At 39.7% G+C, this 72,089-nt stretch overlaps 1 protein-coding gene across 9 annotated transcripts; it reads left to right on the forward strand.

The window, feature by feature from the left end:
- Positions 1-18,624: 18,624 nt before the first annotated feature.
- MED30 (mediator complex subunit 30) lies at positions 18,625-43,591 on the forward strand. 9 transcript variants are annotated; one of them, XM_087931648.1, is made up of 5 exons: positions 18,625-18,737; positions 19,878-20,052; positions 21,385-21,543; positions 22,428-22,562; positions 43,040-43,591. In XM_087931648.1, the coding sequence occupies exons 2-5, from the start codon at positions 19,879-19,881 to the stop codon at positions 43,133-43,135; spliced, it is 564 nt and encodes a 187-aa protein (XP_087787774.1). In that variant the 5' UTR covers positions 18,625-18,737; position 19,878; the 3' UTR covers positions 43,136-43,591. The 9 variants fall into 9 exon arrangements, with proteins under 9 accessions (XP_087787774.1, XP_026559372.1, XP_087787770.1 ...); XM_026703587.2 differs by having other exon boundaries at positions 22,452-22,562; XM_087931644.1 differs by lacking the exon at positions 43,040-43,591 and adding an exon at positions 37,814-37,954.
- The last annotated feature ends 28,498 nt before the right edge of the window (positions 43,592-72,089 follow it).

Below are 72,089 nucleotides of genomic sequence, written 5' to 3' on the forward strand. Positions count from 1 at the left end.
CCCCTCCACTTCGTGCCCAGTCACTCCTTATCTCGCATGCGCGCCATTCCACTTGCCTGCATTGTGCAACCAAATTTTATGTGACAGACTCAGGCAGCAGATTGCAGAAAGGTAGATCTGTGAGTGAATCTGTGATTCTGCAAGCAACTCAATCTGACTGCCTGCTTTGCCTGATTTTGGGTAAAAGTTGTTCTTTTTTAAATAAAACTTTCAATATTTACATAAATATTTACAATATTTACATACAAGCTATGCCCATCAAATCACATGACCACCAAGCCACACCCACAAATTAGACCACACCCACAGAACCGGTTGTTAAGAAATTTGAATCCCACCCCTGCTTCCAACTATATTCTATGACAGGGGTCCTCAAGTGCTGGGTTCCATCCTGTTTGGAACTGGAAGCTTACATTAAGTTTACATTACATTAAATTAACATTAAGACAATGTAACCGCCTGATGCATCCACCATGTTAAGATAATGGCTGGGTTTCAACCACATACAAAACCACAAGCCATCAGTCCCATTCTAGCTTAGCTAATCTATTATGCAAGTCCAATAACTGATTGCAGGGATTCTCCCCCCCTCCCCCCCCCCAGTATTATAACTAAATTCGGTTTACAGTCCTTTCACACAAAAATCTTTTTTTGGGTATTCCGACCTTTCATTTTTCATTTTACTGAGATGAGGCAAATCATTTGTAGCTCCGATCATGAACCGATTGAGAATTGGAATTTTTTCCTCATTTACTGAGAATTATGTGGGCATCTACTGATAGATTCTGATCTATATTCTGTTCACACAGACTAATCGTGCTGTAAGCAGCCTAGCGGCTTTGCTACAGGCTGAATAAGCATTGAAGATAGGTCTTTGAACAGATATTTAAAATAAATGGGGCTGCGATGTAGCATGGAATAATATCATCAATTAAAACAATTTTAGTTCAAGTTGATAAAGCAAACAGTGGTTTGTTTATTTGTTTAAAGTCAATTAGTTTTAAGTCAAACACTCATAAAATTGCAAGTTGTTATTATGGTTCACTCAGCAGTGGTATTCAGTAGGTTCTGACCAGTTCTGGAGAACCAGTAGCAGAAATCTTGAGTACTTCGGAGAACCGGCAAATCCCACCTCTGACTGGCCCCGCCCTCAATTTATTCTCTGCCTCCCGAGTCTCAGCTGATCAGCCGGGTCTTCTTTTGTTGCCCTGCACAGGAGAATGGAGCTGGAAAGCAGACTAGTGGGGTGGGGAGGGAATGGAGATTTTGCAGTATCCTTCCCCTGCCACCCCCACCAAGCCATGCCCACCAAGCCATGCCTACAGAAATGGTAGTTAAAAATTTTGAATCCCACCACTGGGTTCACTGTATAGTCAGCCAGTTGCTTAGACTGGAATTGGCATTTTTGTCCACCTGTGGAGTATCTTCCCAAGAACCTGGGATAGGCAGATACTATTCAATGATGTTAAAGATATCATCACGGGATATAAGCTGTTCCACGTAAAGCTTACAGATAATTTATAGATTAACACAGTTGGAAGGGAGCTTGTAGGTCATCTAGTCCAACCCCCCACCCAAGCAGGAGACCCTACACCATTTCTGACAAATGGCAGTCCAATCTCTTCTTGAAAGTTTCCAGTGATGAAACTCCCATAACTTCTAAGGGCAAGCTGTTCCATTGGTGGATTGCTCTCACTGTTAGAAAAAAATTCCTTGTTTCTAGATTGAATCTCTCCTTGATCAGCTTCCATCCATTGTTCCTTGTCTGACCTACAGGTGCTTTGGAAAATAGCTCGACCCCCTACTCTCTGTGGCAGCCTCTCAAATGTGGAACACTGCTATCATGTCTCCCCTGGTCCTTCTCTTCACTAGACTAGCAATGCCCAATTCCTGCAACCGTTCTTCGTATGTTTTATCCTCCAGACTAATCATCCTGGTTGCACTTCTCTGCACTCTCAACATCTTTTTTATAGTGTGGTGAACTGGAGGTAGTTTTGCTAGTAATTGTACCAGTATCAGTAAACGTAGCAACAACATATAATTAAATGTAGTCCTTCTAACAGTAGTACTACTAGTAGTAATAGTAACAAAATTAATATATTTTTTTAACCTAACGCCTGTTACAACAGCTATACACATAATAATAAAAAAACCTGACATTCTCCAGATTTGCTGGGACTATAACCATATTGATTTAGGAATCCTGGGAACCATAGTTCACAGATGTGGGTGCATGGAATATTCTAGAAAGGCTGATGCATCATACACTTTTGTTCTTTGGTAATAGTTTTGCTTTTATACAGATTCCTAGTGCAATTTTTGATATATTTACCTGGAACTAATTCTTACTAGGTGGATCTTGGATGAGAAGGCCAAGGCTAGTATATCAGAAGCTTAAAGTTCACTTATTGTTTAATTGGCAGGGTAACTGAATCATTAAATTTATGAGATCCTCTAGACAGCAGGTGGGCTATCAAGGCTTCAAATAAACAAATCTATTAACTAAAGCCATTTCACATAATAGCACAGGTGTTTGTAAGTGGTTAGGAATGAGAGTAAGTCTAACCAAGATGGAATTGCTATTTGTAAATATCTGGCTATTTCTTAACGTCACTCCCAGTAATTATTTTAGGTGGAGGCACATGTGAGATAACGCCCCACCCCAAAGGTCTCAGCAATCCCAAGCCAGGGATAGAAGCCATATCAGTGGGATCGCCACTTAGCTTTGGCTGATGTGTTATTTACAGCCCCACCTGGACATAGAAATCTGGTGATAGTAACTGCTGCCTTGATCACTTCTTCAACACCCTCTGGAGTCAGCTTTGAAGATGACTTGCAAGCTGCAGGTGTGTGGTGGAAACAACAACTGAAAGGAAGGAGACTTTGGTAGGGGAAGTCTGTAGAGATTCTCAGTTATCCAGGTCATGGTTGTCCCAAAGTGCTTTTTCGGGAGGCAACTGGACTTTCTTGTTTATTTTTTATTCTTTTGAAGACTTTTCACTTCTCATCCAAGAAGCTTCTTCAGCTCAGACAGGATAGTGGGGAATGGAAGGATTTATATTCCTTGCAAACAGCTGGTCATTTGCATCCTTTTAGAGGGTTGTTAAAGAACTTGAAGGTTTATCTTTGTCCTCAGAGTCACCTGAGTGGTGCTCCTGGGTTCCTGTAGTCTGCAATTTTTTCCTCTGGAAATCCATTCCTACTCCCACACCATTCAAAGGGTGTTCATCTCAAATTGGTGACCCTGAGGACACAGATAAACCTCCAAGTGCTTCTACGTCCCTCTAAAAGGATTCAGATTACCAGTTGTCTGCAAGGAATATAAATCCTTCCATTCCCCACTATCCTGTCAGAGCTGAAGAAGCTTCTTGGATGAGAAGCAAAACATCAATAAAGAAACATCTTGACCTAAACCTTGGATTGTTCTGGTTGTTTGGGTCTGACGAGGTGGAAAAAGTGACAGCCGTGATTGCTAATAGTCAGCCCACTGTTGCAGAGTAACAGCTATTTGGCATGTTGCATTGGCTGCCAGAAGTCTTCTGGATTCAAAGTACTGGTTATCACCTACAAAGTCCTATATGATACAGGACAGAAATATATCAGAAGATGATTTGCCAACAGTGGCTGTCTTCATGACAGGTGCAAAGAGCGTGAACCAAATGACAGTCCTTTCAGTGGGTAAATGACACACTGTGAAATACTCCACATGGCTCTAACTATGCTAGCATTTTACCAGGCTGTGATACTCTGCTCAAGCTTGCTTTTGACCTTGGTTCCCCTCAGGAGAGAACCATCAATAACTATATTGTAATTATGGATTTTTGCTTTTGATACTACCTTTGTTTTGGATTTCCTTGATGCGTCCTGCACTTTCTGTGAGGGCAGTGCAAATGAAATCAATCAATCAATGCATGTCTTGTGGAAGACAAAAACAGTATTGTAGCGGTGTTGAATACTTCAACCTACATTTATGTAAGGAGATAAAAAGAACTGTTACCAGTGAGGTACTTGCACCATTTCGTTTCCAAGTTCTGAAGAGCACTAACTTTAGATGCTTCAACACTCTCTCCACAATTTTGGAAGCCCAATACAAAAAAGTCCCCCTATAAATTGAGATTGTATTCTTGCAGACAAGAGACTGTTGAAACTGCAGCTTATATCTTGTTATAGTGTATCCTTTTAAGAATTCAAGAGCCTGGTTTATAAAATCCAAGCTGGTAAAATACTTCAGAAATCCTGATCTTTGTTATGTACAATTTTAGTTATCGGATCCGTATGAAAAGAATCAAGCAGATCAGTCTCCTTCCACTTAGCTAAATTTTATTATATTGCCCATCAACTTAGAAAGACTTTGATCCTTCACTGGTGAACCCATCACCAATTTCAATATTTTATCTGGTTTGATTTTTATTTTTAAAGTGTTTTTGTTTGTAATTCTAGTCAGGAATCATAATAAAAAAAATCAACCCTATCTTAAGAACAGCTATCCCGGATCAGGTTCTTGGTCCAATAGTCTAGCATTCTATTTTGTTGGATGCTTGGCTGGACAATAATATCCACGAGCCATGGTGGTGCAGTCTTTAGAGTACAGTACTGATTTGCTGGCTGCCTGCAGTTTGGTAGTTCATCCTACTGTTGGGAATTCCAGAAGTTGATATTCATACATCTGAGCAGTGATGGGATTCAAAAAAATGTACTACTAGTTATATGGGAGTGGCTTGGTGGATGTGGCATGGCTTGGTGGGCATGGCAGGAGAAGTATATTGTAAAATCTCCATTCCATTCCCACCTCACTCCAGAGGAAGGATACTGCAAAATTGCCATTCCCTTCCCACTCCTGGGGGAAGGTTATCACTGGTTGTCCGAACTACTCAAATTTTCCGCTACCAGTTCTCTAGAGCTGGTCAGAATCTGCTGAATACCACCTCTGATCTGGAAAGAGATTTCATTGGGAAGGCTGCTTACTAGGATTATAGTTCCTCTTCCTTCTGGAAAAATCGCAGAGGGGATTTTAACTGGGAAAACAGTATGGATGACAAATATTCATTGCCATTTGATGTAAATATACCATTTGATTTTGTTTAGCAACCAGTTCACGCCGTCTTTGGGTATCATCTCCAATTTATTTGTGGGATATCAAGTTTTCATCTCATGGTGCCCTTTTTTTTTAATGCGGAGCATCAGTTTTCTAGACAATGGGATTCCTTTCTAGCTAAAAACCAGATTCTGCCAGAAAACCATGAAATAAATCTGATACAGTAGCCTTCCCATCATGCAGTGGAAGAATTTGGCTTGGCAATGTAAACATAATCTCCATCAGATGAGAAAAACATTAACATTTTTCCCTTCTTTGGGTGCCAAATGGTTCAGCTCTTATGTGTCTCCCAGACCCACAGTTATGAGTCATTAGAGAAAAGCTATAAAAGGCCTTCTTCTTATGTCATCATATATTATTGTGTATTAGAAAAGTAATAGCCCACAGTGAAGGAAAAAAGATTATGGAGTAAGGTTTACACTTTGTACTTAAAATTTGACATCTGGTTGCTGAGAATATCAGGATCATTTCCATGCTCCATATATTTGTTCTTTTATTCAGAAATCACTACCAAACATTTTCTTTCTTTCTTTCCTCTCTTTCCTTCTCCTCCCTCCCTCCCTCCCTCCCTCCCTCCCTCCCTCCCTCCTTTCTTTCTTTCTTTCTTTCTTTCTTTCTTTCTTTCTTTCTTTCTTTCTTTCTTTCTCTCTCTCCTTCCTTCCTTCCTTCCTTCCTTCCTTCCTTCCTTCCTTCCTTCCTTCCTTTCCTTTCCTTTCCCTTTCCTTTCCTTTCCTTTCCTTTCCTTTCTTTCCTTCTGCCCTGTCCCCTGAGGTCAACCACAGCCCTGATGCGACGCTCAATGAAATTGAGTTTGATACTCTTGGTCTAGAGTCACCTCTACTTGAGATGGGTGGCCTATAGAATCATAGGGCTGGAAAGGACCTTGAGAGTCTTCTTGTCCAACCTCTGCTCAAGGCAGGAGGCATGATACCATCCCTGATAAATAGTTGTCCATTCTTGAAAACCTCCAGTGATGAGCACCTGCAACTCCAGGAGGCAAGGTGTTCCATTGATTAATCATTCTAACAATCAGGAAATTCCTTATTTCCAGGTTGGATTTCTGACAACCTTCCACCCATTGTTTCATTTCTTGCCTTCAGGGGCTTTGGAGAATGAGTCAACCTTCTCCTGGAAGCCCTTCAAGTATTGGAAAATAGCGATCATGCCACTTGTAAGCCTTCTCTTTGTTAGGCTAAACATATCAAGTTCCTTTAGCTGTTCTTTTTAGGATTTAGCCTCCAGACCAGTTATTATCTTTGTTTCTCTTCTCTGCATTGTTTTTAAGGTCTCTACATCTTTTTTGTATCATAGTGACCAGAAGGGGATGCAGTCTTTCAAGTGTGGCCTCACCAATGTGATATAGAGTAGTACTATTATTTCTTGTGATCTATCCCTTTGTTGCCATAGTCCGGGACTGCATTGACATTTTAATAAATAATGAACATGAAACCACAGAACACCTTCAGACCAGCTCTAGGTGTAAAAGCATTAACTCCTAGAGTTGAAAAGGGCCATTGAAATTTAACTTCTCCTTCATTTCAGGAATCTGAATTAAGCTTCCTACACAGAAGGAAGCTTGGTGGCCTAGCAGTTATAATGCTGGGCTTGTCAACTGGAAGGTCAGCACTTTGTGATCCAAGCACTGCATGATTGGGTGAGCTCCTGTTCCTACCCCAGCTGCTGCCTACTTAGCAGTTTGAAAGCATGAAAAAGTGTGTAGATAAATAGGTACCACTTTGATGGGAAGGTAAGTGTTCCTTGGCCTATAGTCATGATGGCCACATAAACAACCATGGAAGTGTCTTCAGACAATGCTGGCTTTCTTGACTAGGAAACAGAGATGAGTACCAACCCCTAGTGTCAGACAAAATAGGACCGAGAACATTTTTACCTTGACTTTTTTTTTTTACATTGATGGCTGCTTAGCCACCACTTGAAAATATTCTTGGAAAGAAAGCATGTAACTCATTGCTTCAATCATCGAATTGTATACAATACTGTCAGCACTTTTCTTTTCCTAATTATATTTTTCCTAATGATATTTCTAATATTTCATTGAAATCTGCCTCCCTGTAACGTAAAGTCATTACTCAGAATCCTGAACTTTAGAAAAACAAGAGGACTATTTCCTGTGAGACATACGTTCAGGTATTTGAAGAATAGAAGCAAAAACAAAACACAAAATGATTTTGATGGATGAGACAGCTGGTCTGAAAATAAAATTAAACAAAGTTAAAGTTCTCCCCTAAGGTAGCAAACACAAGTCTTTGTCATCTACAAATCTGATAAGGATTCTCTCCACCTCTTCATCCAAGTCATTAGTAAAAATAGTAGAAGGCCTAGGACTGAACTTTGTAGCACTCCAAGATATAAGGATATTTTTCTTGAAAGTAACAAAAAACCATTGAGGATGATTTTTTAATGATTTTCAGCCAGTTATGTACCCATATAATTATGCCATCCAGTCCACATTCTATGGATTACTGCCGATTATATACTTGTTCCTATGCACTTTAAAAACTTTCTCCAGCTAGATATATGGTAGGATAATCTGTTAAATACTTTCATATTACCTGGGACCCAATGATCAAGCATGTCATAATTTTTTTGAATTTGTCCTCTAAGGTACTAACCAATTCCCCAAGTTAGAACTCATCTGCAGATGTAATAAGTCTCCCTTCTATTCCATCTTCTAGGTCAGAGGATTCAGAACCAGGAATGGGTAAACAAGTGAGCGGGTGCAACTCTGCTTGGACAGATGGGACTGTGCATGTGAGCGCATTTGCTCATTGCTTGTGCAGAATCATCGTCTCTCACCCTCCTACTTCTGCCACCACCGCAGCCACCAGTCCACAAAGTTGGAAAGGTTGGGAACCACTGCTCTAGGCACTTAAAAATTGCTAAATGGCACTAGGTCTAAGACAGAACCTTTGGGGAATGCCACTCAGTGTCTTTCTCCTGGACAATGCCCAACCATTTATGAGTGTTCTCTGAATGTGTGTGATTGGGCCGCCTGTTGCAAATTAATTGGATTACAGTCCTGTCCACCTAAGTTTGAAAGTATGTTATATGCTAGTAAATAGATAGGTTCCATTTCAGTGAGGGAGATGAGCTGGTGCTCTACGCAGGCAGGCAGATTCTGACAGCTCTGAACCTTTGCTGTTGCAGCGCATGTTTGCAAGGTAGCTCTGGAAAGGGAGACAGCCTTAGATGATACTGTGGGAAGAGTCACTTGTCTTTCTCTCTGGTGCAAAGCCAGCTCGCCCCCTTGTGCTGCACCATGGGAAGCATGGAAGGTATCCTATAACAGAGCTGGTACAGAGGTGGCAAACCAAACTACTACTTTGCAATAGCATTGTGGTTTCCTAGTTATGGTAATCCTATACACTAATAATAATAATAATCACTAAGTGCTATAGCCATGATGGAGAACCTATGGCATGCGTGCCACAGGTGGCATGCAGAGCCATTTGTGCCGGCACACGAGCTGCAGGCAAACTTACCTCACTGGGCATGTGTGCACCTCACAGCTGATTTTCAGCCAGTTTGAGGCCTTTTTCAACCTCCCAGAGGCTTGAGGAAGGCTTCTGCAGGCTTTGCAGACCAAAAACTAGCCCCGTTTTATCACTTCCTGTTTTTCCAAAAATACCAATACCACTTCCTCAAGCCTTTGGGAGGCCGAAAAAGGCCTCAAACTGGCTGAAAATCAGCTGTGAGGTGCAGTGCAGGTAAGGAGGCAGCAGGGGTGGGTGGGTAGGTGGGGATTACATGTAAATGCATAGGGGGCGTGGGGGGTGCACATTGCTTTCTGGGTGCTGGCATGCAAGTGCGTGCGTGCAAGTGCGTGCACAATTTTTGGCACAGGAGTCCAAAAAGGCTTGCCACCACTGTGCTATAGTGTTATAACTGTGCTGCTAATGCTTTTACTTTTACATGGCTCTGCAGACCCGAAAAGTGGTCCATAAATGCACGGATTGGTCATAAAGTTATTTTTTCATCACCGTTTTCATCGCTAAATGAGAATTACCAGCATACAGTGGGTAAATGGTTATCTGACCAACTTCAGCATTTTGGGAAGCAGCTGACCTAGGCTTTAAGAAACCAAAATGGATTCTTATAGTGTCTTTATCAATCCCGGGCTTCATTATCTACTTCATCAGTCATATTAGAAACAGCCGCTTCCCTCTTGAGGCAAAGAATATGTTAAATAGTATTGCCTTCTCTTATTCCCCTTAAACCCGAGATAGGGAACAGTCTCCCTATTCGAATCATATCCTGAGCCCTGATTTTTATTACGCTTTGTATTCTTTGCCAGTCTCATCTTATTTGGAGTATTAGCCTTCCTGCCTGTGTCCATACAAGCTCAAAACACCAGTTCATATATTTTTTTTTAGTATTAAGCTAAGCGTGCTTCCGTTTTCTGCAAAATTTCTTTTTCCTTCTCAGCTTTTCAGACACATAGTGCTCATCTCTACGGATTCTTGAGCTGTGGTGGTGCAGCGGTTAGAGTGCAGTACTGCAGGCTACTTCTTCTGAATGCTGGCTGCCTGCAATTTGGCAGCTCAAATCTCACCAGGCTCAAGGTTGACTCAGTCTTCCATCCTTCTGAGGTCGGTAAAATGAGGACCCAGATTGTTGGGAGCAATATGCTGGCTCTGTAAACTGTAAAGAACTGTGAAGCGGTATATAAGTCTAAGTGCTATTGGTATTGCTATTCTTTAAAATTTAAGCCCTTTCATACTTTTCCTTTCCTTGGAAATCCCTTGTGCCTGTGCTTTCACTATCTTGTTTTCCAGGATTTTTTCACCCTCCTTGACTTCATCACAGGTAGTCCTCGACTTACAACAGTTCATTTAGTGATCAAAGTTACCATGGCACTGAAAAAAAGTGACTCATGTCCATTTTCCTACTTACGACCGTTGCAGCATTCCCATGGTCACGTGATCAAAATTCAGACACTTGGCAGTGGATTCGTATTTATGATGGTTGCAGCATTTCAGGGTCCTGGAATCGCCTTTAGCGACTTTTGGATAAGCAAGGTCAATGACGGAGCCAGATTCATGTTTAGAATAGAATAGAATAGAATAGAATAGAATAGAATAGAATAGAATAGAAATACATGATCGTGTATCATCTGCCCCATCCACTGTGATCATTAAGTTCGCAGATGATACTACCATATTGGGTCTCATTACAGGTAGAGACGAAACAACGTACAGGGGGGAGGTTCAAAAATTATCCTCATGGTGCCTAGAAAACAACCTGCACCTAAACACAAGCAAGACAAAGGAGATGGTGTTAGACTTCCAGAAGAAGAGAGAGGAACCTGCCCCACTTTACATCTACATCGAGGGGGACTGTGTGGAGAGAGTTTCCTCTTTTAAATTCCTGGGAGTCCACCTCAGCGAAGATCTTACCTGGAAAATCGACACAACCCAGGTGGCCAGAAAGGCCCAACAGAGACTCCATTTCCTTGGGGTCTTGTGAAAGAATAAAGTGGAACAACGACTGATGACCTCCTTTTACTGGTCCACAATAGAAAGTGTCCTCACAATATTGCATTACAGTGTGGTATGCTGGCTTGACAGCCATGGATAGAAAGACACTACAGAGGGTGGTGAGTACAGCACAAAACATAATGGGCTGTTCCCTGATACCACTAGATAACCTCGCTAGGGCTCGCTGCCTTAGAAGAGTGAGGAAAATTCTCAGGGACGACTCACATCCTGGTCAGCACTTCTTCACTCTCCTATCATCAGGTAGGAGATATAGAAGCATAGCCAGCTGCACGAACAGGCTGAAGACCAGTTTCTACCTGTGGCCTCTCAAGACTTCTGAATGGAAAATAACTTCATGTCAACATAGTATGATAGACTTGCAGAGGTCACATAGTGTAATAAGATTGGGAGTGGGTTAGGGACTTCTGTACTCACTATGAGTTGTGCTGTGGGGGTGCATGAAGAGAGGCTCAGCCAATCTCATTGTACACATGTTGTGCTCTGACAATAAAGGTAATAATAGAATAGAATAGAAGCTGGAAGGGACGTTGGAGGTCTTCCAGTCCAGCCCCCTGCCTAGACAGGAAACCCTACACCACTTCAGATAAGTGGCTGTCTAGTTTCTTCTTAAAAACCTCCAGTGATGGAGGACCATGATTGAGATATATATGTGTGTCTGTGTGTGTGTGTGTGTGTGTGTGTGTGTGTGTGTGTGTGTATTTCTAGCCACGAGAGTGGCCCACTTTTTGCTTCAGTTGATTAATATCTACCTTCCTAAAATCCCAAGGATAGAACTGATTGCTTACACCTTCGCTCCCCTCCTTAAATGTTCCTCGTTTCCAAATAATGAAGAAAAAAAAAGAGGATTGAAATGAGGTCAAGGTGTAGTGCTATCAGGCAAGGAAGACCAGACACGAATCCAATCAAGGCATGAGATATTTTAGCATCTTTCAGAGTAAGATGTGGAGGCCGAAGCTGCCAAGGCTGTTTTGTCTGGTATCAGAAATATTTATGGTTACAACTTCTTCCCTTCTTTTTTTTATTATTGGATTTCAAGATAGAACGCGTGTGTATTGCCTCTTGTTTTATCCATGAAATGACTCACAATTGTGAGTTATTTGGGCCGACAGATACTGAAAGGCCTAAATTGGTCAGCCAGTCAGGTTCATAGACATGCACATATTTTGAACTTGGGCCTCCCATGGAAAAAGAATGGTGGGGGGGGGAGGAAATGGCACTTTGTTACTATATATGCTGACAGCAGCAAAGACTATTGTATGCACAAAAACAGAAGGACACTTCGATTCCTAGCATGGAAGAATGATTGCAGAAATTGATGAAGTTGGCAGAAATGAGTAAACTGACTACTCTGATTAAAGAAAAGAACATAACATCACAACATCACATCATAACAGTCTCCACATCTTTTGTTTTTCACATGGAAACCTCTTCTGAACTTGGTGCTCGATGTTGAAAAGAATGCAACTCTGCCTTTCGGTTTTACAGATCTTTACAGAAATGACTTGTTCATACTATTATGGAAAAGCAAAAAGCTATGATTTGATGTCAATGTCTTATTCTACTGCAACAAAGAGAAATGGAAGTCAATGCTTCTTTTTCTTTTTTTTAACCCCTATCTTTCCTCACTTCACTTCCTCCTTTCCCCTCCCCGCCGCCATTGTCCTTCTATGTACTTTTGTGTTTTGTATTTTATAATACTCTATAACTTAATAACTTTTTTTTATTAGGCCCGCTTAGTTCCAGTCCAACTGTCTGGCATGAAAGGCCAGGTCCACATATGAAGGTTTCATTTAAACTAACTTCCTGCTAAAAGTCTATGCATGGGAATCTTCTCAACTAATTGTTAGCAGCTGCATAGAGTTAGATAAGGGTTAGCAGTATTCATGAGGGCGTGGTCTTAGTTCCCTTGTGGCTTTGTAGGAATTCTAAGCACATCCCTCTTTTCACCTCACCCCCAAGTTCTATTATCCCTTCTCCTACACCAACTTCCTACCCCCTATACTACCCTGGCTTTCCCACTTCTCTTGATATTTATTTAGTAAATGTATATGCTACCCATCTTACTATTGAAGCAACTCTGGGCAGCTTACAACACAATAAAAGCAAGAATAGCCTGAGGTGAACAATTCAAGTGTTCTCCACATCCAAGACCAAGACAGAAACCAGAAGTCAGATTCTGGTAAAGATAAGAGATATAAGATTTCCATCCAGGACCTGATATTTTTTTAACAAGCCGGGTTGCTGTATCTTATAGCAACTGATCTTCATTATCAGGACTTTGATATCTGTACAAGATTCATCCTTGACTCTTCCACCATTAGTTACTGAATACTGGCTGACAGTTATAGAGAGAGATTTATTGTCTTGCTCTGGGGAAAATCTTTGAATGCAGGATGTGTAGTCTAGAGCTAAAGGTTCTGGTTTGATACCCCCAGGCTTCCACTTTCAAGGACTAAGGGCACCTGACTTGTGAGAATAGATTGAATAGAATGAATGAGCTGGAAAGGACCTTGGAGGTCTTCTAGTCCAGCCAACCAGGAGAACCATCTACTATTTCAGATAATTGACTGTCTAGATTCTTCTTAAAAACATCTAGTGATGGAGTGCCCACAATTTCTGGAAGCAAGCTGTTCCACTGGTTAATTGTCCTTACTGTTAGGAAGTTTCTCCTTAATTGAGCCACACTGGCGCAGTGGTTAGAGTACAGTACTGCAGACTGCTGGCTGCCTGCAATTTGGCAGTTCAAATCTCACCAGGCTCAAGGTTAACGCAGTCTTCCATCCTTCTGAAGTGGGTAAAATGAGGACCCAAATTGTTGGGGACAATAGGCTGATTCTGTAAATTATTTAGAGAAGGCTGTAAACTACTGTAAAGCAGTATATTAAGTCTATTGCTATTAATTCCAGGATGCTTCTCTCTTTGGTTAGTTTCCAACCATTGTTTCTTGCCCTGCCCTCCGGTGCTTTGACTCCCTCTTCTTTGTGGCAGTTCCTGGAATACTGCTATCATGTCACCCCCAATTCTTCTTTTCTTTAGACTAGCCAAATCCAAATCCTGCAGCCGTTCTTTAGAAGGCAGAGAACGATCCGAAAGAAGGTGCCCCCTTATTTTCCAAACAGCCATGATATACAGATCAAATGTATTTTCAGCTTTGAATGTAAACAATCATTTGGCAAGAATGCAAGACACCCAGTATCCAAGATCTTCAAGCATTCCAGGTGAATTTAAAAATATCTCTCCTGCAGAAGGAACAACAGGACATAAGCTTTTACTTGTAAGGTTGGTTCCAAGACCAGGATTTTGGTTTTCAAAAGCAAGACAGTAAAAAAAAGAAGAGTTTGGCAGCTATGTTTTAAGTCCTTTTGATATTTATAGATGCTTTTTAATGTTATAATAATATGAGATCTTCACCCACGAAATGCACCACAGGTAAAAAGTGGTGTTCCATATTTCTAGATATGCACATTAAGAACTGCTCAAGAATTATCTAAAAATTAAGCCTTCTGCAGGTTTTATGAGTGAAATAGCCTATTCTTCAGGGTATCACTAATAAAATAAATTATTCTACACAGCATGGATTTAATATTGTATCTCAAATTTGACACACCCCCATGGTTTTCAAAACTTATAATTCAATAGGAAAGGCTTTGTATCTGTCATGAATTAATCTTGTGCTAAAATCTATCCTCCATTTTTCTGGAAAGTGTTTTTTAAGAGATTTTTTATTAAAAAAAGAAAGAAAGAAAAGCAACCTCTCATTCTCAGAGAGGTCTTGAACCTTTTAGTTCAGTTAAACTACAAGCTCCATCATCCATAGCAAGATGTTTGATGATGTCCTATGCACAAAAACCAAGGATATAAATAGAGATAATAAATAAGGAGCCCACGTGGAAGGCTTTTAGTCAGAGCAGAATGAACTATAGAACTATTTGTAGGTACCGAAAATATACCTCATATGGAACATAAACAATGCGTCATCCTTTAAAAAGGATGGATGAGAACTAAATAATTGATTTCCAGAGTATGTGTACAAGATTACAAATTCTACACCATGTTAGTGGCAAAATCCTTGACGTTAGGTCATTCCAGCCGAAGACTGAGTTCATTTGAGTTAAGCAAAATACCATCAGTAGCAAAATGCAAGCATCACTGTGATACCAACTGCCCAGGATGTAGCTATTGGCACCTGATGCTCCTGTTGCCTTGCTTGTTAGCATTGTTTATTCTTAGCTGCAGTAGGGGATCCTTGCTAATTATATGCTGTATTTCTTCAAGCACTTTTGCCTCTGACAATGACAAATGTGCAAGCTTTAGCGGGGCCCAGTTTCCCAGGTATATCAGACAGGTTGAGCAAATCACAGTTAAGCTTATCTTCATGTTACATTTATATCTGCCTCTCTCTCTCCTATCCATCTATCCATGTATCATGTATCTTCCATTTTCTATAATCTATTTGTCTCTGTCTATATATCATCTATGTATCTTTCAATCATCTTTCAATCTATCGGTCTATTATCTATCAGTCTATCTCTCAATTTATTGTGTTTTAATGATCCCGTAATCCCGTGCGTCAGGGTGGAGTCAGGCAACTGAATGGAGCTGAGTGTTTACTGGCTGGATGCCATTCCTGTCACCAATGCGGAGTTCACAGCAGATATATTCTCATTGTGCCCTGAGCGAAATATCTGCCTCTATCTAGGATCAAACTCATAGCCTCCTGGTAAGGCGAAAGCTCTACCTCCAGGCCACTGCACCACTCAAAAGTCTCTCTCTGTGTGTCTATCATTCCACCAAAACAATAGTACTGGGGAACAAAGAGCATCTCTGGAGCTCTGCCTGTTCATTGAATCTCCAGCCATTGCTCAAATACTGTATATACTTCCAAGTATTTCAATCTGGACTCACATGTTCATGCTCTTTCATAACTTTTTTAAAAAATTAATTCCCTAAATATACAAAAAGGAGGAATGAAGAGAAAATGGGAATGAGAAACCTAAATGCAAAGGGGAGGAAATCATATTGTGATACATATAAAAATCATTCTGCCTAAGTTTTGAACAAGTCATTATACCACAAGTACATAAAATAATACTGACCAGTTTATAGGAAGCGCGGGTGGTGGTGGTGGTGGTGGAAACTGTCCTGAACAAATTAAAGCACCGCCTGGACCGTATCTCCAACTTGGCACTTGCCAGATGCGTTGAGCTACATCACCACAGGCCAACATCACATTGCATTCAAGCAGAGTTTTAAAGAAAGTCATTTCATGATGCTTACTGCAGAACACAATGAATATATTAGACACAATTCCTATATTCAAGCTTAGAATATAGAACATAGAACAGGGATTCCCAACCGGGGTGCTTGGCAATATTCCAGGGGGTACGAAAACTTGGGTTTAGAAGTTTCAAAATTATAGTGTATATGTATGCATGTTATTATTTATTATTTATTTTTTTTAATTTTAAAAGAAAACTTTATTAGAGATTAAAAAAGAAAAACACTATGTACAATGCATCAAATACAACCTTACGTGTAGACAAAATCTATATATACAAATACATAATAAATACACATATAAAACATATAAAACATATGCTTCTAATCAACTAAGATAGTGTGCTTTTTTCTTGGTAATAATTTTACTACTATTCATTTATTATTTGGTAAACATTCTTAATTTAACTACTCCATTCATCAAAAACATATCTTTTAATTTTCCGTTTTTTATTCTTTAATCCACTTACACCATTTATCCCAAGATGTAATATATCCTGAGTCTTCCTTATTCCTAAGTTTTTGTGTAAGTAGGTCCATTTCAGCGCAGTCAAGTATTTTCTGAGTAATCAAATTATTTGTTGGCATTTGTTCGCCCTTCCAACGTTGTGCCAACGCAATTCTTGCCACTGTGATTATATGGAGAATTAAATATTTCATTTCATTTGTATAGTCCCCTTTTAACATTCCCAACAAAAATATTTCAGGTTTAATTCTAATTGAATACTTGTAATTTCTTTTATCCACAGTCTAATTTTTTTCCAATATTTTTTACTTTTTGGGCAGAGCCACCAAGTGTGGAAGAAGGTGCCCCTCGTTTGCTTACATTTCCAACACATCGGACTCATGTTTGGATAAATGTTAGCTAACCTTGAGGGTGACAGATACCACCAGTAACACATTTTATATTGATTTTCTTTATAGATCGCTGATTTTGTTATTTTGTAATTTTGATTCCAATTTTTTCCCAATCTTCCAAATTAATATTGTGCCCTACATTCCTTGCCAATGCGATCACTGGGCCTTTAACTATTTCTTCCACCATTTCATATCCTAACAGGTAGTTATTCATTTTTGAGATCAATTTTTCATCTGTTCCCTCCAATATTTTATCTAATTGATTTGGTTTTATCTCAATCCCAAACTCTTCCATGTCCTTTTTATATCTTGCTTTGAGTTGTAAATATGGCCACCACTCTATTTTCATCCCTCGTTCTCTAATTTCTTGATTCGTCATTAATCTTCCTTGGGAATTTAGTACATCATAATACATAATATTTCTTCCAGTTTCTAGTGCGTTGGGGTGGACCAATGCCTCTATGATGGAAACCCATCCTGGGATCTTTATATAATGCTTGTGTTTAATTTCTTTCCATACCTTTAAAAATGGACATCTAATTATCTGCCTATTAAAGTGTATGTAACTTTTATTTCCCAGCTTCCACATGAAGGCATGCCACCCTGCTTCCAAATCATGCCCTTCTAGAATTAAAACCCTTTTGTTTCTCAAATTGGCCCAATCCTTGATCCATGTTAAAATTGCCGTTTTATAATATAGTTCCCAGGCAGGAAGCCCAAATCCACCTTGGCATCTATTATCTTGTATGGAGCTTAATTTTATTCTAGGTTTTTCCCCTGACTTTATTATTTATTTTTAGGGGTGTGAGAATATATCAGAAAACCCCTGGTACAGAATAATAGAGTTGCAAGGGACCTTGGAGGTTATCTAGTCCACCCTCCTGCTCCAGCAGGTGACCCTATATTGTTTTCATATAAATGGTTGTCCAGTCTCTTTTTCAAAGCCCTCAGTGATGAAGCACCCACATTGCTGAAGGCAAGCTATTCCATTGGTTGTATTGCACTCTGCTTTATCCCATCCTGAGTAAATCTTAAAACTCTGGTATCTCATCAACTAAAAGGACCCAGTTCAGCTCCTATCCAGAACTTCTGCATCTCATTCAGTGTATGACCATCATTGCCAGGAGTTCAATTCCTTTGATTCAAGGTTGACACAATCTTCCAAGGTCAGTAAAAAACAAGGACCCAGATTGTTGGGGGCAATTTGCTGACTCTGTAAACCTCTTAGAGAGGGCTGTGAAGCACTGTGAAGTGCTATATAAGTCTAGAGTGCTATTGCTATTTCTCAAGTAAAACAGAACCGGCTGTTTTAAGATGGATGACTTCAACTCCCAGAATTCCCCAGGCAGGCTGGCTGGGAAATTCTGGGAGTTGAAGTCCACCCATCTTAAAGAAGTCACATTTGAGAAGCACTGAATTAAAGGCAACCAGCATTAAACCTGCAGAGTCCCCCCTCACCCTATTCTTCAGCTTCTAATTCAACTTCTACAAGAATAAAAAAGCTGCCTTTTGCGTACAATATACAGAACGAAATATATATATATATATCCCCCCCCCCTCCGATTTTGCCCTCTTCTTCTCCATGGAGGGAGAATCGGCAGCCAAGGAAAAAGTGGGGGAGGGGGAGGACGAAAGGGAAATCGTTTACATTATATTGGTTGGGGACAATAGGGACTGTAATCCTCCCCATCAAAACGCAACCGAAACGCCGACGAAAATAACTCGACGCGGGCCACCTTCTCCTGAGGAGGAGGGGGTGGGGGCGTTTCTGAGGAGTCCCTGTACGGAAGGAAAAAAAAATGGCTACGCCCTGCCGATGCACAGAAGGCATCCATCGCCCCGACTCCGTACCGCGTGGCGTCATCACGTCCCGCCGTTCAACGTTCCAACGCAGGTTTGCGCGCTGGGAGGAGGGCGACGCGGAGAGTCGACTAACCTGGACGGGACGTGAAAAAGGCGCTTGTTACTGGGGCAACGACGAAGGCTAGGTACCCTCGGGTCTATCGTCCTTTTTTCCCCTTCCGGGGACCTCCGGAGACAGTTGGACTACATCCTTTACCAACCCTGGTCCAGTGGCTGGGAAGGATGGGCCCTGTAGTCCAGTGTCCCTGTAGGTTGTCGGGCGAAAGAAGGCTGGGATTATATTATGAATGTTATAAAGACCCGTTTTTGTGCCTGACGTTTGTCTGGCTGCCCCAAAAGATGACTGGAAGTTTTGAGTTTGTTTGATTTTTTTTTAAAAAAAGGAAAATCTGGACTTGATGGGCAGAGATATTTCAGGGTTCTGTCCTTTTGGAACTGAGAGCCAATTTAAGGGTCCTGAGTGCCTTCTTTATTTGGTCCTGGGAATGCCGCCTGAAGTTGTGGATGCTCCAACCTGAAGAGTTATCTATCCAGAATGGATGAATTCCTGCTTTGTATAGGGGCTGGGGATGGACTAGAAGTCCTTCAAGATCCCTCTCAACCCTGGGTTTAGGGGAACAAAAGAAACAGATCCAAGAATAGATTACAAAAAAAAAAGCAGAGGTTTTAAGAAGCAAAGACATTGTGGAAAGTCAGCTCCCAAAACCTTCAAGACTAAAAGGTGTTGGTTCTTCTGAATTGGCTTTGGATCTTCTTCGAGCAGCCTTTTAAAGTTTGGCTTAATCCAGTGGTTGGTTCATGTATAGGAAAAGGCAAGGGTAGGCAGACGACTGTTGCAAGCTAGGATATGCAAAAGTGGCCTAGGGAGGAAAAATGCATTTTTTTCTAAATAAGAAACAAAAGCATAATATTTATATATGCCTAAATATAGCTGCATGGCAACATGATAAAATGTGCAACTCTAAAAGGAACTCAGCATGTTTAAGTAGAAATTGGACCACTGTCTTTGCTTCTTTAACGACTCCAGCACTGATCAAGTTGTATGGCCAAAATGAACTCTTCTGCCTCTGTAGTCTTACAAATCTGTGAAATGTAAGGTTTTGAGCGTGATGTTAATTTGTAGATGGAAGGCCCCAATGTAATTTAACTTTAATATGTCAATAGCAAACCATTAATATATGAAATATCTGTACCCAACAGATTTGTGTACTCTGACACCCATTTTCCTTTTTCTACCTTAATAGTTTAATTCTCTTACAACTCAGGATGTCTACACCACCTCTAGCAGGGCCAGGATTGCCTCCTGGTCCATTTTCTGGGCCTCAGGGTCAGGCTGCACGAGAAGTGAACACAGCTTCGTTGTGTCGCATTGGTCAAGAGACTGTGCAGGACATTGTATTCCGCACTATGGAAATTTTCCAGCTGTTAAGAAATATGCAGGTAAAGAATCACCTGTCCAAATAGTTCTATCCTATTATCTCTTTTAGAAAACCTGAATTAAATTGAAAAAAGTGCACAGTAAAAAACATATAAGCAGGAACAACTTTGGCATTCAGAAAAGGAAGTCTTTGCTTGCCACATATTTTCATTAAAAAAAAAGACTTGCTTTAACGATTTATCTGCCTTTCTCCCCAGATAATTTACTTTTAAAATTGGAGAATCTTAGCTTCACTAGAAATATAGTAAAGAAGGCAGATAATTATTTTCTAATTAATCTGCCTTTGGAGAGGGTTCATTTTGAGAGGATTCATTTTGAGTTCAAGGCTTTTTTTAGACAAAATGTGCTGCTATGAAGAAAACAGATCAATTGCATATTCTAGTTAAAATATAGGCAAGCGATTTATAAATTGCTAATAGTGGGTATGTAAGTTCTTTCTGTTTTTTTTTCCCCTTAATGTAGTATATAACCTTGCTTCTGTTTATTTGTGTGTACCTTGATAGTAGCTGATAAATGTCACTTTATTATTCCATAGCTGGTAAATTTGTAGGATTTTTCCGTAGTCACTTTCATTTCTTCTAAAACATTCCTCCCCAGTTTTTTATCTTTAAATTCTAAAATAATTATCCTAACTTCTTTTATTTTGATTACTTACGATTATTTTTAATGTAATTCATATTTCCACTGAATTTCTAGAGAATGTCTATGTATTCAGCCAGTATTCTTTTAGCAATTTAGAGTTTTTACAGACTGTTTTAAAAACATAGTATACAGCCCCTTGTATTCTAAAAAATATAATAATGGGTGCTTCATTACTAGAAGTTTAGTAACCGGAAGAGCAGGTGACTGGCGTGCATGCGCACACTGGCTAGCTAAGCTTCTGGTTTCTGACGCTCCTGCCCATGCACGTTGGGGAGCTGCTCTTTTTGCATGCACGTTCCGGTTTCAGCATTCTCAGAAATATCTCTGACTATAGAATTCTTTTCCAGAAGAAACTCAACCAGTATTCAAAAACATATTTTGTAGGCATGTCATAATTTTATGGTGGTGTTTTAAACTTTCATTATTATTTTCTGTTTTGTTATATGCTTCAGTGAAAGGAAGTACTATATAGACATTGGATAATATTTATTCTATTCCACGATGGAATAGAATGGAATAGAATAGAATTCCATAAATGGAATGAAGCTCAGATAGCATTGGAAACTAACAAAGTTTTTGTCAAAAACTTTTCATGCTTGTTGAAGAAATGAGTCAGGTTTCCTTTTGTCTTTGCATATTCTCAAGGGTAGCTGAAATTTGATTTCTTGCTATTAAATATTTGAATATTCCAGCTTCCAAATGGTGTCACCTATCATACGGGCACATATCAAGACAGATTAGGAAAGCTGCAAGAACATCTGCGCCAACTCTCAATACTGTTTCGGAAACTGAGATTAGTATATGATAAATGCAATGAAAATTGTGCAGGACTTGAACCCATTCCAATAGAGGTAAGTGAAATGGGAGGGGAGACAGGCACAAATATCTAGACCAGAAGAAGAGGGAAACTGATTTGTTTCCAGTTCTTATTTATTCTAAAATCCCAAAATTCTTCATGTGAAACCTGGACTAAAATGGATACACCCAAATGCTAGTAATAAAAGTACTGTAAAACCTTGACTTAATGGATCATTGGGGGAGGAGGGGTTCCATTAAATACAAATGTCTGTAAAGTTCAAATTTATCTTGTTTACATCCATTTATATTGTTTGCATAATTACATAACTGATGCAAATAGCACCATTAGCACTAAAACTTCAATTTAGTAGAGAAATCCTCAATTGAATAGACATTTGTCTGTTAAATGGGATGAAGCCCAAATGAAATCTTTGTCCACTATATCTGAAGTCCACTCAGCTGAGGTCCATTAAAACAAGAGTTTACAATAATTCTCTCTGCAAAAATACTCTCCTTCTTTACCTCATGGTTTCTCAATCGCCACAACAAAAAGAAGAGAAATTATTGTATTGCTCTTACTGTGAAACTACTGAGAGCTAATGTACTGCAGATCACTGAAGGATCTGCCAGAACATCCAGATCAGTTTACATACGGTATCCATCATGATTTCCAGATGGTGAAACTTAATGTATTTTCTGCTTACGCCTTTTGATTGTGGTTGAAAAAGTTTTAGGGAGTTTGCAAGTTGGTAAAAGGCAAAGTATATTTTTATTGCTTTGAGACATCTTAAATTTCCTAAAATGTCCCAAAACAGATTGTATAATATAAATGCTGTTAGAAAAAGAAACATTTCTGTAATTTCATATTTATCATAATTATTATTCTGACATAGCTTCTCACGCGAGATTCCACCAGATATTCTCCATCTTTATATAGGACTTTTTTCCCCCAAATTTACAGCAGCTTATTCCTTATGTGGAAGAGGATGGCTTTAAACATGATGACCGAGGAGCCACCAACCAGCTACTCTTTGCTAGTGAAGAAAGACGGGAAATCATGGAAGTTATCAAGGTAGACCGTGTTCTATTTCTGGGTACCTTTTTGTGTAATTGTAAGCCAAATATATATTTTTGACTCATTGAAAACAAAGATTAGTAAGTAGACCCCAGGACACAAATGTTGGGTCATGTATGAAATTTCATAATTTATAGCAGGGGTGTCAAAACTCAAGGCCTGGGGGCTGGATCCAACCCACGGGGTATTTAGATTGGGGCAGCTCTGAAACAGCGAAAACTGGCCCGCGGTGCTTCTGCCAGCAAAAACAGAGCTCATGCAGCCGTCCCGACCTCCGTTTTTGCTGCCAGAGGGTTGCAGGAAGCCGTGGTAGCCGAAAATGGAGCTTGAGCGCCTACTTTTGCTGGCAGAGCACCACAGGTGCCCCTGACATGAGTGACATTGAGCTGGCCATGCCCAGCTTGCCCCCACCCACCCCCCCGAAGTCAAATACAACAACCCTGATGCGGCCCTAAATGAAATCGAGTTTGACACCCCTTGTTTATAGTCATGAAAAAGAAATAAATAGAATATTCTTTTTTGGCAAATATGATTGGACACCCAAGGAATGTGCTGGCGCATAAGCTCTTGCAAATAAGCAACAAAGTGATAAATGATAAGATACAACCATAAACCATAAGATACAACCAACAAAGTATAGCCATAAAATACCAATAGGCGTAGGTAATAGGAAAAACAAGGATAATAGTAACACAGTCCTGTGACATGATTAGATATCCTTAGGCACAGACAGTGCTGTGGGAATTAGGTGTTAGCAGAGTGATGGCATGGGAAAAGAAACTCTCTTTGTGTCTAATTGTTTTGGCATGCAATGCTCTATAGCAGCATTCTGAGGGGAGAAGTTGAAACAGTTTATATGCAGTTTATGTGAGGGGTCGGTCAGTCTGTCTGTTTGTCTCTATATCTATCTATCTATCTATCTATCTATCTATCTATCTATCTATCTATCTATCTATATTATTGGGTAGTAGAAAAAGGAAATATAGGGATGAGAGTGTCTTAAAGACAATTTTTGAACAAACTGTCATTGAAGGTGCTTATACTGAGATTGTGAACCAAACATTTCAGAATATTGTAGAATTTTTAATTTTTCATTAAATTGTTTTAATTTGTAAATTAGCCAAGTTGGCTTATCAAACATATTAACAAACACATTAAAACAATGTATAAATGCGTTTAAAATCCTAGAATGGTCTGAAATGTTTGCTACACGGTCTCAGCCAGTTTGGTCTGATGGTTAAGGCACCAGTCTAGAAAGCAGGAGACTTTGAGTTCAAGTCCCAACTTGACCATGAAAGCCAGCTGGGTGAATTTGGATCAGTCACTATCTCTCAACCCAATCCACCTCACAGAATTGGTAGCTGTAGGGAAAATAGAAGGAAGAAATATGTTGGATATATTTGCTAGCTCAAGTTATTTCTAAAAATAATAAAGGCAGGATACAAATAAATATCATTTTTCTCCTTTAGTTATATAATAATTTTCCAGGAGATTATATTATGCTATTTTATTTACTTAAAAAGTTACATTAGAAAAACATATTCCTTATTCTAGGGCTATATATAGCAATTTCTTATTTAGACATTTTGAGATGATGATATTCTAGATATCCTTAACTGTCCACGAATTAGTATTTGTTGCTGATTTTGATTAAATGCTAATTCTTGTAGGACACTGTCATTTTATGTTTTGAAAATTAATTATGTGTCTGGGGAAACCAATCAAACCTTAGAAATTCTACTTAACTCCGAAATGTTCCTCTTGTAATTCTTTTTAGTTCTGTGCCCTCATTGTACATGCTCAGTCCTTGTAGCCATTTCATACATTAACCATGGTCTGGATTTGTACTAATTAAAAATATTAAAATTACTCTGTTTTTCAGTTTAAGTTGATTTGCTGGGACTCCTGGCTTGTAATGGTTTGAGGAATTTTGTTAGGTGCTTTATTGATAAATTTACTATGTCATTTGCTTGGTCTTTCCATTTGTATAAGGATGGGGCTGGTTATTAATTAATTCATGGGACACTAATTGAAAAAAAAAAGAGTAGATTCTTCTAAAAACTCAGGACCTATTTTCTTTCTTTAACTGGACTCTTCTATCAAGTGCCCTACATTATTCTCCATTGAACTCCTATTGCCCATTGATAGTTATTTTTTTATTAGAGTAAATTCTATGCAATTCTTGCTACTCTCTGAGCTTGGTTGTTTGCTTGCAGACGTTTCATTATCCAGCTAAGCAACATCATCAGTGCAAGTGAGTGTAGTGTTTTGCTGCCTATTTATATGCAGTACCTTATAAGAATTTCTATTTGGAACTTCCAAGTATCCATATTTGTTAAGTATATATAATCTGCTAATTTGAAGAAAGACTCATTTGGGACAGAAAGTCTACAGCTCCCTCCCAAATTAACATCTGATCCTGAGGTTTCGACGATCCATAAGTATGTCTCTATTCTTGACATTTAAAGAAGGTCAGGGATGTGCTCAATCATTTAACAACCTAGATCGATTTAAAGCGTTTTATTTTTTTTCCAGACAGTAGATTTGGACACCACTATTTGTTTCCTTCAAAGGATTGTCAGTTTTACTTTTTGGAGAGAAATTGCAAGACATTTTTTTTTAAATCAGGGAACAGTTGATGTGATCAAATGTCTCTAGGTAGATACACTGCTCAAAAAAATAAAGGGAACACTTAAACAAGACAATGTAACTCCAAGTCAATCACACTTCTGTGAAATCAAACTGTCCACTTAGGTAGCAACACTGATTGACAATCAATTTCACATGCTGTTGTGCAAATGGAATAGACAACAGGTGGAAAGCATAGGCAGTTAGCAAGACATCCCCAATAAAGGAGTGGTTCTGCAGGTGATGACCACAGACCACTTCTCAGTTCCTATGCTTTCTGGCTGATGGCTTGGTCACTTTTGAATGCTGGTGGTGCTTTCACTCTAGTGGTAGCATGAGACGGAGTCTACAACCCACACAATGGCTCAGGTAGTGCAGCTCATCCAGGATGGCACATCAATGCAAGCTGTGGCAAGAAGGTTTGCTGTGTCTGTCAGCGTAGTGTCCAGAGCATGAAGGCACCAGCAGGAGACAGGCCAGTACATCAGGAGACGTGGAGGAGGCCATAGGAGGGCAACAACCTAGCATCAGGAATGCTACCTCCGCCTTTGTGCAAGGAGGGACAGGAGAAGCACTGCCAGAGCCCTGCAAAATGATCTCCAGCGGGCCACAAATGTGCATGTGGCTGCTCAAACAGTCAGAAACAGACTCCATGAGGGTGGCATGAGGGCCCAACATCCACAGGTGGGGGTTGTGTTTACAGCCCAACACCGTGCAGGATGTTTGGCATTTGCCAGAGAACACCAAGATTGGCAAATTCGCCACTGGCGCCCTGTGCTCTTCACAGATGAAAGCAGGTTCACACTGAGCACATGTGACAGACGTGACAGGGTCTGGAGACGCCATAGAGAACTTTCTGCTGCCTGCAACATCCTCCAGCATGACCAGTTTGGCAGTGGGTCAGTAATGATGTGAGGTGGCATTTCTTTAGGGGGCCGCACAGCCCTCCATGTGCTCACCAGAGGTAGCCTGACTGCCATTAGGTACCGAGATGAGATCCTCATACCCCTTGTGAGACCATATGCTGGTGTGTTTGGCCCTGGATTCCTCCTAATGCAAGACAATGGTAGACCTCATGTGGCTGGAGTGTGTCAGCAGTTCCTGTAAGATGAAGGCATTGGACTGGCCCGCCCGTTCCCCAGACCTGAATCCAATTGAGCACATCTGGGACATCATGTCTCGCTCCAGCCACCAGCGCCACATTGCACCACAGACTATCCAGGAGTTGGGGGATGCTTTAGTCCAGGTGTGGGAGGAGATCCCTCAGGAGACCATCCGCCACCTCATCAGGAACATACTCAGGTGTTGTAGGGAGGTCATACAGGCACGTGGTGGCCACACACACTACTGAGCCTCGTTTTGACTTGTTTAAAGGTCATTACATCCAAGTTGGATCAGCCTGTAGTGTTTTTTAACACTTTAATTTTGAGTGTAACTCCAAATCCAGACCTCCATGGGTTGCTAAATTTGATTTCCATTGATAATTTTTGTGTGATTTTTGTTGTCAGCACTTTCCACTAGGTAATGAACAAAGTATTTAATAAGATTATTTCATTCATTCAAATCTAGGATGTCTTATTTTTGTGTTCCCTTTATTTTTTTTTGAGCAGTGTATTTGTCTGTGGGGAGCAGGTGACTGTTAGCTTTGCATGGATTGGTTTTGCTGTAAAAGGAGGCCATGGAGGGGAGATAGGTAGAAAGATAGGGATAGAGAGATGTTTTCCATTTGGTATTTAAAAGATGAAAAAGAGCTTGTGTGTTTCTTTAAAATAATAAGCCACACTGAGTTGTATTCAACCAGTACCCTTGAATAAAATTCTTTATCCCCTGAAGGGAAAGCTTTTATCTCAGGAACAAATTATTTTTCATCTCCATGTCACCTCTCCAACTTATTTAGTTTCCCCCAGTGTTTATTCTAAAGGACCTGAATAATTAGGCGTTGTTGCACGGAGAAGAGAAGGATCACCATTTAGGCACATCCTGATATTTATTTCCACCTCTATGCTACCATCAGAAGCTGCCATAAGATCAAACAGCCATTGTCAGCAGAAGGATGCCAGCTGTTTATAATTCAGTATATATTCAGTTTAACCTACATAGGCCTAAAATTAATTGTCGGCAGTGGGCAGAGTTTTCCTTGGTTCACCGATTTAACTCTCGCAGAACAACGTTTGTAGGAATAAGCATACACAAATGTTAGACTTGCAGGGAACAATCTTTTATGGCAGGTTTGAGGAGTGGCATGATGCACTTACAATAGAAGTAAAAGGAGCTTCAGAGAGCAAGGACGATAGAAGGCCAGACAGAGGAACCCTGTTCTCCCTCTTCTTGTCCATCTATGGATCAGGCTTTGATTCCAGAGACCTTGGAAGTTAGACGCATAATTATTGAATGGTCAGGATAAAGGAAACATGATAGGAATTAAAAACTCCATCTCTGCCCCTGAATTATTTTCTGCAGAATGATGTGCAGTTTTGCACAGAGGGGGATTGTGTGAGTCTTTTGACATAATTTCTTTAGGAGGGAGGGGAGAACACTCTCTTTATGCTAAAGATGGAATCAAATTTTCAGCTTTGGTGTTAAAATCTACAGTTGCAAATTAACTTCCAAGTTAATGCAGCTGTCAAATTGGCATTTATGATTAAGGTACTTGAAGTGTGATGTCTTTTAGCCATTTGTCTGCGAAACTGATCCTTGAGTTGACAAAGATAAATGCACAAATAAGATGATGTAAGGTCTTGTGATACAAAAAACATTGAATGAAAAGTAGGAAATTGGGGCCCAGAGGACTTTAGCTGCAATCCATTAGGGCACAGCAGTGGTTTTCAGCCTTGGCAACTTTAAGATGTGTGGGCTTCATTTCCCAGTATGCCCCAGCCAGCATCCTAAAGTAGCCAAAGTTGAAAAATACTGGGATAGAACAAAGGTAGGGATCCTTTTATGTGATTCTGTCAGCCATAATCCAGAATGGTTAACATGGAGTAGCTACCCTGTGGGCGAGGGCCAGGCACAAAACATTCATTGACTTGCAGAGAAAAAGGAACAGATTAACTGTGTCATTTATCTCTGATGCCTTAAATATTCTCATTCAGTGCTGTGGGTAAGCACACATATAGAAAAATGAACGGTAAGCAGGGAGTCTAAAAGGCTCTGAACTCCAGCAGTCTTATTTGCAACATCCCTGTGCAAAACTAATTTGAAGCGTTCGTATGGAAATGGCAGACTACAGCCCTAATTCAAGTTTGATTAGAAATGCAAAGAATAAAATGTGACTGCATTGGCTGGTTCTCCCTCAGCCTCACTTTCTGCCATTTGGCCTTCCATGTAGTAATATAGACAGACACCCTGCATGATTAAGGACCCTGATTGCGTTGAATTCTAAATTGCATTGGAAACCTTCAAATTTATGGAGAATAATGGGCCAGGCAACCCAGGTACAGCATAGTCAATGAAGCCCAAAGCCACATCCCTATTCTGTACTCATGCAGTTCTAACCCTGAGGAAATTTAATGCCTGCATTTTGTTGTTGTTGTTGTTGTTCATTGTTTCCTTTCTTCCAGCATAAAGGTATAATTCATGCATTATATATCGTAAGTCTTTTGACTGCAGACTTTTTCCCCCGCCACAACAAAGCTACAAAATCCCTGTCCTTTTTTTTAATTATTTCAATCATTAAAATATCTTGGAAAGGTGAAAAATTGCTTTCAGAAGAACCAGTTTGACATTTCAGTTTCTGTCATTGCCAATTAGTGAGAAAAAGGGTGCGAAGAAGCATTGGATTTCAATATAAAGAGCGCCTAGACGTTTTAAAAAAGCAAAAAAACAAAAAGCACAGTGTGAATTTGGAAAAGCAAAGTATTAGACTAAACTAATAGTATAACATTACATAGGATTTACTGTAATATACATTTATGTGAGTGCTTTGCTTTCTTTAACTTTTAATATATTTTACAATCTCTTGAGGAAGTTACGCGTTTTGCCCTTGTTGTACACAAATGCTGATTTGTTTATCATCCTCCTTGGAGTGATCTTGTATGAGGAATTTCATAAATGTTTATGATATAATTTAATCACTTTTTAAAAACGTATATTGGTATCACTGCATTATGATTTTTGCCTTGAAACCTTAACCACCACCCACTTTTTGCCCTTAAAAAAAAATTGCATTATATTCTCCTGCCTTTAAAAAATATATTTGGGAAGGGCACTTTTTCAAAATAATAGCCTGGGATAAATATTTATTAGTTTCTACAGAGCAACTTTGCTTGAAATAAATTTTGCCTGACTGATACCACATGCAAAACGCATAAGTGAGCAAGAAACTTCAGAGCTCATATGTGCACTATTGCTTTGGCTTTGGCTTCATTTGCAGTCCTGTGCTCAGTTACCTGGAAGTAAGGTGCATTGAGCTTAGTAAAACTGAACAGATATGCACAGGCCTGTATCATCAAGCCTAAAGCAGCTTTGTGTTATCTCAGAGGTCCCCAACCCCTGTGGACCAGCACTGAGCTGTGGCATGCCAGAAACGGAGCCATGCAAACAAGCGAAGCTCTGTGCCCGGTTTGCAGGAAGCTTTCAAAGCCACAGCCCCTCTGGTGTGCGGAAAAGCCTCTCTTCACGGAACTGGGCCTTAGCATCCAAAAGGTTGGGGCCTGCTGTGTTACATGACATCATTCTTTGTAATATTTCCCAGCATAAAACAAAAGGGAAAGAAGAAAATTGCTGCCCTGTTCTCAGAGCAGTGCTCTGCCATCCTGTATTTAAATAGTTCCATGTTGGGTGAGATCTTTGATTCATGTACATCCCAACTTCTGGATAGCAATAGCACTTAGACTTATATACCGCTTCACAGTGCCTTACAGCCCTCTCTGAGCGGTTTACAGAGTCAGCCTATTTCCTCCAACAATCTGGGTCCTCATTTTACTAACCTTGGAAGGATGGAAGGCTGAGTCAACCTTGACCCTGGTGAGATTCAAACTGACAAGTGCAGTACTGCACTCTAACCACTGTGCCACCACAGCTCATTGATGATACAGGCCTGTGCCTGTAGTGAGGTAGTCCTCAGTGTAATGATGGTTAGTTTAATAACGATTCAAAGTTACAACAGCACTGAAAAAAGTAACCTGCGGACCATCCTCAAAGTTATGACCATTGCACCACCCTCATAGTCACATGATTGCAATTCAGGCACACGGCAGCCAGCTGGCATTTACCATGGTTGTAGCGTTCTGCAATTCCGCGATTCCAGTTTGCACTGGATTCCAGCTGGCTTCCTAACAAGCAAAGTCAATGAGGAAGCTGGCAGGGAAGGTCACAAATGACCTGATGCTTCACTTAATGACTACAGCAACATAGGTTGGGTATGATTACATGATGCTTCACTTAATGACAATACTGCCTAATGATAAAGTTTCCGGTCCCAATTGCGGTTGTAATTTGAGGACTACTGAAAGTTAATAACAAATAATTGCTGCCAGAGGAGGGAATGGTACCCCAGAGTAGCCGTATTTTTCTAGGGAGAGAGCCAAGATTGTTTGACCACCTCCCAGGTTGCATAGAAAATTTGGAATAGCTTTCTTATGTTTAGTTTATTATGGATAAGTATTACAGGCAGATGGATTCAGCACATCACACACATGGCTTTTGCATCTATTTGAAGAAAATATACTGCTTAAACTTGTGAATGAATAAATACTTAAGAGATGTAAATCATCCCCATTGTTCCTTAGCTGACAGTCGCTATTTGTATATTGGATTTTTATGCTACCATAATCGTGTGACTCTTGGCACTATACAAACCATCACGGTATAATTAATATAAAGGAAAAGAACAGGACTGATCAAATCAATATTAACTTACAAGCGGAGCCATCTATAAGAACTCCTGTGATGTTATTTAATTAAAAAAAGCTTTTCAAAAAAGCTTTTCCTTGAGCTGTAGGTACCATTGCTCAAGGCCACCAATGTCAGAGCAAAATTTTATTTTCAGGGAAAGGCTGCTCCATGAGGAAGCAGCTCATCTTCTTGTCAGTCACCTGAGCATCCTCCATTTCCCAGGAGTTCCGGGTCATAAACAGTTTTATTCCAGGATATTAGTATCAAAAAAATGTAGTTGAAATAGAAGGTTCTGAAAATCCTATACAGCTGGGGTCCCCAACCCCCAGTCCGTGGACCTAGTCCGCAACATGCCAGAAACTAGTCCACACAAACAATCGAAGCCCCATACATGGGATGCAGGCAGCAAATTAAACGACGCCCCCTCCAGCCCGTGGAAAAACCTCTCTCCACAGAACCGGTCCCTGGTGCCCAAAAGGTTGGGGGCCACTGCTATTTAGGTAGTTCTCGCTTGACATCTGCTCTGTTTAGTGACTGTTCAAAATTATGATGGTGCTGAATAAGTAACTTTACAATCAGTCCTCGTGTTTGCAACTGTGGCAGCATCCCCCAGTCACATGATTGTCATCTGCACATTTCACAGCCATCTTCTGACAAGCAGAGTCAATAGTGAAGCTGACAGTAAAATTGCAAGTCATGGTCCTGTGATGTTTTGCTTAACAACTGCAGGTGATTTGCTTAATGACTGCAGTGGAAGCAAGGGTGTAAGACTATCACAATCACATGACGTCTTGCTTATGTCTTAGCGATGAAGTTGCCAATCCCAATTGTGGTCTTTAAGCAAGGACTACCTGTAAAGGATTTCATTGAGTAAAGCCTGCATTTTGAATTGTTCTTGGAGATCTACTGATAACTGATGAAGGACCCAGGTATAATGTGTTCTACTGCTAGCTGTAAGCAGGTTGCTTCATTTCGCGTCAGGTGCCATTTCTGAGTGATCTGTGTAAAGGTCATTGGGCTACTCCAGCGTGCGTTGATTCTGTCAGTTACCATTGCAAGGTCACCCACTCCAGGTTGAGAGATTTCCTGGCTAACAGCCTTCACATACTTATCCAACGCTAATTTTGATACAGGATGAGCCCTGTCACAGATAGGCTTTCTCAGAGACAGTTCCATCCTTTCCAGAGATAAGACCAAGACAGCAGAGAACCTCAGTCTGCAAACAAGTCTGTCATGCTTGAACTTAACTTCAGCATGTTTACTCCTCTCCCAACAACCTCCAGGTGCTGAGAAAAGACTTCAGACTTCCAGAACAACACAAGGGTGGTAATTCACAATTGGGATATATCATCAGCATCTTGAATTGATGGGCCCATGAATAATGTATGTCAGTTGCTTCATGTTGAACAAAACAAACACATAAAAAATGCTGTAGGACTTTACCAAATATTAGTAGTTCCAATAATGAATTTCTTGAAAAAGATGCCATGGTCCCATTTCTATCAGTCTAAATTAAAGCCAACATTCTTCTCAAGTTATGATGGGAAAACTTAATTTATGAAATCAGGTAACTTTCCCTGATTGTCTTTCAAACATTCTTCCAAAAAAAACCCAAAACAGGTTTTTGAACGTGTGAAGTACAATACCTAAGGGATCTATCACAAGATAACGAACAATTTTTTTCCAGCTCACTTATAACTTGCTCACTGGCATTGAAGTGTTGAAAAGGTGGAACATTTTCCTTGGTTCCTGAGTGATAATTAAAAAGATAGAATGAGCCTTCCAAAGCTGCTTTGTTGTTCTCCACACGGAGAATTTCATTTCTTCCTTAGTATTAGCTGCACCATTATCTCTCTGGCAAACTTTTTAACTGGGGTTGCTAACTTGAGCTTTGGTTGAACTAAGACTCACCTTAGACACAATCTGAATGGAAACTTTTCTGGGTCAGCATTTGATTCTTTGAAGGGCACCGAGGCTCACTCTGTTCATTGCCCTCTGTGGAGGACCAGCAGAAGTAGGCAGTATGAACCGTGTGTACCATTTCTGAATCAATATTTAATTTGCACTTCCCTGTCAATGATGCAGACATATATTGAAGTGAATTAAATTGGCTGGAAGTCAAGGCTGCCTTTCACTGTAACCTACGCAGTCTGAAACTGACATTTTACCAGCCTTTTAGTATTTGTGCTACATTTCAAATCAGGTCACCTTAAACCAGGTTTCTCAACCTGTGGCAATCTAGATGGTTGGATCTGAATTCCCATCAAATCTCAGCCAGTTTGTTGGCAGAGATGGTCGAGTGTGAGGTAAGCTGAACCGCAGGACGTTTGGAAGGTCCCAACCTGGGGAAAACTGCACAATAAGTTGCATGATCATAGCAAATTATGTTTTCACACATTGATTTCTGTTGAAGGCAAAAATTTCTCCTCCTTCCCCTTCCGCTTTCTTTTTCAATGGCTTAGCGCAAGTCACCTTGATTCCAAGAACATTATGCACTTGTGCTAACACATTCACGGTTTGTTACTGTTGGGTAGGCTCTTGTTTTTGTTTCCTTGAAAAAAAAGCAAGCTTACTTTGCAATACCAAATATTCATGAGCAAATCTCTTCCCTCTCTATCCCCCATTTATAATCTGAAGAGAAATCTGGAAGCCACTGAGATATTCTTGCCATCTGAATAATTTAAAATGTGTCAAGTTTCTTTTTCCAAAAGGACTTACTGTTTAAATTAAAGAGCCAGATTCAGGGTAGTTGATGGGTGGGGGGTTTTTTGGGTACAAATTACATTCTGGATTCATTTCCTTCTTACTCATATGATATTTCTGGAATTCCAATCTTTGGCTTTTCTTTTAATATGTATATGTGCTTGTGTTTAAGCCATCTCTTTTATACTGTGCTGCTTGCCTTTTGCTGCAACTCCTAAGATTTATTTTGCCGTTCTCTTGTTTCACTTTTTAGAGAACCAAGGCATAGTTGAAAAGTTGTCTTTCAATTGTGTAAAAATGAGTTTGACGCAGTATAATGTTGTCAGTGGCCTGGTTTTTGCCTTTGGATAGTCCAAGAATGTCAAACTTGCGCCCTATAGGCTGGATCTGTCATGTGCTGGCCCCTCCCCCACACCCAGTTTAGCGAAGAAAGTCCCGATACATCACATGATGATGCTGTGACGATGTGAGTTTGACACCCTGGGATAGTCAGTTATTGAGAGTAGCATTGATGACAGCCTATAAACTTAGCCAGAACTAGCTGCAGGACCTTCCACATTGTTCTTCACTTGTCTTCTTTCCTAACTGCGTGAGCCCTGGATTTTAACTAACTATTATATATCAACTATATGCAAAAGGATAGAGTATCTTGAGTTATGAATGGAGTGTCCAATATTGAAGGGACCAACCTATCCTGTGTCTAAACTCTAAATGGTTCTGAACTTGAAACATAGTTGATCTGAAATCAAAATACTTCTGATATTTTGAACGCCCTGTAACCATTTCATAGAAACTAGGTCTTATACATTTACCCACGCTACAGACTATATTTCTTGTGGGTCTACATAAAGTTTTTAATTCAGTGTCATCAAAGTCTGGTTCAGCTGGTGGTGATGACTACATGGACAAAGGGATTGTCGTCCTGAATTATGTCCAGCAATTAGATTTTTAAGGGCAGTTTTGTAACCTACTTTGTCTCACTCACTTCCAATTGTGAATCGCTCCGTGTTTTCTAATTCAGTTCTTATAGTAGATCAGGGGTGTCAAACTCACGTCATCACGGTGGTGTCACATGATGTATTGGAACTTTTTTCCCCTTCACTAAACCAAACGTGGGCATGGCCAGCGTGTGATACATCTGGCCCATCAAGTGTTAATTAATCAAGTGTTTTGAAGAACTATTATAACCGGATATTATTTTACCTTAGCCAGAAGACCTGATAGTTCTTTACATAATGCAAAGGCAGATTATCTAGAGGTAAAGTAAAGGGGTGTGTCTAACTAACATACTTGCATCCAGTGTCAGAAAGTAGGTACAAAATGGCAGTTGTGATTTCATGCCACATTTTGTCATCATTATCATTAGTTTAATATGTTAAAATGCATTATATATTCTGATTGGGTCTATACAAAAGCTTTGCTGTAGGTAATGATAGGAAGGTCTTTCTCACGTTCTCTATCCTGTTCATTACATATTCTCATATAATGTTAATTTTCACACTTTTTCATTTCATTTCCATTCCTTGGTATAGGTATGAATCAGGGGTGGGATTCAAATTTTTTTACCGGTTCTGTGGGTGTGGCTTGGTGGATGTGGCAGGGGAAGATACTGTAAAATCTCCAGTCAGAGGTGGTATTGGCCGGTTCTCCAAACTACTAAAAATTTCCACTACCGGTTCTCTAGAACTGGTCCGAACCTGCTGAATACCACCTCTGGTATGTATATTAATCTTTTCCAATCTAGGCCACACATTTTTGTTCCATATTTGTTGCAACAGAGCTGTGAGCACTTTTGCTGATATACTGCAGCTTCAAGTGGTTTATTTGCACAGGTTGCTTTCCTATTTAATTCTATGTGTTTCTATATATATTCATTCTTTGAATATTTCTGTTCTGCATTTCCATTTTTTAAGTCTTCCTATCTTTCTTCAGCTTTATTTGCCCCCATTAAGTCTCTTCTGCTGTTACTTTTCAGTACTTTCATCTAAAAATTGTCTTATTTTCCTTACTTGTTGTTTTATTTGTTAGCATTCATTGGTTTCCTTATGTTTTCTTCTTTGTGTCCATACTTGACCTCAATCCCTTCTTGTTTTTCAAGATTTTCATATTCCTTTTTTATTTTTTTGGTTACCATGATAACTTGTTTTAAAAACAAGTTGGATAATTTTCCCTTTGAAATTTTGACAATACTTTTCCACTTCACAGATCTTATCCCTTCAGTAGCTCTCTTTTTTCCACATGAAAATTAAGCATCCCAAATCTGTTCTCTACTTTGATTTTATATTCTGAAAAAATATGGCCTGCAAGTCAAATGCTGGTTCATTTACTTTTTTATTTTTTATTTTTTTAAATTTAACTTGTACATTCTCTCTCTACAGAATTATAGATGTCCTGAAACCTATTAGCATTTTATAAGCAAACTATTACTCTAATCTGCATTTGGTTTCCCGTGCCTCTATTTTGGCCAATTTGTATTCTAGTTGCCTATTGTATTACAATCTATTTTCTTGCATTAAACGTCTCTTAAATGTTCATAGATTTTTTTTCAGTCTTACAATTGATATCTGTAGCAAGCACATATTCTTGATGTCCATTGGGTGTTCACTAATTGTAATAAATATTGTCCTATTGGATTGTAAATAACATGGTGGCTCACGTGGTTAGAATACTAGTTTGACAAGCAGCAAGCCTGCTTTTGAGACCCAAGTTCTACCATGGGGCAGGGTAAGCTCTCATCCTTTGCTCCAGCTCCTGATGGGGACATGAAAAGGAGCTCCCAACTGGGTGTGTCCTGAGCAATGGTGATGTCACCGGCTAATCCTTTCAACCCCGAAACGCCTCGGTGCTTCTGACAGGAGTGCAATGTGATTGGATTGTAACAAAGCACATATTGAGCTATTATGGCTTTTCAGATGTTATTCCCCAGAGGTACTTTGGAGTTCAGAAGAGTTCAAACATTAGCAATTGTCTAAAGCAGCTGTGTCTTTTTCTGGGATTGCATGGCTGCTTGCCATAGCTGTTCTGAAATGCCAGGAAAAGATGCATCTGCCTCAAAAGATTGCAGATACTTTGCAATTTATACTCTCTGAAATACCTTTTTGAAATCAACTCAGAATTACTTGCACAGTCAAATTAGTAACGCCCATTGAAACATCATTCTATTGGCAATGGCCTTAATGCTTTGCACAACCTCCTGATTTAAAAGGCTTCCACTTCTCTGAGCTTCACTTATTTCTAAAAAACATCCAATGTGCCTTGCTTCAGCTGTTACAATGTATCTTTGCTTCGGTCATTTTACATTCCCTGCTCTCTATCCTTTTGAGAGGTAAAACTGCTCTGACATAATCACTACTAGTAGCTATTAAAGTTGGCAATATCACCTCCAAATTGTGAAAAATTCAGCATTCTTCTCTGGTAATTAGAGAAGTCCTTTCAGCTCTCATCACCTACTTGCTTAGATATTTCAGCCATGCCTGTAGTAGTTGCAGACAAAGACAAAGTAGTCTTTGCCTGCAACTATAGTTGTATAAGTTGCAGGTTTGATTCTGAAGTTTCTAGTGGATTGGTTTCTTTCATCCCTGCGAAGACCTCTTCTCGTCTCCCTTCTGTGAACTATACTTCACTTTGATTCTTTCCTTTTTACCCTATTGTCAGTGATGACCTCAAGTTTAAAATCTACCTTGCTCTCAAGAAGCTGCTGAAGCTACCGAGCCCTCCCACCATATAAAGTCATCATGGGAGAGCGTAGACCCTTCTAAAATGTCCTGAGCTACTAACACTCTTCAAAGTGAGAGAACATTTAATGGGATGTTTATCAACTAGCAAAGCACTTTGGGTTGAAAAATCATACATTTGATCAGTGAATTTGCAGGTCGCAGCAAGAGGGGAAGGGATATTTGGGCATTGTGGTACCAATCCCTCCCTCTCTGAATCCAAATCCTTGGATTTTTATTTTAAAAGCCTGCTGTTTGAAGATGGATGGGTTCCTGTTTATCTAGTGTTAGCGACTGGACCTTAGTGACTTCTTTATTTTGCTTGCTTACTTATTTATTTGTTTGTTTGTTTATTATTTCTACCCTCAGAACGAAGCTGTAGGGCACTGCACACCAGAACAACTAGACATAAGGACAGTTTTTCCCCCATGCCATCACTCTGCTAAACAATTAATACCCATGACACTGTCAAACTATTTAGTAAGACTGTATTAATATTATTCTTTTCAACTTTCCTATTACCTTTTCTACTTATGACTGTAACTTTGTTGCTTGTATCTTTACGATTTATATTGTTTTATTTAGTTTCATAGTACGATATATGTTGATTCTATCACTCTGTTGTATCTTATGATTTATGGTGAATGTATTTTTAGGATGACTGTGATCATGATCTATCACTTACAGCTTTTATGTACAATGAGAGTTTATGCATTGAAGACAAATTCCATGTGTGTCCAATCACACTTGGCCAATAAAGAATTCTATTCTGTTCTACTCTATTCTATTCTATTCTATTCTATTCTGTTCTGCCAATTGTTTATTATTTATTTTAGAGACTGCCTGTCTCCTTCACAGAGAAACACAGAAGCAGTGTGCAAATAAAATATAAAAGCATAAAAACTGTATATAATATTTTTATTAGGAGGCCAAGAGAGTTGTAATTCCAACTTAAAAGGTGAGGGGGAGGGAGAGTTTTCCAGGCACCTGGGTGAAGCCCCGAGGAAGACTGCAGTTCTTCAGACATTTCTGAAAGGCCGGGAGAGTGAGGAACCACCTCACTTTGGGGTGATTGGGTAGGATATTCCAAGAGCTAAAGGCAGAGAAGGTACTGTTCCTGGATCCTGGCCAGTCGAAATCCTTTAATTTCAGGATCCTTCCCTTCCTGACCAGTGGGATGGTCTGATGTAATGGGGCAAGGATGGTTATGCAGTTGATCACTTCAGTGAAGACTGATGGTGCTAGTAAATCATAGAAGTGCACGTCTATGAAGGAGGAGATAGCAAGGCTGGCACTACAGCAGCTGTAAACAAAATGGTTGGATCTATGTAGCCAAATGTTGTTTACAAGTTTTCGGTGGGTATGGCGCTAAAACTAGCAGTAGAGGAAAAAGTTTTCATGCCTCTACCAGAAAAAAAAACATAAATCAGTAACTATAATATTAGTTTATATAGAAACATACCTTTCTTTTCCATTTGAAGTTCTGAAATCATTCTCTTGCCTGTGCTGTTTGTTAATGTGTGTTTTCTAGATTACCTCGTTGTCTACTTGATTTTCTTTTCAAGTTTTACCTGTTACTGTTTGACATGTTTAAAAAGCATCTCTCCAGACAGCTGTCCCTGTGACAAATGCCTGGCCAAAGAAGAGCTAGTAAACTTTATAGGATTTCATTCTTTAGAGCACTTCTAAAATACAAAAGAAAAAGGTTGGCCAGATAATTTGAATTTATTTTCCACCAGCCATAATATGCAATTATTTTTTTTCTCTCTGCTGTAAAAATAAAGTATGTTTCTCATTGTAACTTTATTGCAGAGGTTTTATTACAGCTACAGCAGCTGAAAAGTAATTAAGTTTAGCAGTTGGAAATGGACTTTTCACCAGATACGAAATAAATTCAACAATTTCTCACATTTAACTCATTGAAAAGTGTGGGGAAGAGAAATACTCTGCTAAATATTTAAAGTTTCCTCAGAAAAACATATCTTGAGTATGATCTATAACAATGTTTTTCAAACTTGGCAACTTTTAAGATCTGTGGGCTTCAGCTCCCAGAATTCCCATTGGGCTAGAAAGTTGAAGTTCCAATGTAAAGGTTGCCAAATTTAGATAGAGTCAAGATTATGACAAGTATTACCACTGTACAAAACCTTAGTAAGACCGTATCTGGAGTACTGCATTCAGTTTTGGTCACCATATTATAAAAAAGATGTTGAGACTTTGGAAAAAGTGCAGAAAAGAGCAACTAAGATGATTAAGTGTCTGGAGACTAAAATATATGAAGAACAGTTGGAGGATTTGGGGTTGGCTAGTCTAGAAAAAAGGACTAGGGGGGACATGATAGCAGGGTTCCAATATTTGAGGGGCTGCTACAAAGAAGAGGGAGTCAAGCTATTCTCCAAAGCTCTTGAGGGCAGGACAGGAAGCAATGGATGGAAACTAATCAAGAAGAAAAGCAACTAGAATTATGGAGAAACTTCCTAACAGGGAGAAAAATTAACAAGTGGAACAGTTTTGGAGGCTTTAAAGAAAAGACTGGGCAACCATTTGTCTGAAATGGTATAGGGTTTCCTGTTTGAACAGGGGGTTGGCTAGATGACCTCAAAGGTACCTTCCAGCTTTGTTACTCTGTAGCTTTGAAAAGCACTGATCTATAATATGGAATGGGTTTTAGAAAGGTGTAGTACAGCCCAGTTAACTCAATATATACATGAAATACATTGCAATATTTGGAGGTATTGAACTACGTCACGAGTTCCTCAAAGAAGCCAAACAACACAAAGCAAAATCCGTTGAGCGCTATCTAGTTTAAAAGTCACAGCATGGTATGGCATTCCTGTTGCAGTCTGGAGAGAACCCCATGGGGCAGTTGAGAAGGAAAGCCACACAGTGTGTAGCACTAAAATCTAAAGAGCTGAACCCCAGGAAAAACATTCATCCGATGAAATATGCTTGAGTAGGCATGGCTCCTCTTTAACTGCAAATTCAGATTGAGCTTGCTAACCTAGGAGGCAAAATGCTATGCAGCCGAACCAAATTGAGCATTATTACTTTGGGACTGAATGTAAAATGGATTTGGGGGGCGGGGGGGAATGAGTGTTACATTCTTTATGCAGAGAGATCTAAGTGACATCACACTGTGAGAACCGAAATTGCAAATGCTTCAGTTCTCAATCATAGAGAAAGCACAGACTAAGCTATAATTTTTGGCCTTGGCAAAATCAAACTGCTTCAGTACCACATTTGACAGAACTTTGTAGTAACTTAATTCATCTCTATGCCAGTCATTAATACAATCTATTTGTAGAAAGCTTTGCAGAGGCAGTCTGGTTTTGTGGCGTTAAACAGATGGTTTTTAAATTGGGTCTGCCTTCAGTTTTTTTTAAGTTTTGCGTTCACTTACTATGGTTTTCTTTTCCTTTGTTCCTTAAATATTGAGGGTAAAATCCAAGCGCTTGTGGCCTGGGATGAAGTGCTGTTGAAGTCAGTGGGTTTTAATTTCTGTGTAGATATGGCAAACCTACTTAAATTAATAAATAAATATATAAATACATGCTAGGTTTGGATACATTAGTCACCATCTCTTAAAATGATGGGCAAATGCAAGTAAAAGTTTTCTTTGTTAGTAAAACCCCTGCTGAGCAGAATGGTGCCTATTTCTAGTTCCAACGACTTATTGGTAGATCTTTCAAACTTAATAGAATTCTGCTTGATTATTCATTTTCATACAACAGGATTAGTCTCAGCTGGAAATCAAGTTTTATACACACACACACACACACACACACACACACACACACACACACAAACATGATACCCATGCTTCACTGTGAAACTATGTGGTCGGGCTTAGTTTTTGGGGAGGAAAATAAGGGGGGAAAATTCTGCCTTTGTCTACCAGCATCCATCAGTATTCATCTGGCTCGCATCCTGTCAGTGTGTGAGAGAGTTGAGGGCTGTTTGGAAACTGAAACCGTATTTTCTGTGTGACCAAGAAGGAGACAGCAAGGAGCCTGGGCATGGCTTAGCTCAATTGTTCTGTACTAAAGCTGCTTGGAGATGTAAAACTGAAACTCCTCTGCTTATGTTTTGCATTTGGAACAGGTTTCTTTTCAGGTGGGGAAGGGGAGTAGAACTCCTTAGCATCAGAGAACGTTAATAATAATATATGAAATACTAATGCTCTGGTGGTCATTTCAGAAAATCCTTTCTTAGTGAGCACCTAGAAGCCAAGAGGAACATACGTGCCAAATTTCAAGTTTGTAGGCTTTATGGTTCTGGAGATTTTGTGATTGGTGCGTGATTGGTATTTCGCTTTTATTTATATATAGAAGATTGGCAAAGTTATCTGTAGAGCTGGTAGGGCTTCCCCCATCCCAACCCATGGCTCCATCTAGTTAATCCTTCCAAGATGTAAGCATCGTTCTGGTCATAAACTCCAGTGAGGTTCTCCTGAAAAGAGGCAGTGTGGGTAACACAAAGTTTTGCTCCCATATTTAAAACCAGTTCCTGCAGTAGGGATCATTCTGTATCCCTCTATATCAGAGGTGTCAAACTCACATCATCATGGTGGCGTCACGTGACTTATTGGGACTTTTCTCCCCTTAGCTAAACAGGGTGTGGGCGTGGCCAGCGTGTGACACATCCGGCCTGTAGGCCGGGAGTTTGACAGCCTTGCTCTATATATTCTCTGCATGATTTAAGAACTCTGGAAAAGGAAGGGCTAAACTTTTGCAAAGACCCTTCATGGGTAAATAAAGAATTTCCCAGGTACTTATTTATTCCACAATAATGGAAAGGTGCATGCTAGGGGGTTCAATCAACAGTGTGGAATGTATTGCTTTCTAAATATTATTAAATGTTAGTTCTTAGCCTGCAGGGCTAGTAGTGAGGCAACCTGGTTAGATCAGTAGGATTTGACTGAATTGGCTATAGTTTATCATATCCTTTCCCCCGCTTTTTTGTGCCCTCGTTGACTCCTGGCAACTTCCTGGACTAATCCCTACAGTTTTCTTGGCAAGGTTTCAGAAGTGGTTTGTCACTGCCTGTTTCCTGGGGTTAAGAGAGCATGACTACTAGTCTAAGGTCACTCAGCTGGCTTCATCTCTAAGCGGGGGACTAGAACTCACAGTCTCTTGGTTTTCCTTAACCACAGTTCCAAACTGCCTCTCGTATCATCTTCATATTGCCTCTTTACTACCTGATCAGAACCCGTAGTTTTGCTTATTTTCACTGCTCTTATTCCTGTAGCCCCTGTACTGATGTAAGCTTGCTAACAGGGAAATATCTTTTTAAGGAAGAAGATGTGCTCTTTTATTCCAATTAGGCATCGAAGTTGCAGGCTACAGTTGGGAAATCAAGATAGGCCCAAAGACGCTCTTTTTCTTCTTCTTTGACTGTCTCTTAACTCATTCTCTTTCTAGACAATGGCTATCGGCCATTAATCTAGAGCTTTCTACCTTGATTTGGCACTGAGCAATAGACTTTTCTGCTGTCCTGCCTACCGCCATTTCCTCAATTAAAATTCACAGTGTGTAGCCCAAATAAGCAGCGCTGTTGACAGTTTATTCTCCCCCCCCCCCCAATCTCTTTTCACAGAAACTGAAACAGAAGAATCAACAGCTGAAGCAAATCATGGATCAATTGAGGAATCTCATTTGGGACATAAATGCCATGTTGGCAATGAGGAACTGAACACGTTTTCTTTCTATCTCATTATGATATTTGATGTCATTTGTTACAGAAGAATAACTTTTTAAAGAAGACCATGGGTATTCAATTGTACTTTAAATAATCATATATATGTTTGTTATACTTTGGTTATGTATATTTAAGCCTTGAAGTTCTAGGCAGTGAATAAATTCAATGTAAGCTTTAATTTTCAGATCCAGGATGGACAACTTTTATTTTTTGAGGTTTGGGCAACTGTTTCTTTCATATGAAAATAGTATAAAGTTTATTTCATGAAGAAAATGATGTGACTGCTTATTGTACCCTATGGCTATTATTAAGTGTTGTACCTTATGATTCTTGACTCTTGATGAACGCATCTTTTCTTTTTTGTACACTGAGAGCATTTGCACCAAGACAAATTCCTTGTGTGTCCAATCACACTTATCCAATAAAGGATTCTATTCTATTCTAAAAAAATAATAATCCAAAGAATAGTTTGTCCTAGAAAATGTGTGCTTGTTCTCAACAAGAAGTGAGCTGGAACAAATCATGTAATTCTGGCTTCATCTTCATACACTGCTAGAATGCACCAATCTGCACGACCAACTTAACTGCTGATGATTGAAAGCCTAGCACTCAAACAGGAAAGAGGAAAATGTCACGGAAAGTTTTAGCAGAATGGAGAATGTTTTATTTTTAGCAATGGTGAATATGATTTGAATTTTGTCTTAATTTAAAATAATTTCCAACGGTTGCCATCTTTCTTGGTTGCAACTAAAATGGGCAAATGAACATGAGAGCACAACTTATTTAAAGACTTCAGAATTATAGAGGCCAGCCATGTTGCATCACCCAGGGGATCAGAACACGACAGCAGAGGCTACCTCCCCACCTCCCCTTTTATCCTCTTTTCCCCAAGATGGTCAGAAACGTTTCAGAAAAAAATACTAGCCTCTCATCAACCTACCACCTTAACGTCGTAAAAATGATTTTTTTTTTCATTACAGTTGATTAATGACATCCTGCCTGACCTTAATAAATACATTCAAGATTGCCTTCTTAATTGGATGCCTTTTAAAGTGCCTAACACTATTTTGGTAGAACTTTCTGGAAATTGAATGTCTTTGATATATTTTTAAATGCATTGAGCCCTTTTCACCTAATGGGAAAAATATTGCTATGTATCTTTTACCATGATTCTGTTGGTTTTTCTTTTTCTTTTTGGTCCTTTCTAATAACTTACTTTCAGGCGTCTAAATCAGCTAGAATGCTTCCTTTTAAAGTGTGGTTAGATCAGAAACCGTTGAGTCTGCTGAGTCTTCTTTTGACTGGTGAGATATAGAGACTGAAAACTAGTTGGACAGTACAAGTGTGGCAGGGAGACCATCTCACTCTTTTCCCTTGTTACCAAAACCCCAAGTTTATTGACTTATGGAATGTAGGAATTCCATTCATGTGTCCTCCATTTGTTGGAACTCATAATTCATGGAGATGCTGTTCTTCTGCATGTGTTGGGGTCCAATCACTGCCATCCCTAAGTAGCTGTCAAGGATGGTGGGAAATATAGTCTTGTCCCTGTGGAATGCACCAAGTTGAAGCAAACCAAACGCCAGCCATTGTGTATCAGGCACTGTGATTTGTACCGATGCTTTAACAGCCTAAGAAGCCAAGCAGTTAATTTGCCAAGACAAACCTTTTATCTTGTTTGGGGGTGAAAACTGGCAGCTGATATATTTCTTCAGTTGTTTAAAACAGATGGTATGATCAGGGAAAAAATTCCCTCTATTTGCAACTAAAGTATATACAAATCAAGCTGTCTGGATGCTATGCCTGGAAGTGCTGTGGGAATTTGTAAACAAACCCTCTTGACAACTAATTTTATGGAATCTGAAACAGCTAAGGAAGTAATGAAACAGCAGACAAAAATAAATGATTCTTTTAAAATTGCCATTAGGTAACTTGCTATTTAAACCTACAATTATTTGATCAGAATTAAGCCTCCCTGATTCTGGTGGGATTACACCTAGAGAAGGTGTGCTGGTTTGGGATGACTTTCATATTTATTCACTTTTAATAGGATGTAGAAAGAAAGAATCACCTAGGGCAGAACTCAAAATGTTAATAAAGCACTGCACTGCAAGGTTTTGGATTTATAGCAGCATAACTAGGAGCAGAATTTGACTTCATTTGTTTATTCATAAGGCACAGATCTTACTAGACAAAGAGCTATGCATTTTCACCTAGTCGTTTTATGTTTCAAATGCTAACGGGATAAGCTTGCACAAAGAGCATAATATATCTGGAACAAGTACATCCATTTATTTGTTTGTTTCATTTATACTCTTCCTTTTTCCTCCAGGCAACATTCGTTTTGTAGTTTTCCCTATGACACCCATTCTGTGGGTTCAGCTAGTCAAGAGCTAGTGACTAGTTCATTCACCCGTGAGCGTCCATAGCCCAAAGTAGATTTGATTCTGTTTTTTTCCAGACCATGTACAACACCTCCATCCCTATCTCACTCTGGCTCTTAACATCCCTTCTTATGCAACAAAGGGGCTCGTTAATGAAGAATTCTAGGCCTTGTGATTTGAATCAACGCAATGATTATGAATAATGAAATGTTTCATTGCAAACAATCAAGCTCAGAGGGCTATGTAAAATCAAGATTTTTATAGCCCTCTGAGCTTGATTGTTTGCTTTCTAAGGTATCATTATCCAACTGGGTAACTAGGTAACTTCATCAGCACTTAGGATGTTGCCTAGTCAGGTAATGACTCATCTATAAGTAAAAACCCAAACTCAAGAGAGCACCAAGGACCCCACAATTCAACCCTGAGCTACAGATCATCTATTTTTGTTGCTTGCTGATGAGGCTTAATGAGTTCAGAGTTTCACTACTTTGGTTTGAAAAGTCTTTGGCTTCAATAATTTTTTTCAGCCAACTTCTATACAACAAATGAAGCTAAAGACATAAGTGTCTGTATTTTGTATTAATTTTACCTATGGATATCTAAAAACAATACTTCGGGTCAATAGTAAACAGTTACAAAAGAATGGATAATTTGTGGGCCCACGACCTGTAATTCAATCTGTCTTTTATGCCAAATGTGCAATAATGCAATCTGATGAATGTGTCTTCAGTTATTAAACTCATTGGGTCTTGTTTTCAGGTAAGTCTTATAAGATTACAACCTTAAGTTATGATCTGGACTTTTACCTTTTCTCCAGAAACTTTTTCTTTTCTTAATGTATGAGGTTTTGTGGCAATAGGGATATAGCATCTGACTGACAGCACTAGCCTCTATCCCTCTCTGTAAAACTTGAAGGCTAAGACCTATGGAAATTCCTCTGATTCGTTCTAAGCCCTTCTGGATGCTGCCATCAAATCAATCTCCCTAAGCCTTACAGATAGTGGACAGTCTGCTTTAAGGCGAAGAATATAGTTTCTGAAGACAATTATTCACACAGGCAAGCTATTTACCAAATAGCAGCTGCAACAGTGATGGGATTCAAAAAAATTTACTACCTGTTCTGTGGGACTGGCTTGGTGGACATGGCGTGGCTTGGTAAGCGTGTCTTGGTGGGAGTGGCAGGGAAAGGATACTGTAAAACTCCATTCCCTCCCCACCCCATAACCTGCTTTCCAGCTCTGTTCTCCTGTGCAGGGCAACAAAAGAAGACCCAGCCAATCAGCTGGGATTCGGGAGGCACAGAATAGATAGGGGAGGGGCTAGTCAGAGGTGGTATTTGCCGGTTCTACAAACTGCTCAAAACTTCCGCTAGTGGTTCTCCAGAACTGATCAGAACCTGCTGAATACCACCTCTGAGCTACAACCAATGTTGAAGGGTTTTATACACATGTGGAAGTAGCCAAAGCAGGCCATTGGTTTCTTCAGAACTTAACAGAGGACTGTCCTCAAACAAATGTAGGAAATGAATCTTATTTCCACACTCAAAATATAAGAGACCACAAAGGGCATGGTATAGGGTTTCCTGCTTGAGCAGGGACTTGGATTAGAAGATCTCCAAAGTCTTTTCAAATTCTGTTATTCTATTATTCAGGCATAAGAAAATCCTGGACAGTCCATGCTAAGGACATTCTTGTCCAGGCTTTGTTTCCACCATGGCCAATTAACTGCCTAGGGAAAGCCCAAGAGCAGGATCTGACAGCAAGCTCTGCGTTCCCTAGCAACTGGTTATCAAGAAGCCTTCCCTGTTTGATGCTCGACATAACATATAGCCATTTTGAGAAGCAGTTATTGAAAGTTTTTTTCCCCTCCAAGAAATATATAAAGGTGCTTCGCAAAGAGCCACTCCATGATTTTCCACTGAATGGCCCAGTTTTCTAACATTTTAGACCAGCTAAATCTGACACTAACATGAAACTAGGGGTGGGATTCTACCAGTTTGCACCTATTCTCTAGAACTGGTTGTTAACATTCTAAGCAGTTTGGAGAACTGGTTGTTAGAAGAAATTACTGGCCTAATCCTGTAAGGAAGGTAGGAAGGAAACATTCTGGTATTGCTTACATAAACTGCCTCTCCGTTAACCCTTATTACATTCTTGGCAGGACTAGACTTCCTGTCTCAGGAACTTCTCTGGAGTTTTTTTTCCCTCCTTTGCTGGTACTTTGCTTGTGTGGAGTGACCATTCAAAGTTACAATGGCACTGAAAAAAGTGACTTATGACCGTTTTTCACACTTACGACTGTTGCAGCATCCCCACAGTCATGAGAGGCCAGGCGAAGAGATGCATGCCTTGATGTGAGTGATATTGAGTTGGCCATGCCCAGCCAAAAACATGACCACTAAGCCACACCCACCAACTAAGCCACACCCACAGAACCGGTTGTTAAAAAATTTGAATCCCACCCCTGCATGAAACCCCCTTTTTTCCTCTACTTAGGAAAGGATAAAAGGTGGCAGGAGGGGTGTGGGGACCCAGAACGAATCATGTAATTCAGAAGCTACACAGGAGACTAGATTCAGAAATGTTCCTAGATCTGAAAAGGTTGGAAATTGCTGTCTACTGTTGAAAAGGAAGAGATGAAAATTCAAATTAATTAACAGCATTTCCAGAGGGTTTTGCAATGTGCTTCATTGTCTAGTCAGATCTACGAAGTCATTGCAAGACTTACAAGGTACAAATTAGCTCCTGTACTGGTCAGTGGGATGCTGTCAGTAGTGTTCAGTATAATTTTAAAACCTAAAATAATTTTTGCTGCTTGTCTCAGACTATTAACACCACTGTCATTGCAACAAAGCTGTCCATCTCTCTATGTCCCAATGCATTTCTTCTGTAGAAAAGGATGTTTTCTCTTGGTGCATGTAGATTTTAGATGCTCCAGTCCCTTCGAACTAAAGAGTGAGAAGGTGACAGGCTCAACTGATGACAATTTCAAAAGGCAATGTTGTCTTTTCCTTCAGCCGGTCTGCTTTTTTGTTATTGTATCATACAAATTCCCCTGTTGCTGGGTTAATGGGATATGACAGAAAGCATGTCATGAATTATTAGGAAAAAAAGAGTCTAGTCCTGAACTTCTTTATTTTTATCTCTATTCTGTTTTCCCTTCTTTGTGACTTAGGTTCATTCCTTTCAAAAAAAAACCACCAGATATTTCTTAAAAAGTTAGAAATGGCTTAGTTCAGTTTGGATCTTTAAGAGGATCCTGGTGGCATACGCATCTCTTACCACCACCTCCTCACCCCTGACAGATACAGATTAACAGAGTTGTTGGTCATCTAGTCCAACCCCCCCACCTTAGCAAGAGACCCGACACTATTTCTGACAACTGGCAGTCCAATCTCTTCTTGAAGGTCTCAAGTGATGAAGCTCCCACAACTTCTGAAGCTAGCTATTCCATTGATTGATAGTTCTCACTATCAGAAAATTTCTCCTTATTTCTAGGTTGAATCTCTCCTTGATCAGTTTCCATCCATTAAGTCTTGTCTGGCCTTCAAGTGCCTTGGAAAATGGCTTGTCCCCTTCCTTTCTGTGGCAGCTCCTCAAATATTGGAACACTGCTATCATGTCTCCCCTGGTCTTTCTCTTCACTAGACTAGCCAAGCCCAGTTCCTGTAACTGTTCTTCATATGTTTTAACCTCCAGTCCCCTAATCATCTGGTTGCTCTTCTCTGCACTTTTTCTAGAGCCTCAGCAACAATTTTTTATAGCGTGGTGATCAAAACCAGCACTCTAGGTGTGGTCTTGCTGTTGTCTGACACAACCCTGTATGATTTGCTAGGCTGAAAAGATACCTACATGGGTTTCTTTCTTGTCTGATCTTTCAAGACGCTGGATGGATTTTACATTTCTTATAAAGGTCTGGGGAAAAAAATACCGCGAAGGAGTGTAGACTCTCCCCAGATGCTAAAAATAACAAGAGCCTCAGTGAGAACGATGGCAAAACTCTTACCTTTTGTTGATACACCTGGGGTGCTTGGGCCTTTGCCCTGAAAAATCCGCATTGCCAATTTGTCTACAAAGCTTTCATTCACTTGATGTGTCTTCATTCGACTCTATCAGGAACTTGGAAAAAAAAATGGAAATGAAAGCAATGAATAGTATGACCTGGATAGGCAGTCTGAGCACAACCTCAGCTGGATGCTTCTCTGTTTAGCATTTTGCAAGCCATGCTACGATGAGATTTTACAAACACACATTTCAGGACTGAAAGGATTCTGGTTGGCTTCAGGCTTGGGCCATGTGGTTGCCCAGCAGGGGAGCACAAGCAGCCCAGTTCATCATAGAAATCAAAGAAGGCTTTTGACCTTGGAAACAATGGCCATGTTAACAGAATTCTTGGTTTAGAGGGGCATTGGAACAAATGGCCAGACTTTGACCCTTAAGTTTAAGTATTCAAGCCCAGGCTGAACACTCTGCAGGATCCTTCATGTCTGGGCTAGGTAATTATTTGACCTAGCTTAAGTTGGTAATGATGGGGCAAACTCTACCGCTGAACCCATTGGCTCAGGTACTGTATGCCATGGTCTAGCAACAAAACAAGATTTTGCCAATAATTGATGCAAAAGTCAAGGGTCTGATATCTTCACCTCCTATTTTTGCAGTAGAAAATATCTTATCTAAGATTCTTCCAAGAAACTCACATATAAGTAACTGTATGTGAACTATAGGAGCATGGGGTTCACATGCACTTAACTAAGGTCTAAGCTATTGTTCGTTGAATAACATGTTCATTCATTGGGCTAATTCATAAACCATGGATATAACCATTAGTATAACCTTGAACTATACCTAGAAGTGACTTAGTTAAAACAAAAGTTAAGCTCCATCAGTATAGGGGACTTATCCAATAACTTAATTTCAAGCTCACTATTCCATTTTTTCTCCAATCTTATAGAATGTTTTGAATTTTTGTAGAAGGCTGAGATACATTTGCAGGAAAAAAATCTTTTTTTTGTTCCCTACATTTAATAAATTTGATTGCAAAACCAGTTGTCTTTGGTATCTTTTTTTCCCTAAGAAATAAAGGCATAAAAGAATCTCCTGCATTAGATTCTCTTTCTTTTATTCCACTGTCAATCTCAAATTATTTGGGGACGGGGTGCACTAGTTGTTGAAATCCAGATAGCCCACTCTATCCCATTCCATCATATTTAAAGAGCTGCCACTAGATTTAGAAGGGGGTATTTATTTTATCGGGCTACTCGTGGTTGTGTAGTGATTAGAATGCAGTATTGCAGGCTACTTTTGCTGACTGTGGGCTGCCTGCAGTTCGGCAGTTCGATTCTCACCGAATCAAGGCTGACTCAGCCTTCCATCCTTCTGAGGTCAGTAAAATGACCCAGATTGTTGGGGGCAATAGGCTAACTCTAAACAAGGGCTGTAAAGCACTGTGAAGCAATATGTAAGTCTAAGTGCTATTGCTTTTGCTATTGCTGTCCAGAAGTTGAGATGTCCATGATTCAAAGATCTCATCCAACATGGAACCATATAAATGCTTTCACAACTCCTATTATTCATGGCTGTCCTGACTTTAGGTTAGCTCCAGGTGATCTGAAACAGCTTCTCATTGGCAGGAAATGCATGCTGCATGTCTCTCTTTGATTTGATAAACCCCTCACTGGGTTGCTGGAACTGCTTTCTGCAGCATGAGGCAGCACTGCCTTTCTCCACAGCGGCCCTTTATCTATTCCATTAAAGGAAATGGTTCCTCTTGTTCCGCCTTCCCAAATGTCAGTGCAATGTGGAATTGTCAGTGCTGTCAGTCACATGCCATGACTGCTTGGCATTCGGCACAGTGCTATTTGCATGAAGGCAAAAAATAGCTGGAACAGATCTGCCCACCACAGCCTTCTAATTTATGTCAGTCTGCCAACCTTTCCAACAGAAGGAAAGCTACACATTAGTCACTTCTCTTGGCTTAAAGTGGGTGGAAGACTTGGCAGCCTGGTGGCATGGAAGATGGAGAGCTGGAAGTTCTACTTTGGACTCATATTTCCCTTTCCGAATGGCAGGGTTTGGCTGCCAACCTGGGCCACAGCCTAGAGTTTCAGAAGAGGCTGACAAAAACAGAGATTTTAGCTGTAACAATTGATGAAATCTCAAAGAAAGCTAAAAGCCATCCATTTTAATTTAAGTTGTGAGGCAACTTAGGGTTGCTTTGTTTTCAGAGGGTTGGCAAGGACCAACTTTGGACCTCTTCTTGAAGAAAGGGAGTTTGACCATGGGATAAAAAATTATTGTGTTGTAAATTGTCATACATGGGGAATGACATTTTCTAACATCTGTATCTTTGTCAGTGAAAGTGGACTGTGTACATCATTGTGATGTGACCTTTGATGGCTCCCAAAGGATTTTGATGTTGCTTAGAGCTTCTTCTAAAACATTTTGCTTCTCCCTTATTTTATTGTGAATTAATTGTATTGTGGGGTTTGGGTTGGTTTTTTTTTTTTTTACCATTGTGTCTCAACTTTCATACCAGATAAGTGATTTTTAAATATTTTAATCCATAACTGAATATTTTAGATCCATCTGGAAGGATGAAAATTCTGTCAGGATAGCTTCCAGAATTAAATATAAGTAATGCTAGCAGGATAATTTAGAGATGAATAAAAATCAATGGTAATGATATTACAATCATATAATTCTCAAAATCCCAGTAAATTTTCAACAACAACAAAAAAACCTTTAGAGTTTTTTTTTTAATCCTATTTTATTTTATGGTCCCTGGCTGATATTTTTCTCCCAAATTGAACCCAACAAATCTCAGATAAAGAAAGTGAGAAGTATTTCTATTATAGTCCTTAAAACTGGATGGGCTGATATGAATAAAAACGTGGGCTGATGGGATGTAGATGGGCTGATATGAATAAAGACAGTCCTCCAAGTTTTTAAATATGAAATTTAATAAGGCTTATTGCTTAAAAGTAGCATTTTAATTGGCCTCAGATATCCAATGAACACTGGAGAAAGGGAAGACTATTTAAGGCAGGAATGTCAAACTCACATCATCATGGCAGTGTTGCATGACATATCATGACTTTTTCCCCCTTCTCTAAACCAGGCATGGGCGTGGCCAGCATATGATGCATCCAGCCCTCGAGGCAGGAGTTTGACTTTCCTGATTTAAGGCATACTGGTCTGAAAAGCTTGGGATGACCACAAGATGGCAGCAGGGAAACTTCACAAACCACTAACTTTTTGCTGCCATCTAGTGTTTTCCCCAAATTTTGTAGCCCTGGCTATATTTACAGGAAAATTCTTAAGAAGCTTCAGAATAATTATCCAAATTCATCAGCATCTTGGGACCGACTTTTAATTAGGTTTAAAGTTGGATTGGACAGATTGTAAATCACAGGTCACCTCTGAATGATTTTTGGCAGCCCATTTAAAAAAAACATGCTATTGAGAAAAAAAATCCACAAATACCTCAGCTTTCAGACACAAAAAAACTGTAAATACTGTGACACCCACAAATGTGATTCATCTCACCCAAAACAGGGGTGCAGAACTGCTGAAAATATAATCCCACCTCTTTGTTGAGTCTCATGTTCATTGTTGTGCCTGCCGCTGCAAAAAAAAAGGGGGGGGGGACAAGAAATCAGCAGTCCTAATTCAAGTAATGCACAATTGATTAATTGCAAAGTTTTGGGTGTCTAAAAAATTGACCGCACTTGATCAGCAGTTCTTAAGTGATTTCATTTAAGGCCAGTTGCTTCACTCACTGTAAACAACACGCATCATCTTTCTCTTCTCCCTACAGCTGAGACAAGCTCTTCTTAAAGCCAGACTGGAGGTCACTTTAAATCTATATTTGCATTTAATTTGCCGTTCTTACCAAAAAAGAAAAAAAACATACAAAAGCCAGCTGGATGGTAGGAGGAGTGAGGATGACTGGAATTTCCTCCCCTTCTGGAGCCATTTCTCCCTTCTCACCTCCTCGCCGTTTTCATTTGGGGGGGGGGGGTTCAGTGACTATAACACCAGCAGAATGGATCAAATGTCTTTTTCTTAATGTGGGATGCAGCATTGTATTGCTTTAAAGAATAATCTCTAGGAGATTGTGTGATATTTACAACTTTCCCAGCCAATGCAAAATATAAGTGATTAGAGATGTGTGGGGTTACAATCCATCTTATTAGCAACTTAGCTGACAGACACTTAGAACATTCAGGATATTTATACCTAATCACAGTTTCTGCTCTACAAGGCTGAAAAGATATTGGTTTGTTTATTTGTATCAGAAACATCACAATTAAAATAAGACATACCATATGACACAAGAGGGACGTGGTAGCTCAGTGGCTAAGACGCTGAGCTTGTTGATCAGAAAGGTCAGCAGTTCGGTGGTTCGAATCCCTAGCGCCACTTAACAGAGTAAGCTCCCGTTACTTGTCCCAGTTTCTGCCTACCTAGCAGTTCAAAAGCATGTAAAAAATGCAAGTAGAAAAATAGGGACCACTGGGAAGGTAACAGTATTCCGTGCTTTGGCATTTAGTCATGCCGGCCATATGACCATGGAGACGTCTTCAGATAGTGCTGCTCTTTGGGTTTGTAATGGAGATGACCACCACCCCGTAGAGCCAGAAACGACTAGTGCGTATGTGTGAGGGGAACCTTTACCTTTACCTATATGACACAAAATTTAAGATATACAAGATTAAAATATGTACAAATTAAACAGACCTTGCCCAGAAACTAGCAACATTAATGAGGTCCATTAAGGCCATGAGGTCCTTAAATGTACCCTGATCTGGGCACAAGGGGCAAGTATACATATGTGTTGTTGTCTGCATGTCATCACAATCACAAAGAGCAGAAGCCACTGGATTTGTTCAGAGTGTCTCTGGATCTTGTAGTACCTGTACCCAATCTACTCAGTGATTTACATATTTCCCTGCTTCCCATACTTCATTTCCAGATTTCCATATGCCCACCCAGAGAAGGGTGAAGCTGATAGGTCCTGATAACAGAAACTAGGTTAAAGGATCAGTGGGAAGCAAACCTGTGATTCTCTCTGTTAGTCAGTAGATGTCACAGAGCACCAATTTTCCAGGATCTCTGCTTGAATGGAAAATATTTTCCAGATAGCACAGGGATCTCTAAAAAAAATGTTCTGAGGTACACTAATAAGGTATTTCAAAAAAAAAAAAAGAAGAAGACCTACGGTATAAAAAGACCATCTGTCAATGGAGGATTCAAAGAGAGAACTAGCCTAATTAAATATCAATGTCTTCTAATAAGAGTATTTAAAATGTTTCCTTCTTTGTGCTTTCTCCTTCTTGAATTGATTCTATGGTAACCACAGAGCGTGGACAAAGAAGTCAAAAATGGGAACTGCAATAGAGCAATCCGTGCTGCTTTATTTAAAAAAGTAAAACTCTCATACCATAGCAGCTGCCATTCTGATTTCTTTGTGTTATGCTTGGGGTATCCAACCCTGGCAACTTTAAGACTTGTGGACTTCAACTCCCAGAATTCCCAGCCAGCATGGCTAGCTGGGGAATCCTATGAGTTGAAGTCCGCATGTGTTAAAGTTGCCAAGGTTGGACACCCTTTGATTATGCCTTATGGACATCCTTGTTTGGTATAATTGGGGAAGAGGAAAAGAAAGGTCCTAGATTAGGGAACTGGCAACTTTTATTTTATCTTCTAAAAGCTCAAATCCTTCAGCTAAAATATACCTGAAAAGTCTCTTCTGCTGACTAAGTGGGGTAATCCTCTCTCCTCAAGTCTAGTTTCATGTCAAAAAGCCAGTTAATCCTACACGTAAACAAAAGTATATTCCGAAATAATTTGAAAAAGACATTCTTCCAGTTTCTGACAAGAAACGTCCCATAGCAAACAATGGGTTTGTTTAACAACTGGGGTATCCACTTAATGACTGCACCATTCACTTTATGACTGCCACATTCACTTAACAAACCACCACAAGAAAGATAAAATTGGGTGCATTCACATGGTGACCTGGTTAACAACCCTCAAGATGAAATTTTGACTTGTGACCATGGGGATGTTGTCATAGCCATAAGTGTTAAAATGGTCATAAATTACTTTTTTCAGTGCTTTTGTGCTAAACAATACACTGAACAAATGGTTGTGAGTAGAGAGCTAACTGTGACCTGGTTTTGGCCTCAGTGCGATTCTCTATTTATACTGTAGAGATATTTACTCTAAACATCTCACCTACTGTTCCCTCCCTTGGACAGTTGGAGAAGTAAGTATTAGTAAGTATTAGAGACGGTTCTTTCTCAGTTCCTACCCTGAACAATTGTTTCCTCTAGGGCATCCAGGTGGCACTCATCTTTATTCATGCTGGTGCCAAATTACAGCTATTTGACCAAAATCAGCTTTGAATGGCAGCTTCAGTGAGGTCTTTCAGCTGCTTTTAGTTTCCTAACTATTGCTGCTGTTTTCAGTTGGATTTAATGGTTTTTGTGTTTTTTGCATTCACATAAGACTTAACCTTGGGGATGGGGGGTGTTTCTCAGTCTTTAAATTCCAAGTATAAATGGTGAGATGAATTGGTCACCTCTGTCTTAACTTTCTTTTGGAAGGAAGGAAGGAAGGAAGGAAGGAAGGAAGGAAGGAAGGAAGGAAGGAAGGAAGGAAGGAAGGGAGGGAGAGAGGGAGGGAGAGAGAAAGAAAGAAGAAAGAAAGAAAGAAAGAAAGAAAGAAAGAAAGAAAGAAAGAAAGAAAGAAAGAAAGAAAGAAGGAAGGAAGGAAGGAAGGAAGGAAGGAAGGAAGGAAGGAAGAAAGAAAGAAAGAAAGAAAGAAAGAAAGAAAGAAAGAAAGAAAGAAAGAAAGAAAGAAAGAAAGAAAGAGAAAAACTATTCACCTCTGTCTTAACTTCATCTAGGAAGGAAGGAAGGAAGGAAGGAAGGAAGGAAGGAAGGAAGGAAGGAAGGAAGGAAGGAAGGAAGGAAGGAGGTCTGGCTCTCTTCAAAGCTGTCATTGCAACTCAATAATCCTTTGTTACATGAATCTATCTGCTCAGTCCCCTGCTTGATCCAATGAATGGAACTTGTGCCAATTTCAGAAGCTGAGCAGCGCCCAAAACAAGCCAATCTGCTGTTGATCAGACCTTGAATGGCAAGGAGGGAGCTCCGTTATGTTTAGCTGCTTTTTGTTTTAAATCCTTCTGTGGATGGTTTTTGTTGGTGGTTTTTTTTTTTTTTTTTGCAACTTGTTTGTACATGCTTGTATCCAACAGATGTCCAGGTCCATTCCTGGGGAACTGAAAAGAGGGAAGGCTATACACACACACACAATGTTTTTCTCTCTGAATAAGGAAGGACACAATCTATCCATAACCTCTCATCCGCCCAATTTGGGTCAAAGTATTTCTAATCACAAACCAGGTTGACAGATTTCCCCAATTTTATTACTTCCACTTGCTTTTCAAACATAGGGTTCCCTAACGCAAAGCGTAACCTTTTTTCAGACATTATTCTTTGGAAATTTCTCTCTCTCTCTCTCTCTCTCTCTCTCTCTGTGTGTGTGTGTGTGTGCGTGTGTGTGCCATGCATTCATTTTCCTTTTCATGTGAAATTGGCAGCTCTAGAGATATGGGTGTTTTGCCAGACTTCTGGCTCTCTTTATGGGCTTCTCTGAAAAGTTGCCCTGAACTGTAATCTGTAAATGGTTTTAGGTATATTGCCATGCCAGCATTCTGTTTAAAAATAATCAGGAGAAAAGATAAAGAAGGAGAGGAGAAGGATGTTGGGAAAACTTCCCTGAGAAAGAATGAATTATTCAACCTGGATGGATTAGAAATTTCACAATGTTCTTTATTTTTCCCCGTGAAGCAAACCTCTTATATTTCCAACCACTAAAAAAAACCCTTATGTATCCATTTCTCTGGAAACTTGGCCGGCCTTATTTTGCAACCCGTTCTCCCAATCATATGGGCTAGAAACTTGCTTTCCAAAATTGAAAGTTGACATGCTCAAGAAACGGCCTTTCCTCCTGCATTCTGGAATTTTCCTAAATTCCCATAAATTGTGGAAGAGCATGTCTTGAGTGTAATGCTACCCTTCTTCTCCTCCCCGCTCCAGAAAAGTCATTATCCAATAGAATAAGGGAGGGAACTTGGCAAAAAGAAAAGCAACAGAATTGTCTTCTCACAGCAAAATCTTTTGGAATTTTCCTGTTTAAATTGTTTTTTTGTTTTTTTAAATTTGCTGGGGTTAAGAATTGTTGAGAACCGAATCTGTGAGACATTTTTTAACATTGATAGGGCTCTGTCATGTGCATTATGCACTGTTAAGGAGGTCGGCATTGCTGACATGTTCATTTCTGTCTGAGCCGTGCTTTTTGGGAGGGAAGCATCAATCAATGGTTCTGTTTAGACTCACACACTTGGAAGGGGTCTCTGGGGTCATTATGACTATGCTGTAATTCCAGGGTGTGGGAGGTTGGGTGTGTATGAGCTATGCACACACATAGATATATACAAACTCAAAGGGAATTCCTTCCTGAAAGCAATTATGCCTTTTGGATGTTCTTTTCTGTTTTGCAAACATTTAAGTCAGCCCGCTTGCAGAAGGATGGGACTTAAAACCTGCCTGACCAAAGACTCAAAATGGCAGAGAACATTTCAAATAAAGAACCACTGTTTCACAAAGCAGCACCCAAATTACAAAAGGTCTAAGGTTCAAGATCCTGCAAATCCAGATTGAAAAGTGATTCTAAATCAGGGATGCAAAGATGAATTTGCATTGGATTGGCCTGATAATTTTTATGGATCAGAGTTACTCAAGATCAGATTTCTGGTCATTTATAAAGCCTATTGAGTAACTTAAGCTTTTTCTTTTTTCTTTTCATATTTTTTTTATTTTTAAATATACATCAGTATTATTGCATGGACAATGTAGCATCGGAGTGTCATTCATTTTGATACAAAAATCATATTGATACAAATGAAAATTACTTCATTAATCAAACCTATGTGGTTCTAATGTTATTATACATATTTGTGTCAGCACATAGCTCTTCATTCTTCAGTTATTCAATATTTGCTACATCCTTCTAATAATAGTAACATTATTCTTGAGCATACCTGACAACACTATTCTTCAAATCTGATCTTAATCTGCATCATTCACTTTAAATGTGTTATGCAAAAATATGTATAATAATATTTCCCCTATTCCTAATTTCTTAATCTATTCTAATTCTTAGTACAGACAATCTTGCTTTTAAAAAAGATCCTTTCTATCCATCATCTCTCATGCTCTTGGAAGTTTCACTTCTTCTCTTTTTAACTCACCTCTCTTGGATCCTTATTTATATGTTTCTTATTCAACCCAACCATTATTTCCATCTCCACTATTTTTTGCTACCTATGTACCATGAGTCTGCCAAATCCTCTATCTTTTTTCCCAAAATATCTTTCAATTTATTCAGTTCCATTTTTCTACCTCCTAATATATATTCTCCCAACTTTATTGGATGACTTAAGCTTCTTCATATTTTAACCTACCATTTGCAATTATTCTGGACTTAACAATCTTTTGGAGATAGAAAATGTGACTTACTGGTTTAACATACATTTTGAATGCAGACCTATTCCAGCACATTTGGGAGAATATTTGGATAGTTCCACAAAGGGGTTTCCAAACCTCATGAAGTTTGAAGAGGGCCTGTTTAGATGAGAAGACCAGATGGACAGATTCAGTTCTGGTCATTGTTATCCAATGTGTCCTGATTCTGCACTATAGAAGGCTTTCGATGGAAGGAGGAAGCGGGACGGAATATGGTTATACAGCTTTGAAGCTAATGCAGCTTCATGAAAAGTGGAAGTAAATATATTTGGTGGAATACTGGATCAATAGACATTATATGATTGAGAAGTTCCAATAAAGATCTCTAGAAAGCCTTTGTCAGTCTCTAGTTTTCAATACAAACAGAGTTGTAATTCTCCTGGCATGGGTTGTAAGAAGGAGGATTATAGATATATAATATAAATATCATAGAACTAATTAGACCCATGAAACCCTCATTACTGCATCTCTGTGCTTGGAAAGCATGGTTTTCATGCCAGGAAAATGTTGATTTTGGCCAGTTGCGCAGCTGTTAAAAGACCTCTTTGAGTTGTAAATCCCTTGACTAGAGGCCAAGATGATGAAATAGCTATCTTTGTAAAAGTAGAGCTTTTTGTTAGAACAACTTGAATATCTTCAAATACATTTGAACTATCATGAGGGCTATATTGATTTTTTCAAAATGAAAGTAGAGTGATTTGGGATTCCAGATTCTGTGCCATGGACAGAATTCAATGTGCCTGGAATGAGATATGAGTTATCCTGGCAAAATTCAACCCATTTGTTTGAAAAGCAAATACGGAGTAGACCAGGGGGCCACGGTGGCTCAAGTAGTAAGATCAGTGGCGGGATTCAAAGATTTTTACTACCGGTTTGGTGGGCGTGGCTTGGTGGGTGCACTTTGCGCATGTGTGCCAAATGCACACTTTGTACATGTGCAGAGGCGTTCCAACTCACCTTTTGCAAGCCTGCACTCTCTCTGTTGTTTCAGTAACTGCTGTGTAGCACTCTGCTGTACCGCGCAAAGCAGCTGCATTTCAAAAGCAGGGAATAAAGGTAAGTATGGGAGCCTGGGCGGGCGGGCAAGCCCAACAGCAGAGTGGCTGAGACAACCAGTTTGTTTTCCACTGCTCATCGGCACTACTGGCTTGGCTGAACCAGGCCAAACCGGTAGGATACCAAGACTGGGTAAGACACTGGTAAGACGCTGGGCCTGCACACTGATGAGGTTGGTGGCTCGATTCCCGTGAGTGAATAAACTACATAGGGACAAGAAAGAAGCCTCCCCTGATTGCCCAACCAGCATTCAGGTGTCCTGCACTACTCGTAAAAATTCCTTTCACCAAGGCAGCCAGCCACCTTGGTGAACCCTGGCTAACATATGCTAAAATATAAATATACTCTACCTGACTCTGTGGTTTCTTCCGCAAACCCTAAAAATTTTAACAGAGTGTCTACTATTGACCTCACTCCTTTCCTAAGGGGTCTGTAGGGGGCGTGCATAAGCGCACCAATGTGCCTACCGTCCCTGTCCTTTTTTTTTCTCTTATATGTATCCATTTCATGTATTCATAACTATGTTTATACTTATACCTGTTCTTTTATAATCACTTGACAAAATAAAATAAATAAATAAAACAAAAACCAAAAAACGGAGTAGACCAATCAATGAGCTATGTGTTATTTTGCAATGAACATATAAGAACAGGGATGATGAGAATAGTAAAAGTTGAAAAGAAATCAGTGAGAATCAGTAACTCTTATCACAATGAACATTTGACAGAGCCTGCTGTTATTAAAATATTAACTGGGTGTATGTTATACAATAAAACAGTTTCTATTATGATCTGGTTCTGTGTGATGTTTTTTTATATAAACATGGAAAGGGCAAAGAGCACACCCTTATTGAGTGTTCATATCTCTGATTTATTACACTAAATGTGTTGTCTCATCTGCTATTTACTTACAGGCACAAATAAAAATGCTGCTCTCTGATCGTAAAAATCCAGATGCTCCATTTGATGAGTTCTCCAGGGAGTAGGTGCGTCCGCACATACATTTGCTCATTTATTTCTGGCTGCAAAATTGGGAACAGCTTAGAAAAGAAAAGAAAAAACTCACCGATTGAACTGAGAACTGGGTGGTAAGAAGAGTTGCTATGTTGGGAACAAAGGATCAATAGGGATGGTTAGAACTGCCCCACAACTGCTTTTTTAGTCCTGCTTTTAAAGGCATTTATTTCCATTGTTTTATTGCTTTTTATGGAAGTTTGTGTTTATTGGTTATTGCTTTTATTCAATGATTGATTGATACATTCTGAAGAAGTGTGGTGACAGTGAGGACAATGCAATGCAAGGAATAAAAAGCTGCTCTGGACTTCTAGTTCAAGGAAATGTATTATGTAGTTTTTAGCCAGTCATTTTCTCAGCCCAACCTACTTCATAGAATTGCTATTGGGGGAATAAAATAAAGGCAATTTTCATGTAAGCTCCCTTGAACTCCTAGAAGATATAAATTTAAGTAATAAAGGTACCAGAGATAACAACAATGAAAATAAAATGGTGGTGGTTATAGAATTTATATTATTTATCTAACCTAATCTTACCTTTGCACAATCAGATGACTATTTTTCTTAAATCAATATCTATCGATCTGTCCATCCATCCATCCATCCATCCATCCATCCATCCATTTATCTATTCATCTGTCTATCTATCTATCTATCTATCTATCTATCTATCTATCTATCTATCTATCTATCTCTGCTATCAAAGGGATATTGATAGTTCCTCCTGAACCATTTGGGCTAAACCTAAAAAGAGTCTTATTGGATCAGATCAACTTCTCTTCCAGTCCAAGACTGGAAGAGACTTGCTAGACTGGATAAGACTACCAGAAAAGGGAAGAGTACTTTCAAATTTGCAAGATTGATGTTTGCCTTGTGATGTAGTCCAGACAAGAAGCAAAACTAGAACTACTTGTTCTAACTTTATTGTGAGGTTATATTAACAGAATCTTGCACTAAGGCTGATTTGAACTTTGAAAGCCATTTGGGGGAGAAAGCCTGTTAGGTCCTTGGAGACATGAACTTCAGAAGATGTTCATATGATTTTACTTATATGCCACCAAATCAGTAACTCCTGGTCTCCATTTCCCTTACTCTGTGAAACTAAATTATGCTAATTGCTATTGAGAAATTGCAAGGTTATTATTGTTATGATTTGTTTTATTCACATGGAATCTATATTTTGTAATTGATGGTTGGACTTCAATGGTAGGAAAGCAATATATCATTTCAATATGAATGTTGGGAAACTCCCAGCTAGGCAGGGAGGAGGGGTCAAGCACAGAGCTAGCTTGCAGTCCTTGTGTAGCCACAAGATGCATAAGCCTGGAGTTCCATGAAACCTTATCTGGTTGTTCCCAGGGAAAGGCAAATAATCTGAGGACATTCTTATAGTAATAGCACTTAGACTTAAATACCACTTCACAGTGCTTTACAACCCTCTCAAAGCAGTTTATAGAGTTAGCAAATTGCTCCCAATAATCTGGGTCCTTATAATAGAGATAGAAAACAATAATAAGTTGCTGACTTCAACCTTTCGTGAGTGGATCAGGTTGCTTGTGACTGACATTGGGACGCATATTGAATAGGGATGATGAGAATAGTAATTTGGTAGGCAGAGGCAATGCCAGTTTGGAAATGACCAACCTAGTTGCCCTACAAATTCTGATAGATAGATTGCTTTGATTTTAATCATATTAAATCTGGATTAGACTAACACTAAACTCTAGGAAAAAAATACATCATTATAAAAATGATAAAAGAACCATCTTGGCGCAGTGGTTAGAATGTATTCCTGCAGGCTACTTCTGCTGGTTGCTGGCTGCCAATTTTTTCTGATTCAAGAAACCAAGACATCATATATCACCTCCATATTGTCATATCCCTAACTCAATGCAGCATAATTAGCATTTTTTAAAATTTAATCTTTAACATTAAAGATAAAGTAAATTTATACAAATCATAGGTAGTCCTTGACTTACAACAGTTCATTTAGTGACCATTTGATGTGACATGACCATTTTTCACACTTACGACCTTTAGTCCTGTGATCAAAATTTGGATGCTGGACAACTCGTTCCTATTTATGGCAGTTGCAGTGTCCCAAGGCCATGTGATCCCTTTTGGGGATCTTTTGACCCACAAAGTCAATGGGGGAGCCAGATTCATTTAACACTCATGCTATTAACTTAATGGCTACAGTGATTCATTTAACAACTGGGGCAAAAAAGGTAGTAAAATGGGGCAAAAATTCACCGAACACCTTGTCCTGCTTAACAACAGAAAATTTGGGTTCAGTTGTGGTTGTAAGTCATAGTAGTGTGTCCTGGCTTTTGAGTCCAGGAATCTGGTCATCTTCCTTTGTGCCATTTTGCTTCTCTTTTCAGACACTACCATGAATTAGAACTACAGGAGAAAAAAAACAGTTACTAACAATCTGCCTTCCATTGAGGACCTGTATATTGCAGGAGTCAAAAAGAGGGCTGTGAAAATATTTACAGATCCCTCACATCCCAGACATAAACTCTTTCAACTGCTACCCTCAAAACGACACTATAGAGCACTTTACACCAGAACAACTAGACACAAGGACATTTTTTTCTCAAATACCATCACTCTGCTAAACAAATAATTCCCTCAACACTTTCCAACTGTTTACTAAGCCTGCATTACTATTACTATTAATCTTCTCATCACTCCTATCACCCATCCCCTCCCACTTGTGACTTTATGACTGTAACTTTGTTGCTTGTATCCTTACAATTTATATGACTGTTTCCTAGTATGATTTGATTGCTTATTTGTACCCTATGACTATTATTAAGTATTGTACCTGATGATTCTTGACAAATGTATCTTTTCTTTTTATGTACACTGAGAGCATATGCACCAAGACAAATTCCTTGTGTATCTAATCACACTTGACCAATAAAGAATAAAAGAAAATTGTCTTACATTGCTAATAATATGTATATAAAATGTAAATATGTATTATTTTTTATATGAATTAGCGATGTAAGACAACTAGGCGTGTCAGGATGATTGCACAATGTCCATTATTTTTTTTAATGTCCTTTTCTTTTTTGTGTGTGTTTGTTCAATAAAACTTAAAATTAAAAAGAAAGAAAGAAAGAAAGGAAGGAAGGAAGGAAGGAAGGAAGGAAGGAAGGAAGGAAGGAAGGAAGGAAGGAAGGAAGGAAGGAAGGAAGGAAGGAAGGAAGGAAGGAAGAAAGGGAACAGATTTCTTGTAACGCAAGGAAAGGAGAGATTATTTCATGTCCCTTCTCTTAGAAGATTGCTCATACAAATGGAATGTGTGTGTAGATATCTGGAATGTTTAACCTAATATGTCAGCAGTTCTGGTGCTGTCTTAGGCAGTGATGGCTGGCACATATTAATGCCTCCCTGTTGCACCACTCATACATCAACTCATCACAACAGGAGCCCTCACAGCATGAAGCATCTCTCTGAGGCACGGATGACTTGACCGCAAGCTACAAGCAGTTGGGTTTTGGGATGAGATGGATCATTGGTGCTAATTACTAGTTGGAATCCATGGGCATTCAAATCAATGTTTGCTTAGTGTGCAATATTCATAAGCTAAAGACTCTGTCAGGAAGCACAGATGAAGGACGAGCAATTCATTCCCTCCCCTCCAACTCATTTGTCCTGTAGATACCACCCAGTTTATCATGTGATCAACTACATCAGGGGTGTAAAACTTGATTTCATTGAGGGCTACATCAGGGTTATGTTTAACCTTGGGGGCCGCAGCTTGGCCTGTGGTGGCCTGAGTGCTCTGCCATCGAAAGCGAGCTCCCAATCTCCATTTTCAGCTGGGAAGGCCTCCTGCAACCCTCTGCCAGCGAAAACACATGCGACCCTCCCGAGCTCCGTTTTCACTGGCAGAGGGTTGCAGGAGGCCATCCCAGCTGAAAACGGAGATTGGGACCCCATTTTCACTGGCAGAGGCACTGCGGGCCAGTCCTTTGCTATTTCCAGGGCAGCCCCACAGGCCAGATCTAAGCACCCAGGGGTCAGATCCAGCCCACGGCCTTGAGTTTGACATCCGTGAACTAGATCCTCAATCATTGAGAAATATAGTCTTCATACACAAGGTGAGTGGGGAAGAAGGAAGAAAGAGTTAGCAAACTGTTTTTTGAGAAATCATAGAACAGATTTTCTGTGGTATCAACTCCCTGAAAAGCATGTTGATGAATCACGGCAAACTTTTTCCCTAAAATTACACAGCATTGTATTACACACAAATCAGGTTACAATGTGTCCTTGATTAGAAGAAATGACTGCTGGTTTGTTTGGTTTGTTTGTTCGAAATGTGCAATCGGTGTATTACACTTGTAGTAAAACTGGGGTCTTTTTTGTTTTGTTTTGTGTGCTAGTAAGATAATAAAAGTAAACAACATAAATACAACAAATAAAAATGAAACTAGAATAATAAATAAAAGGAAGCATTAAATTAATCACCAAATAAATTATGTTTTATCATTTAACAACAGCACCATTGTGCTCGAACACCTGAAATTTATAGAAGCATCTAAAAAAGATCCCTAAGACTTTAAGGCCAAGCTCCTCTACATTTTTATTTTATTTTCTTTAACTTTCTTTGCTTTGCTTCTGTACAAATAGAAACTATATGCAAGAAATTGAATAGAATGATGGAGTCAGGAGATGTAGTAAATCATAGCAGTTTTCTACAGGGGTGGGATGTAAATATTTTTACTACCAGTTCTATAGGAGTGGCTAGGTGGGAGTGGCCATGTGACTGGGTGGGAACGGCTTCTTTTTTTTCCAGCAACCCCCCTGCACTCCATTTTTTTTTTGCTACCTGGAAGCCTCTTGGGAGGCTATTTTTGCCCCCAGGAGGCTTCCCCAAGGCCCAGGAGGCAAAAAATGGAGCACAGAGAGGTTGTGCACCCCTTCCAACTCTATGTTTTGCCTCCTGGGCCTTGGGGAAGCCTGTGGGGAGACCGTTTTTGCTCCCAGGACGCTTCCCTGAGGCCCAGGAGGGAAAAAAATGGAGCATGGGGGAGCCCAGCACACACACCCCGCATGCCCCCTTTTGCCTCCTGGGCCTCATGGAAGCCTCCTGGGTGAAGCAGTAAGACAGCAAGGGGGATCCTGGCACAGCTAATCATCAGAACAGCTGATCATCGGGAGGAAAAAAAGAAAGAAATACCGGCTCACCCAAACCAGTAGCTGTTTTTTCACTACCAGTTCGGCTGAATGGTAGTATTTTTTTTACTACTGGTTTGCTTGAACCGGGCTGAACCAGTAGAATACCATCGAGTGTCTTCCAGTACTTAAGGCGTTGTCACAGAGAAAAGAGGGTCAACCTAATCTGCAAAACACCTGGGAGTGGGACAAGAAGTAAGGGTGGGAGATCATTAAAGAGAGATCCAAACCTACAATAAGGAGAAATATCCCGCCGGTGAGAACAATTGGTCAGTAGAATAGCTCGCTTTCAGAAGTTGTGGGTGCTCCCTCACCGAAGCTTGCAAGAAGAGAGTGGACAATCATTTGTCTGGAATGGCATAGGGTCTCCTGCTTGAGCAGGGGTTGGACTAGAAGACCTCCAAGGTCCCTTCCAATTCTGTTGTTCTATGTTCTACATTAAAAAGAGCACCAGGTTGGGAAAAGCTGCAACAGATGGATTCAAATACAAAAAGAAATCTTGGTCTCCTCATAAGAAGTAATACTGGGTGTTTTTTAAAAAATATATTATGGGTGACAAGCTATCTTTGTAGGTGTTTTCTTTTACTCTGCTTTAAGCCGTGTGCAACTGGGGTTTATTATTTGACAGGTTCAGTTTATTATTAATTCGTCTGTATTTGCAAGACATTTTGGGATTTTTGTCTAGTCACTTAGTTGAAGGAGAAAGGAATGAAATACATGACTGTTTATTTTCCCATCAAAAATGAGTGAAGACTTCCCTTTTCAACCACGTTCTTCATCTCTGGTCTGTCTGCCCAAAGTTTCCTGTAGGAAAAAAAAAAGATCTACAAATAAATGATCTCATCAGGTAAGAATCCTATACATTGCCAACTCCACAAACTTAGAATTCTTCCCACCATGACCAACAATATGCTTCTTCACCTTTACTGAGATGTCCTTCTTTCCAAAAGCAGCATTTTGGCACATATTGAGATCCAAGGAGAAAAAAATAGAGGAAGATAAATGAGCATGCAGCAGACTCCAAGGGGTAGGAGTTGGGGGCAGATTCAGCCATTAGTGCTCCTGCTCCCATTTTGTTCATTTTGCCATCATAGATTAAACATGGTGAAAAAACAGAAATTTCCAATTAGAGCACCCTCCAGCTAGATAGACTGTCAGAAATCTCAGTGGTGGCCATGCTGGCAGGAGTGTTGTGGGAAATGAAGTCCGCATATTTGGAAGGCATGTAGGGCGGGTAAAGTTGATGAAGATTGATGTCTCCATCTAGAAAGAGTTTTCTTCAGTCACGCACACAAACACACACAAAATCAAGAAGAATCCAAGCATTTGACGCTTGAGGAAAAGGATTTAGAGGTTAGCAGATGAATCATTCAATTCAGATTTATATAGTTTTCCTGAAACAAGCTGCCTCCAGATCAGATTCAGCAGTTCCCTGTTTGATGATGCAGTCATGTGTGACTTTCTTGCTTTCCTTTCCCCTACCTATAGTTCATCTGTTTGGTCTGAGTCTTTGCTGCATTGATCAAGGAGATTCCAGGGTTTCTATTTGTGTTCAAACTCATAAGCATGAAGCTTGCTTTATCTTGGTCCATGAACAGGAGGAACATTCTGCACATTCTTAATTTTCATTTGCAGACTTTGCTGCTTAATATAGCCAAGGCTCAAATTGAGAGTTTTAATATAGCAGAGTCTCATATTGAGAGTTTTAATATCGCAGAGTCTCAAAAGCAAGCTTGTCTCTGTCATCCTATCCTACCTTAAATCTTTGTTTGTTCAGGCATCCTTCAGAGAAAGCTAAAGTTTCCTCTATATGAATTATTGGTCCTACAAAGGGCTTGACTCAAGTGCAAACATTTTAACATTTGCTTCATTTTGAAAATAACTTTTTAGTTAGCTACTCTCTCTTGCCACCATCCTCTTCTAGTTTCTTTGTTATATTTTTCTGTACATTCAAGTTTTAAAGAAAGACCCATTTGTAAATATTACGTAAATATCCATTTAAATTTGCAACTGAATAGCCATTATTTAGTTGAGGGATGCGGTGGTTCAGTGGCTAAGATGCTGACCTTGTTCATCAGAAAGGTCGGCAGTTTGGCGGTTCAAATCCCTAGTGCCATGTAATGGAATGAGCTCCCATTACTTGTTCCAGCTTCTGCCAACCTAGCAGTTTTGAAAGCATGTAAAAATGCAAGTAGAAAAATAGACACCTTTTGGTGAAAGGTAACAGTGTTCCATGCGCCTTCGGTGTTTAGTCATGCCAACCACACGACCACGGAGACATCTTTGGACAGCGCTGGCTCTTCAATTTTGTAACGGAGATGAGCATTGCCCCCTAGAGCCAGGAACGATTAGCACATATGTGTGAGGGGAACCTTTACCTTTACCTAAAATGAGGCAGTAATAGTACTCCAAACAGTTGAAGCCATAATTCAGTTTTGATGGCCAGCCAAAAGTTGGGAGATATAAGGGTGATATGATGTGAGTCCATTCTCCTTTCCCATGCGATCAGCAACGAAGAACAACTATGGAACAAGGTAATCATAACCTGTGATGTTCCTTTTCTTAATCAAACATATAGCCTTTTGGTGGCTAAGAGATATCACTTGTTTTATATAGATATTTTAAGGATTTTTTTCCCCCTTCCAAAGACTCTCAGGTGTTAAGATCTCACTTTTGAGGAAGGTTTAAAGGCCTTTTGGGATGTTAAGAAGTAAAAAGGGTGCTATAATCTTCGCAGCATGTTAATGTCCTCATTTTGGCCCTAAAACACTGCCTTCCCCCAAATAAAAAAGTGATCCTAATTCTTGGAGAGACGTTGAGGGTTAAAGGAATGAAATATGTGCCTTAAATTTCTACAAACGTTTCAAGCCTGTCCCAAGCACCAGAAGAGTTCCAAAAATATTGCCCTTGCCCTTTTGCATTTGGGGCTGTAGAAAGAGCACTGGAGTCCACTGGTTGCCTAGGCCCATGCCAACTCTATTTATTCTCCTGACACCCCCGTTTTGATCAATATCCTATATTTTAGACCTAACATTTTTTATAGAGAAGCCTTTGTCTTTTGATGAAGATGAATTGTCTTTCTGCAACTCCCAAATGAAGATTCCTCATCCAAGGTCACTTGTACAGTAAACCATCTCTCTCTTTCTCTCTCTCTCCCTCTCTCCCTTTCCCACTCTTTCCCCCACTTTTCCCTCTCTCTTCCCCTCTTTCTCCCTTCTCTACTTCTCCCTCTCCTTCTCTCCCTCTCTTCTTTCTCCCTTTCTTCCTCCCTCTCCCTCTCCTTCTCTTTCCTCTCCTTTCCTCTCTCTCCTTCCTTCTCTCCCTCTCTTGCTTCCTCCCTCTCCCTCGCCATCTCTCTCTTTTTGCAAAATACATGTTAAAATAACCATACTTGTTGATTGGAGTGGTTAAATGAGCTATTTTTTCTCTTACTTTCGACAGCAATTCCTAACACTGTGACTCAGTTCACATCAAGCCATAACTTGGCTGGTTGGTTTTTGACTTAATAAGTTGCAAACATATTAGCAAACAAGACCAATTGTGGTCCATTCAACAAACCATGTCTTTAAAATCTTTGCTTTGGATGTTGCTAGCAAGTGAATATCTCTATGGGTGTGTGCTGCTGCCCTGATAATGTTTGTATATGTGAGTCTGAGTCTGCCTGTAAATATGGAATGGAGAAAGATCAAATTCCTTTTCTCCCACACCACAGTCCTAGTCAAATACCTCCCATATATATCCACAACCCAGTTACTTTTAGGAATTTAAAAAAACATTGTGAAAACGGCCAATTCTAGAAGCCTTTTAGCACATTTTGTTTGGGCGCTTAATGTTGACAGCACATCATATCCTTCACATGACAAAGGATCTATAAAAGGAAAGTCTATAATATTATCCCCATGTGGCAGGTGTGTGTGGAGGAATGAGAAAATAACATACAGTAATCATAGAAGAGCTACTGTGTGATTTTCTATCAGTCTTAAGTCAACCACACGTACACAAAATCCTGCAGAAAATAGCAATAGAACTTAGTACTTAGATGTATAAACCACTTCATTGGGTTTTACAACCCTCTCTAAGTGGTTTACAGAGTCAGAGTCAGCATATTGCCCACAACAATCTGGATCCTCATTTTACCAACCTTGAAAAGATTGAAGACTGAGTCAAATTTGAGCCAGTCAGGATTGAACTTCTGGCAGTGAGCAGAGTTAACCTGCAATATTGCACTCTAACTGTTGAGGTAATTCCCTGTTAAGAGAATGAGCGCATACAGGGAGACGTAGTGAGAGAAGTGTTTGAATAATACACACACAGCACACAGATACACTGTACAGTAAATGTAGGTTTTTACTTCCAGAAATGTTTATGCAAAGTTCAAACAGTCCGAAGTCATTCACAGGTAAGATCAGTCAGTTTTTCGTCCAGGGATAATCCAGTACAAAGTCCAGTATCAAAAACAGTTCAGTATCAGACTCACATTAAATCCAAGAATATCAGTCAATTAGGAAAAATGGAGGAACGGCAATACTCTCCAACAGAAGGAAACAGAGACTCACTGAGACACACTCTCTTCTGAGGCAACCCAGGTTTCTGGATCCATCTTATGGCCGTTTAAGAAACCAAACCCAATTACAGTTTTTTGGCGTTCCCTTAAAGAGACAGTATTAAAATGTCTATCCTGGTTTATATATTTTCCAACCCAAATAGCTGTTAGGTGACTTACATTCCTAACACTAACCACTGAGCTACCATGGTTCCTCAAGTGTTGAATGAAAATCTTGAATGCAATCTCAATTCCATGAACACCAGCAAATGTACCAGTTCATACTACAACAACTTTGGGGTGGGGGGGTTGTATTAATCTATGGCTTCCAGGTATACAGGTAGCATTTGGTAGAGCAGAAAATGATTGTAATGAGACTTTCCTCCCTGGAAAAACTTCCTCCCCTTCCCCCTTCAATCACCTAAAATGTCTGCTGAAGAAAGGGAGGGAGAACTGTGAACATCTGGAACTGTATATATTCTGATGCTGAATTCTTTTGCAGTTCCACCATGAGCCTATGACTAGAAAGTGCTAAATGAATCAATCCATTTGCAGAAGGTAGATGGAGGAAGATGCTGTTGGAAGAAATATCCTTCTGGGTTCAGTTCCAAGTGGGGGAAAAGACACTGGAAACATGGGGGTTGTTTGGAAGGTTTAATGGTGGACAGGACCTCATGGCCTGGAGCTCCAGAGTGAAAAGGAAGGATGATCACATGCTTCAAGTTGAAGGAAGAGATCAAGAAAAAAGGGCTGTAGTGCTTGGAGTGCCTGGGTTTTATAACCTTTGTTGGGATTTGAATTGGAGCTTGTATTCTGATTGTCAGACTCCCATGAGGCCATGCAGGAGCAACTCTGTAGGCTGTCCTGAGTTCCAGGCTTGGTTGAGCCTTGCTGGATGATGATGATGCACTGAAAAGGGCTTTTGGCAATTGCTATAGCTTTACCTGGAGAGCTTTGTTATGTAAAGTATTCTGGCCCAGGCCTTGATGGCCCACCCATTAAGAAAGGTGGGGGTAAGCTTCTGCTTCTGAGGTGAGTTTCTGCTTCTGAGTTTCTACTCTTTTTAGGGGAAATATTCTGCCTTTTTAATATTTCCTAGGATATTTCAATTTTCTAGAAGAGATGTGGGTACTAACTTCCTACAATGCCATTAAAGAGTGATGGTG

Source organism: Pseudonaja textilis, chromosome 3 (assembly GCF_049901715.1).
Source record: "Pseudonaja textilis isolate UNSWEBS1 chromosome 3, rPseTex1.2, whole genome shotgun sequence".
In the NCBI taxonomy this organism is placed as follows: Eukaryota; Metazoa; Chordata; class Lepidosauria; order Squamata; family Elapidae; genus Pseudonaja; species Pseudonaja textilis.

Excerpts from the sequence above, each read along its gene's own strand:
- MED30 (XM_087931644.1), top strand. The coding sequence starts at position 19,879 with ATGTCTACACCACCTCTAGCAGGGCCAGGATTGCCTCCTGGTCCATTT. Across the intron at positions 21,544-22,427 it reads TTGAACCCATTCCAATAGAG|GACTTTTTTCCCCCAAATTT; the intron begins GTAAGTGAAATG and ends ATCTTTATATAG. Across the intron at positions 22,563-37,813 it reads AAATCATGGAAGTTATCAAG|AACGAAGCTGTAGGGCACTG; the intron begins GTAGACCGTGTT and ends TTCTACCCTCAG.